General features: G+C 36.9%; 1 protein-coding gene across 11 annotated transcripts; it reads right to left on the bottom strand.

Moving 5' to 3' along the window:
• Positions 1-20,423: 20,423 nt before the first annotated feature.
• LOC101268595 (probable phosphoinositide phosphatase SAC9) lies at positions 20,424-52,874 on the bottom strand. Of its 11 annotated transcripts, none has more exons than XM_010326586.4 (15): positions 52,733-52,874; positions 52,132-52,217; positions 51,931-52,002; positions 46,742-47,340; positions 44,453-44,585; positions 41,652-42,868; positions 39,433-39,540; positions 39,108-39,278; positions 38,447-38,689; positions 37,546-37,959; positions 35,455-36,261; positions 33,234-33,431; positions 31,974-32,420; positions 31,644-31,874; positions 20,424-20,944 (listed from the first exon to the last, which is right to left on the bottom strand). In XM_010326586.4, the coding sequence occupies exons 3-15, from the start codon at positions 51,941-51,943 to the stop codon at positions 20,663-20,665; spliced, it is 4,863 nt and encodes a 1,620-aa protein (XP_010324888.1). In that variant the 5' UTR covers positions 51,944-52,002; positions 52,132-52,217; positions 52,733-52,874; the 3' UTR covers positions 20,424-20,662. The 11 variants fall into 11 exon arrangements, with proteins under 11 accessions (XP_010324888.1, XP_069144130.1, XP_004244957.1 ...); XM_069288029.1 differs by having other exon boundaries at positions 44,453-44,575; positions 52,733-52,861; XM_004244909.5 differs by having other exon boundaries at positions 52,567-52,841.
• Between the last annotated feature and the right edge of the window lie 19,215 nt (positions 52,875-72,089).

Raw genomic sequence — 72,089 nt, forward strand, 5'->3', positions numbered from 1 at the left:
GTTCATGCATAGGTCTCTCAGAGAAGTGTTGACCGGTCGGAGGTGGACCCCCAACTACAGTCTGTAGTGAAGACTGAATTGGTCGGACTGAGTAACTTTCCGAACCCTGTCCTCTAGTGTAAGCACCATTAAACTCACCTCCCTTTCGAAACCTTTTTGATGTCGATGTCGGGGTGAAGTCGTCTGGCTTCACTCCTTCCACTTCTATCACAAAGTCTACCACCTCTTGGAAGGATTTTGCCGTTGCCGCTATCTGTAAGGCCGAAATCCGCAATTCTGACCTCAACCCCTTCACAAACCGGCGAATTCGCTCTTGTGGACTGAAACACAGTTGGGTGGCATACCGGGATAACGCACGAAACTTAGCCTCATATGCATTGACCGACATCCTACCTTGCTCTAGGCTCAAGAACTCATCCTTTTTCCTATCCCTCAAAGTTCGGGGGATATACTTCTCCATAAACAAGCTAGAGAATGAGGCCCAAGTCATAGGTGGTGCCTCTGTTGGTTGACACTCAATATGTGACCGCCACCACATTTTGGCGTTCCCTTGAAACTGATAAGTCACAAACTCCACACCAAACCGTTCTACTATACCCATCTTGTGTAGTAGCTCGTGACAGTCAACCAGAAAATCATAAGCATCCTCCGATTCAGCACCCTTGAAGACCGGAGGTTTCAATTTCAAGAACTTACTGAAAAGTTCATGCTGATCATTTGTCATTATAGGCCCAGTAGTCAGACGTGGAAATGTGCCTATGTCCAATGAGGCATCCATACGAGGAGCCCTAGTGGCTGCATGTTGTACTTCTGAAACCGGAGGTGTTGGCGCAGAAAACACTGGAGGTGCCAGACCTTGATCAGACAACCCACTGAGATAGGCGAGAACCTGATTGATCATCTCCGGGGTAGGTTGGGGTGGCAATCCCTCATTCTGCACTTGTTCAGTTTCCCCATCCTCCCCTTCTCTTATTACCTACTTAATCGGTGGAGGAGTCACTGCCCTAGTATCAGATGGACTAGGTGTTAGTCCTCTTCCCCTAGAGGACGTCCTCCCACGACCTCTACCACGGCCCCTTGCCGCTGTTCTTCCTCGAGCCACAGCCCCAGTGGATGGCTCAGTTGTTTCTTGTCTGGCCAGTGTTGGTGTTGGCGTAGTCGTTGCTCTAGTTCTAACCATCTGCGAAAGAGAGTGAAGATGGTCAGATACCAATTCGTATCGCCTAGATACCAATTGGACTCAAGTAGTAGCACGAAAGAAAGAATGAGAGAGTGAAATTTTCCTAAAGTCTTATAGTTTCTCAAGGAAAAGTAAAGGCGTCCCCCTACCGTTCCTTAAGACTCTACTAGACCTGTTCTTGTCTGATGAGACCAACGAACCTAATGCTCTGATACCAAGTTTGTCACGACCCAAACCGGGTTGCGACTGGCACCCACACTTACCCTCCTATGTGAGCGAACCAACCAATCTAACCTTAACATTTCAATATAATATCAACAGAAAGTAATGCGAAAGACTTAAACTCATTAAATAAAGACCAATTCATTAATTTCTAAAATTCAACATCTATTATTCCCCCAAAATCTGGAAGTCATCATCACAAGAACATCTATAATCAAATTACTAAACTAAGAGTATTCTAAGAAGCTAAAAAATACATAAGAAGCTAGTCCATGCCGGAAGTTCAAGGCATCAAGACTTGAAGAAGAAGATCCAGTCCAAGCTAGAAGCATTAGCTCACGCTGAATTTCCGATGTAGTAAGACTGGCTTGAGTTACTGTTGAGTCGAAGATGACGGCACGTTTGCTGCACTCCACAAATAAACAAGAAGAAAACAATAAAAGTAGGGGTCAGTAAAAAACACGGGTACTGAGTAGATATCATCGGCCAACTCAAAATAGAAAACAGTATGTATTAAGCAATATCATAAAATCAACTAATATACTTAGCATGCAGCATTTAAAGTTACCATAACCCTTGGTTACAACACCAAGCACATCAATGAGGACTCACACCTCCTCATCATACTCATTTGGGAATTTAGTTCATTAGATTGGATATATTAACATCTCTTAAGATTCATTATATTTATTCCCCTCGTGTCGGTACGTGACATTCCGCTCCTCAATATACTATCCTGGTGTCGGAACGTGACACTCCGATCCTCATTCTATCCTGGTGTTGGAACGTTACACCCGATCCATATTCTACACTGGTACCCGAACGTGGCACCCGATCCATATACTATCCTGGTGTTGGAACGTGACACTCCGATCCTCATATACTATCCTGGTACCGGAACGTGGCACCCGATCCATATTCTATCCTGGTGTCGGAACGTGACACCCGATCCATATTCTATCCTGGTGTCGGAACGTGACACCCGATCCATATTCTATCCTGGTACCGGAACGTGGCACCCGATCCCCTAATCTCACCACTTTCGTTCATCAAGCCTTCTTTTATACCAAGGCATCATCATTAACAAAGTAGATTAGGGTTTCTTTTCAAGATTTGGGATTCAATAGCTTCATCATGCTTATTTATTCACAATTACATAATCACATCATTCATGCAAGCATACAATTAAACATATAGAAGGTTTTACAATACTACTAACACATATCATTCGCTATTAAGAGTTTACTACGAATAGCATGAAAACCATAACCTACCTCCACCGAAGAATTGAAATCAAGCAAGTTAATCCTCAAGGCTTGGTGCTTTCCTCTTCTCTCGTTCGATCCTCTCTCAATTCGTTTCTCTTTCCCTCTCTTTGTTCTTTCTAATTTTCTTTATTCAACCCTCTTTCTTTTACCCTAATTAATATATAATTAAGAATGAATGATGGTAATAATGACCCACTAATTAACTTAAGGTTACCTATTTTAACCTCCAAGAAATTAGACTTATTAACCTTAACCCTCTAACTTTATAATTAAAGTAGGAATAGTCCAAAACATCCCTTTAAAGCTTAACCAGAAATCCGACTCCAACTGCGATTACGCCAGCGATGACGGGCCGTCGCGCCTGCGACGGTCCGTCCTGCTGTCCGTCGCATAGTTCAGAAACTTGATTTTGGGTGAATGGCCTGTGACGGTCCGTCACACCTGTGACGGTCCGTCCTGCCACTCCGTTACGAAGTTCAGAGAGTCGATTTTCAGTACCCAATTTCAGATTTTCTAAGTGTTTTGAAACGAGACCCTACGACGGTCCGTCGTGCCCATGACGGTCCGTCGTTGGGTTCGTCGCCTCAGCCTGTTTTTCCAGAAATAAAATCTGCTGCTCGAAACGACTAAACAGGTCGTTAAAGTTGCTTTCCTAACCCTTATCTTTACCTCATATTAAGCATCGTATTCGATATTTGACTAAGTTATCACCTCGTACCAATCAATACTAGCCTATTAGATAGTATACACTAAATCTATGTTAATAATTCTTTTCTTATTATCTACCTCCTTGGTCCGTCAAGTAGCATTAAGGCGAGTTCTAACGTTGATCATCTGTCAAAAAGACTTCTAAGCGAAAGAATTATTAATACATGCAAGACACTATTCTAGAATTGTTATTTTAGCTAGGGTTTATCTCATTATTTGCCTATGGTTCCCACAACCCTAGTTATGGAGTTTAGTTACTCATAGCCATAAACACAATAATCAAATATATTAAATAAGAATTCATGTACTTACTTCAATGAGAAAGAATAAAGTCCGAAAGTTTGCTTGATTAATCACCAAAAATCACTTGTAAGAATCTCCAAAAATCAAACACTAATACACAAAGTCTAATAATATGATGTCTAATCTAGTAGAGTCTAACATCAAAAATGAGATTTTTCGAACTATTTATAAAAAATAAAAACCTAATTAAACAAGGATTCTAATTACTGGAAATCTGCCAAAACGCGGCTGGGTCGACGGACCACGCGACGGACTGTCGTGGTCACAACGTTGTCCCATACTTGGTGCAATTTCTTCTGCTTCTTTCTTCGTTCCCCTCGACGGCAAGTGTGATGGACCTCATAGTCACAACGGTCCGTCGAGGGTCTTCGTTCCAAAATATTTCAACTCTTGGAATCTGGGTACTGGGATCACTTCTCTGAACTTCATGACGAACCTGCAGGACGGACCGTCATAGCCACGACAGACCGTCACAAGCTACGTAACCCCACACTTGGTCAGACTTCCCCATCTTCCTTCAGCAGCTTATCTACGCTGCCACCTACGGACCGTCACAAGCACGACGGACCGTCATCAACTCCGTAGGTGGCCTTTTCTACATTTCTTCATTCAAAATCTCCTCATTCCACTTTGGACAGATTTCCTGCAAAACAAAGAGAAACTCATATAAAAACTAGCACAAAAAGACTTTCGGACACCACTAAACTTAAGGAAAAAGTATTAATTATACCGTGAAACTACGGTATCTCAACACCCTCAACTTAAATTCGTTGTTTGTCCTCAAGCGCCGCACTATGACTCACTACACAATCTTTGTACAATAGTATTCATGTTTTATCCTTTGCAATCGTTTGGCTATCAATCCCGATTAATATCATCAAATCTATGCATGCTATCACTATTAGGCTTGAATTTTGTGGGATTCAAACATGACACAGACTCACCATGCACTAACAACTATCCTCTTCAATTTCTCACCGAGGTGCTAACAATTCCGGTATTGCAACTAGTGTCCTCAATTCAAAACAAAATCCTCATTTTTCACACAATGATTTCAGTTTGAGTATAAGGATTACTTTTCAACACACTCTCTCAGAACAAAGTCACACTCATTCATACCTATTGCCATAAGCTTGCCCTTATTTTCACTGCCTTAAGTTCGCTATACAACCCTTAGGATCACGATAGGACTTTCTTAGCTTGTAACATAGGATCAGAGTCAGGTAGGGTATATTTAGGTATACTTTAGTGACTTTTTGCCCTCCTTGACATATCGGCTAAACCTTCCACTTTCTATCACTTTATCTCGCCAAGTTTCTCCCATTATTTCACCTTGCTATTATCCCTTCTTTCTTCATTTGTGTAGGTGACTCTTTTCCCTTTTTTATCCTTTTTATTTTTTATTTTTTTTTTCAACGAGTTCTTGAGTCACTTTGCTTTTGTTCTTTCTCTCTCTTTGTTCTTTCAACCCCACTTTCCAGAGCATTCCTCAATACAGCCACCCTCAACTCATGTCTTTGCCATGAGTCAAGGTACACAATACCCAAAGTCGGGTCAGGGCCATAACGAAGGTTGTTTATGCATTAGCCACCCTCAACTTATGCTTTTGGCATAAGCTGAGGTGCACATGTCCAAGAAGGGACCAGGGCCAACATATTGTTCTAGAGAAGATCAGTTGGGGTGAAAAAGAAAGGTCTAATTTTAAGCTCAGATTATTTGGATCAAAGAAGGATAACTTTCATTTGGTTTCTTTTATTTAGGATAGAAATGGGCTATCTTGAATAAGGGCCTATGATCCTTTCCTAATTGTCTGTTATAGCTTACTTCTAGCAGGACTAACCAGGCAAGTTCTAGCTCAGTACCAATAGTGGACTATTCAAATTTCCTCACACTCACTTGACATCTCATCACTATACCAGATTATTAGATACCTAGTTCGAATTGAAGACTTAGGGTAATGCAATGATGTAATTCTATTTCATGCTTAGAGCCACACAATTATCAGTCACTATGCCTAGTCATGCAACATTTTCCAGTTTTCTCAAGATATCATTTTAGCCATCATGCTTCAGATTTAAACTATGTACAAAAGATATAAACATGCTGGTTCAACAGAAAAAGTAATCAGTCTTTTGGGGAAAAAGAACACAGGCAAGAAAACCCCAAAAGAGGATAGTGAGTTGGGCTACTCAGACTTCACCCTACACACACTTTCCATTTAACCCACCCCCAACAAAAAAAGCATGCACTTGTCCCCAATGCATAAAAAAATCTAAATATTAGAGATGTAGGTGAAGCAAACCTGTGGCGCAAAGCCCCGTCGATCAGTAATATGGTGGGTCCAGTTCCCCGGAACCCACGTCCTCTGCAATCTGGACACCCTCAGTGGTGTCCTCAGCAACACCTGCACCATCAGTAGTGCCTCCTGCTGTCTCTACAGTGCGGGAGCTAGACGCCCCAGCCGCTAACTATGATGCTCTGATCTGGTGCGCCTCCTCCTCTGCAAGTGAGGCTCTCCTCGCATCCTCCATCTCTCGGCGCTCCTTTTTCCTTTCTCGCGCCTCATCCTCTGCTCGACCCCTACAGCTCTTTGCAGTCTCTCAAGGGGGAGGTGGTGGAATGTCCGAAGTAGTAAACAGGGCTGCAAGCACGGTGTCCTCAGCAGGCGCGACAGAAGGGGCCTCTGACTCCGGCACCCTCGTGTCGATGTCGGCACGAAGACTGTCGACTGCAGCCTGTAGAGTCGACACATCCACCGGAGGGGCTAGACGGGCTAACACTCTCAACTCAAAGGCGTCCACACGCTGTTTGACCTCAGCAATCTTCCACTCTGTAAACTGCCACATCTTCCTCTCTAGACGCGCTTCAGGCTCAGTAATCGACTTCTGCATCCACAGATGGATATGATGCAGAAGAGTGGCCATTTGTGCCTCTAGTTTTTGGGCCCTAGCAAGCGAGACCAGTACCGGTAGAGGCGCTGTGCGAGAGGAGCTCGGGGCTGGGCTACTACCTAGGATAGACTTGACCGGGGTAGTGTCAATGGACGCATATGTAGCTGTGCGGTCCTGGGCTACTGTATCTGCAAGATCATCAGCAAGTGGTGGCAGCTCTGGACGGGGCCCTCTACGTGGGCCCAACTCATTGGACTCTTCTCTGATGAGGCCAACGTCAACGGTGCCCTGCGGGGTCTTCAACTAATCTATGTGCCATATGGGCACACCTGCGGACCTGCAAAGGGCAAAGATCATACACGGGAAGGGGTAGGTAGTAGTGACCTTGAATGCCCCCTCGTGCATGACTGCCTGGAGAAGCCATGCGAAGTCCACCTCGAATCCAGCTATTATCGCCGCCATCAACACTGCTCGATCCCAGGTGACGATGTTATAAGCAGCTGTGGGGGAAAGGCAATGACGAACGAGCAGCCACAAGAACTTTGCGATGAACGTGAGGTTGGCCTTCTTGATGGCCCCCTTCGGCTCAGTGACCCAATCGGCACCCTCTCTATCTACTGAAAGGTGTAGGGCCATCCACCTCTTGGTGGTCTCTCTCAGTGCTGGCTCATGCAAGAACTGTCCATCCTTTACTATCTTCCACCGGTAGTCAAACTGGGCAGTGACGGGGGTCCGAGTAGCATCTGCACTCTCGCCGTATAGAAACCGGCGGATGGCTGACAGGGAAATGTCAACCTGCACGCCCCGGACTCGAACCTGCTCCAGTGGGGTCTGTTTAGCTGGAGCAGCCCGCCTATCGATCTGTGACCGGAGAGTCGCTATGTAAGATGGAACTCTCGGACCATTTCCTCGCTGTATCGTCCCAACGGACGTACTGTCCACTCTAAGCGATGCCTGGTGAAGAGGTTGTGGATCTCCGGCATCGTTGGGAGACTCCCTGTAAGTACTCCAAGGTGAGTGTCCGAGTCATTACTCCTTTATCAGTCAGGAACTTGGCGTCGGAGTAAACTTGAAACTGGTCGTCAACACACCACCGGTTTGGCTGGTCAGAGCTAGGGTGGGGACCCGAGCTGGTGCGCCGGAGTAGAGTCTGAACTGTCAGCCTCATCAGACGAGGCCGACGCTGCATCACTGGCGGGTGCGGGAACCTCAGCATAGCCTGAAGCCTCCTCGGACCATGATACTCCTAAGGAGCCAGACGCTCCTTCCTCATTTGTGGCTGACCCAGAGGGTGTGCCGGTCAGTGTGCGCTCCTCATCAGACTAGGAGGCAGTGACTACGCCGGACGCCACCATCTTGGGTGTGGCTCTAGGAGCACGTGCAGCATGGGAAGGTGCGGAAGTGTCTGGGGGCACATATTCAGGGTCCCTCTCATCATCAGAGTCGATGATCAAGCGTGCAGACGGGGCAACAGACTTTGATCGCCCGCGTGCATAGGTTCGGTCTTGCTGGGGTGCCCTAGTAAATAGTACCTGCACAGGATCCTATTAGTACGGGTAGTGGCAATCAAGACAAGCGAAACCATACGAAATAAAACAGTGAAAATAATATGCAATTGCTGTAGAAACAGTGACACACGACGGGCCTGGTGACGGCTCGTCGTGACTATGACGGACAGTCGCGAGGTCCGTCGTGTTGTACTTGGACTCTGTATAAATAGAGAACCCTGAAGGAGAGTCTCTGACTAGCATGACGGTGTGTGCAGGATGGACCGTCACAGTTTCGACGGTTCGTTGTAGATGTCCGTCGTAGAACACTTGGAAAAAAAATATGGAGACCCTTAGGAGAGGGGAATCTGACTGTTATGATGGTCATGCAGGACGGACCATCGTGGGTACGACGGTCGGTCACAAGTGTCCGTTGAAGGACACTTGGAAAAAAGATGGAGACCCTTAGGAGAGGGGTCTCTGATCGGTATAACGGTCATGCAGGACGGACCGTCACATGTGTCCGTTGAAGGACACTTGGAAAAAAATGAGAGACCCCTGGAGAAAGGGTCTCTGTCTAGCATGACGGACCGTCGTGGGTACGACGGTCGATCACAAGTGTCCGTTGAAGGACACTTGGAAAAAAATGGAGACCCTTAGGAGAGGGGTCTCTGACCGGTATGACGGTCATGCAGGACGGACCGTCGTGGGTACGACAGTCTGTCACAGGTGTCCGTTGAAGGACACTTGGAAAAAAATGAGAGACCCCTGGAAACAGGGTCTCTGTCTAGCATAACGGTTATGCAGGACGGACCGTCACGAGGATGACGATCCGTCACATGTGTCCAGTAGGACAGGGGTGCTAGGGCTTGTGCAACAGACCCTACTATGGTCCGTCGTGGCTACGGCGGTCCGTCATCGGGGTCTCGTTCCGAAAGATAGAGACAGAACTGTAGATACCTTAAGCAACCCCGATGAACCCACATGGTCTTTTAGTGTTGTGGACCTATATGTGTCTATCCCAACTACCTAGGAAACTATTAATGCAAAATCACCTATGTCTAGTGTTGTCAACATGGCAAATTCGAACATTTTGAGCCTAGGTGTAGACATAATCATATAAAGGAAACAATATATGACTAAGAACTAAGCTAATACTAACTAATAAACAAAAATACAAGATAAATGAGTGTAAATTTAGAGACAGATACCTTAGAAATGGAGAAAAAGCAAATGGACAATAACTCAGTTGGCAGGGTAGACACCTACAGCAGCAGCTCCGACTAGTAGATGATAGTATTAAGGCTTTAAAGAATTGTGGGGGTAATGATCAGTGAGGGGGAAATGTGGAAGTTGAAAAGAGAGGGGAGATGATAGGAATAAGGAATGAATGGGGTGAAAATGAGGGGTTGGGGGTGTTTAAACGGTCAGATTTTGGAAAAGGGTCCAGCCGGGTCGGGTCGGGTATAATTCATTAATTACGCTACGGTTCCCCTACGACGGTCCGTCGCAGTTGTGACGACCCGTCGTTGGTTCCGTCGTGTGTGCCCTAATTTCAAAATAGTAGAAAAGCGTACTGGACGACGGATGCATACGACTGTCTGTCGCATGCGCAACGGTCCGTCGATGTATCCGTTAGTGGCTGCTGTGGAGTAGTTTTCTGCAGAATTTCCTGGTGATGTGCCTGCGAATTTAAAAACCCATTAGTAGAAAAATACTATCCTTACTAAAATAAAATGAAAAGAATTGGGTTGCTTCCCAATAAGCGCCTTATTTAATTTCGCGGTACGACTGGGGCCACTTGATTACTCAAACTTCATCAAGATGGTATGCCTCGATCACTTCATTCGCCGATTCAGCATGTCCGAGATAGATTTTTATACACTGTCCATTCACCTTGAACCGCACACCCTCCTTAGTTTCTAACTCAACTGCTCCATGAGGGAATAGTTGGGTAACCGTGTAAGGACCAGTCTATTTGGACTTGAGTTTGCCAGGAAACAAGCGCAATCTGGAATTGAATAAAAGCACCGAATCCCCGACCATAAACTCTCGTTTTTCAATTTTGTTGTCATGATACTTCTTCATCTTTTCTTTGTATAGGTCTGAGCTTTCATAGGCTTTCAAGCGAAATTCATCAAGTTCATTCAACCCATTTAACCGTTGCTCTGCAGCTTCGCTCCAATCCATTTTTAACTTCTTCATAACCCACATGGCTTTATGCTCTAACTCAACCGGAAGATGACAAGCTTTCCCATATACAAGTTGGTAAGGAGACATACCTATGGGAGTCTTATATGCTGTCCGGTAAGCCCAAAGAGCATCATCAAGCCTCCTTGACCAATCCGTTCTACTAGCATTCACTGTTTTGGACAATATCTGTTTGATCTCTCGATTAGATACTCCAACTTGTCCACTAGTTTGAGGGTGGTAAGGAGTGGCCACATTATGGCGAACCCCATATTTCTCCAATAACCCCTTGAACAATCTGTTGCAGAAGTGGGAGCCCCCATCACTAATAATGGCCCTTGGGGTGCCAAAACGGGAGAATATATTCTTTTTCAAGAATGCAGTGACACTTTTCCCTTCATTGTTTGCGAGGCCTATGGCTTCGACCCATTTAGATACATAATCAACTGCTACTAGAATGTACTTCATCCCATGAGAACTCACGAAAGGGCCCATAAAGCCTATACCCCAAACATCAAATAACTCAATCACAAGAATGGGTTTTAGAGGGAGCTCTTGCTTTCTTGAAATACCGCCATCTTGTTGGCATGTGTCACATGCTTTAGCAAACCCATGAGCATCTTGATGAAGAGTTGGCCAATAGTAACCACATTGTAATATCTTGTGAGCGGTTCGGATACCACTGTGATGTCCGCCAACAGGTGAAGAATGGCATGCCTCCAACACACTCAACATTTCACATTCTGGCACACAACGCACTCAACATTTCACATTCTGGCACCAAAGGTCAATAACTCTTCAACATCAAACCCCTCTACTATACAACCTTCTGGAAACGTCGATTAGGAACAAGACCCTTGAACTTACACATTTTTCTCTCACTGGAATACATCCACCGAAGATAAATTGGACCACCCAATCTAATTTTATCAATCAAATGTACAGGCAAATGTTCCATTATATAAAAAAAATGGACGAAAAATCTTAAGCTCACATACAATTTCTTTGATTTAAATCTGCATTGGCTCAAGATCTGCTCTCCTTATAACCTTACTGCATATAGCTTTAAAGAAGTTCCCCAACCTAATCAAGGCTGAAAGATTCTTTAGCAAACCTTCTAGAACCACAATTATGATCAAGTAATGCATTATAAAATGAGCATCATGGTTTTTGTACCCTGATATTTTCATCTCATACACATCCACACGATCTGATATGTTTGAGGCAAATCCTTTTGGTAATTTTGCATTTTTGAATATAGTGCAAAATAATCATTTTTTTGGCTTCATGGTAAAACAAGATTTAGATAAATGAGCTTTTCTATTTTTATTATCTTTCCTTGGTTGAAGCTCCTTTCATATCCCCATTTCTTTTAAGTCATAACGAGAATTAATGTGATCTTTTGACTTTCCTGGGATATCAAATAAAGTCCCAAGCAAACTATGACATATATTTTTCTCAATATGCATCACATCAAGATTGTGCCTCAACTTATTATGTTTCCAATATGGTAATTGAAAAAAGATGGATTTTTTCTTCCATGGACCCTCATTATTTCGACGTCTTTTCTTGTTGGCCTTTCAAAAAACATTATTGAAATCAGCCAACTCTTCAAACACTTATATGCCCGAAAGGGATGTAGGTGCAGGTCTATGATCCTTCTCTCCATTAAAAGATTTTTTTTCTCTTCTAAATGGATGATCAGGAGGCAAAAAAGCCTGATGAACTAAGTAACACATTTTACGACTATGTTTGAGATATTGAGAGCATGTGTCGTAGTTACATGTGGGGCACCCTAATTTTCCCTTAGTACTCCATCCGGAAAGCATTGATAGCGTTGGAAAATCACTAATTGTCCACATTAAATATGCAAGCATTTGAAATGTTTGATTTGTATGAGCATCATATGTTTCTATCCCAAATTCCCATAGTTCCTTCAATTCAGCAATTAATGGTTGTAGGTACACATCTATATCTTGTCTAAGAGATGATGGACCTGGAATGATCATCTACAATATCATCTACTCTGGCTTCATGCAAATCTACGGTGATAAATTATAGTTCATCAACATAAAAGGCCAGGTACTATGGGAAATGCTCATGGTTCGAAATAGATTGAAACCATCACTTGAAAGCCCAATCGAACATTACTAGGATCATTTGAGAAGTTTGAATGCATAGAATCAAAATCCTTCCAAGATTCTCCATCATCAGGATGCCTTAAATCCCCATCATTAGATCATTTACAATCATGCCATCTCATTACAACAGTTGTTTCAAAACACATAAACATTCTTTGAAGCCTAGGCTTTAAAGGAAAGTACCTTAAAATCTTTGCTAGTGTTTTAGAGGTTGCATTGGTTGTGTCATAACCCTCATATGACCATCTAGAAGAGACACACACAGAGAAATTATCTTTCTCTACATTTTCGTTCCAAAATAACAAGCAATCATTAGGGCATGCATGTATTTTGTCATAGCCGATACCCGAATCTTTTATCATTTTTTTTAGCTTTATTGAAAGACTCGGGCAGTTGATCAAAGGGAAATGCTTCTTTTAACAAGTATAACAGATCAGTAAAAGCCACATCACTCAACCCATTTAGGGATTTTAGCAAGTATAACCGAATTATGAAACTCAACTTACTGAAGTTCTCACACCCTGGATATAACTTTTTTTTCTCTTATTCAATAATTTTAAAAATCTCTTTGCATCTTTAGATAACCCTTCTCTCTCTCCTTCACCATGACTTGTTTCACCCTCTATATTTCAAAATGTACCATGAAGTAGTCCATCAATATCATCATGGATGCGTGAAAGTTGTGTATTTCGTGAGAAAACTCTCTCCCCTTGAAAAATCCATTTGTTTCCACAAATCCATTTACAATCAAGTGTTTCTCCACCACATTTCTGTAATGCCAATAATGATTGATGCATATTTTTCAAGGGCATAATATTTCATTTCCTTTTGAAGCTCGTAGAAATGCCTTATTAAAAAAATCAGTCACTCCACTACTATATTTATCACTGCATCGTCCCCACGTGTCACTTTGAAAAAAGTGATGCTCCGATAAAATTTATAAAAGTGTCAAGGTGAGGAAGTGACACTTCAATGATAATTTTAACGTGTCATGTTGAAGGAAGTGACGCTCCAATAATAAATTAACGTGTCACATTGAAGGAAGTGACGCTCCAATAATAAATTAACCTGTCACATTGAAGGAAGTGACGCTCCAATTATAAATTAATGTGTCATGTTGAAGGAAGTGACGCTCCAATAATAAATTAATGTGTCATGTTCAAGGAAGTGATGATCCAATGATAATTTAATGTGTCATGTTTAAGGAAGTGACTCTCCAATAATTATGTAGCGTGTCGCGTGAAGGAAGTGACGCTCCAATAATAATTGTAATGTGCAAATTTGAAGTAAGTGACTCTCCAATAATAATTTAATGGGTAGCGTCGAAGGAAGTGACACTCTAAAATAATTTTAATGTGTCACGTTAAAGGAAGTGACTCTCTAATAATAAGTTAACGGATCACGTTGAATGAAGTGACTCTCCAATAATAATTTAACGTGTCATGTTGAAGGAAATAACACTCCAATAATATAACGGTCACGTTGAAGGAAGTGACTCTTCAATTATAATTTAAGGTGTCACATTGAAGGAAGTGACACTCCAATAATATAACGTTTCACGTTGAAGGAAGTGAGTCTTCAATAATAGTTTAACGTGTCACGTGGAAGGAATTAAGCTCCAATAATATAACGTGTCACTTTGATGGAAGTGATGCTCCAAAAATAAAGAATCAGGTTGTAACAGAGTAATCTGATAAGCTTTTTTCGATTTGTGAAGCTGGTGATTTCTCTAGTCGTCATTACAACTTTGTCGTCCCAGTGCTCACAAAAAATTTGTTAGACCAGAATAGAGAAATTATAAAATTTCAAGACTTTTAATTGCGTCAAGATGATCTAGAAGCCATGGAGAATGAGAGAATCTTGAAGAACTCTTTTCAGAACTTATACTGTTAAAAAGAGGCTCTAGTGGTTGATTAGGGATTTCACATGAGATGGTTCCTACTTTGAATCTGGAATCTCTTGTAAAGAAAAGACTGGTTTGATAAAAGATAACTTTGAATCTTGAAGTTGAATGGAAGATTTTGAGAACTTTGAACCATTTCAAAAAGTTTCCCATGTTTCTAATCCTAGGGTACTTAACTGAAATAACTTGCAAAAAATGAAGAATGACTGATTCAAAAACATGCCCTATTTTCCTCTAAGGTTTGTAATTTGAAACAATCAGAAGATCGAATCCTTTCTATGATTGCCTAAATATCTTGCTGGAACAAGAAATTAGGTTTGACATAGTTCAAAACTGAAGCTCAACAAAATTTTAAGGGAAAAAAAGATTTGTTAGAGAAAAGGCAAGAGATTAGAAATCAAAAGAGGACAAAACTCATCAATGCAAAATAGAGGACAAATTAAGCTTGGATTGGATCCTTGTTGTCGAGAGTCCTTCATGATAACATCTTTGGATAAGGACTAGCATGTCTCCTTTGTATGGTGAATGTCTGGGCTGATATTTCAAAAATTGAAAAGATCTTTTGAAATTTTGACTCCATTCTAACAAAAAGTGCAGAGTTCAGATGTAATTAGTAATAAAGTAAAATTAACAAAGCAAAAGATAGGTTTCAAATGAAGTTGTTCAACTTATATTGGCCTAAATAACGTCTTTTGGTATTCGCCATTGTGCCAAGGTCATGATAAATTGAAAGGAAATATTTTAAAAGTTGAGTGAGAGTAGAAATCATCTGAGTTATGATCAAGGCATTGTTAATCCAATGATGCCTTGTAATTTTATAGTGCATGCATCCAAAGAAAAAATTCATAGTTTTGAGAGACTGGTTCATGTTGGCTTTGCCTTGCCATCATGATGCTTCTTTGCCTTCTGGATTACAAGCTTGTCTGGTCTCGAAATGTCGCTTTCTCAAAAATTTCTACCCAGTTTAAAAGATAACATAAATATAGAACTTCTATAGTTTTTAGCTGAATTTTTGAGTGGATCTCAAAAATTTTGTTCCAGTTGCAACTCTGATGTGATCCTTAATTCTGGTTTGTTGAATAAATTCCTATTCTAATGAATTTTGAGATCCTCCCAAAATTCTACCTTAGTTTTCATTAAAGAAAAATTAAAATATTATGAGGAATATGACTGAGCAGGTGTGGCACCTACATATCCCGTTGAGCAGGAATCAGGTCAAACGTAGTTTCAATTATTGAGAATTAAAGGGAATAGAAAAACATAACAAAGGAAATGACCGAGGACGACATATAACGCCTACATAACTCATTCTTGAGAATTTAGGACAAACATAGTTCAAGTACAAGGAAATATTAAAAAGGAAAACGAGGTGATCGAAGCTGACATAGGCCGCCTACGTAGCTCATTCTTGAGAATTCAGGTTTAACGTTGTTCATTACAGATGAAAGATGCTTAAAAGGGAAATCAAATCCAACCAAACGACTACAAAGAAACAAAGCAATAAAAGTGTGATTACACATAAATAAAATAACAAACTCCAAATGCAAGACTAGAATATGCCAAAAGTGTGACTTCCAGGAAACTTGCTTCTACTTTGCAACTAGTTATGCCAACAACTACTCCTTATGCTTGGGTAGAAGATTGGTGTTCACATTCGGTGGAGCTTGAGCAAGTTTTACCACCTCATTATCAATCAGATCATGAATTTTGTGTTGAGAGTAATACATTTCTGGGTATCATGCCCAATAACTCCTGAATGATAAGCACACCGCTTATTTGGGTCATACCACTGCTGAAGAATTCAGAATTTTGGCTTCCACTGAATGAAGTATACATTCCTCTTTCAATCTCTCAAAAAGTTGAGTCTGTATCTCACACAATTGAGTGAAGACTCTGGGAGGCTTTTTCTCGAAATTAGGACGAGGTGCATTCTTTCGAGTATTTTTCATTGGTAGTGGAGAATGAAATGTTGCTTGATTGTTTCAAACATAGTATTATGAATTAGGATGGAGGTGGTTGATGGTTATATGAGGTAGCTCCTCGAGTCGTTAACATCATAACTTCTTCCTCTTTTCTCTTTCCATTTCCAAATGAATTACTGTGACATTCCCTATTAGCAAAGTGAGACGAGGTGAAACTTGTAATTCTGCCAGTTTTGAGACCGTCTTCAATCATTTCTCCAACCTTGATAACTTTCGCAGATGTCTTTCCACCCATTGTACCATTCACTCATAGTATTTTGAGTCTTGAGCTTGAATGAAGTAGGTGATCATTTCTAATTCCTCCATAGGTGGGTGCACCCTAGCAGCTTCTTCCTCCAACAAATGACATATTCTCGAAAGTATTCAGTAAACTTTGGTTTTAGCTTACTGATAAAGACTCTATCAGGACTGATTTCAACATGAAACTTGTAGCGATCCACAAAAGCATTCGCTAGATCATCCCAAGTATGTCATTTGGTCACATATTGCTTAGAGTACCACTCAAAAGACTTTCCAATCAGACTTTGATTGAATAACTTGATTCTTATCACTTCGCTGTTTCCAACCCCAATCAACTTTTCACAGTGAATTTTCAGATGGAAAAAAGGATTACCTGATCCACTGAACTTTTCAAACTTTGGAATCTTGTAATTAGATGGAAGATCAACTTCTAGGAATGTGCACGACTCTTCGTATCTAACACTTAGGCTACTATCGAATCCTGGAAGACCTCTCATAGCGTCTTCCAAGCTTTTCATGTTCCTATTCATAATTTTAGCATCAATTGATTTTACATCACCCTAAATTTCAACATAGTAATTAACGTCTGGGCGGTAAAACTCTTGAGCCTTGGTAAAATGTGGAGCAGTGACATAAGTGTACATTGGCGGAGCATGACGTGTTACCGTTGGAGCTTTTGGATGAGCAAATGTATACACAAGTCGAGTATCCTAAGTTGAATTATTGAGTGGGGCGCTTTGAGTTTGTTGAAAGGTGCTAAAATGATCTCCTTGGTTGAACTCATTTGAAGTTGGAAATAAATGTGAAATTGGCTCTTTTTGGCAAGCATCAGGTGGTAGGTTTTGAGAAGTAGCTTGTTATTGAGATCGATCGATCGAGTCTGTGTGTCTGATTCGTTGATATCATTTGAGTTCGCTGAAATTATTGAAATTTGAGATACTGCTACTTCATTAATGGTTAATTCGTTTATCTTGGGATGAATTAATCTACAACTTCGGGTACTTGAGGGGACTAAATTTCTTAAGGACACACAGTGGATTAAGTGGAGTCAGATAGTTCTTTGTGTTTTTCTTTCATCTTTTTTTTTATGGTTTGCTAATTTGAAAATAAGTGATAACAATGTTGGCTTTTAAAGGTGTGAACAGGAAATGAAGTGTTGTGAGTCTCTTGAAGGGTTGTCACTTTGCCGGAGGCTTGTGCCCTTTATGAAGGGTTGTGTCCTTTCTAAAGGGTTGTGACCGTTTGACAGGTTGTGCCTTTTCAAAAGTATTGTGACTTTTCTGAAAGATTGTATTTTTTTCATAGAGTTGTGACCTTTACCCTTTGTTGGCTATAAATAAAGAATCTCTCTCATTTTTTAGCATTGAATTATATCCTTCTTTTGCATACATTTGTTAGAAAACAAATCGATCGATCATGTTTGTGTGTGTCATTCGTTGCTGTCATTTGAGTTCGTTGAGATTATTGAAGTTTGACCGCTACTTCATTAATGGTTAATCTATTTTATCTTGGTAGGAATTAATCTGCAATCTCGGGTACTTGAGGAAATTAATTTTCTTAAGGACACACAGTGGATTCTGTGTAGTCAGATAGTTTTGTGTTTTTCTTTCATCTTTATTATTTTTTCTGGTTTACTAATCTGAATACATGAGACAACAGAAGCATTTCAAGAATTTGATGCTTCAAGCTGTAGAGGTGAGCAACCAAATAAAAAAAGAGGTGCAGGAAAGAATAGGATGCCAAAAGAGGACAAAAAGAGCTTTTAGTTGTAGGAATTTAATAAAACAGCTAGAAAGATAGAAATGAGGCAATGTATAGTTACTTACTGAGGCACTAGCAGTCCAATAACCTTCCAGGAAGGGGGTTGGATATAGTGTGCTCTTTAGATTGTCATTTCTTTGTTTGTTGAGGTAATATAGTTACAGTTTATTACCAAAAAAATTTGCTCCTTACTAGCGATGTGCAAAGAAAAGATTAAGTGCAAAAATCTAAAGGGAGATATAAGAAAGATGTCTTAATTGTGTGAAGTTGAATATGTTAAAGTCACGATTTTACCAAATATTTCCAACTTGTCCCTTAACCTACATTGCAACTTGAACATATGTGATGAATATTTTTGTTAATAGAGTGTGAGACTAATAGTAAGCTTAAGATATATCTTACATGTATCGTGAGAATTTCTATATGAGGGTAAGTGAAATTGTCACTTTTTATTATATGACCCCGAAGTTGTTATATGTTGTGAATGAGCAAGGAAAAGAGAGGGCACATGAATGGTGAGATTTTGGTGAACTATTTGATTTCTCTGTGAATTCGTTTTTTTGTCCTATGTATTATGTTGGTTCTAGAGGTTATATGGTCTTGTTAGAATTGTCTTTGTATTGCAATGCCAAAAGCATTTACTAGTTGAGACTTTGTTGAGATTTAAAATGTTTTGGTGCCTGTTTGATTGGCGTGGCTAGATGTGTTACATATTTTGGGTGTTTAGAAGTTTTCATGATTGAACAAATATTAAAGCGTTGGGTAATGAGATTGGACATCTTTACAATTATGATTTTTCAGTGTTTATATGTTGTGAGTTAAAACATATTAATATTACTCACTGTAGTGTTTTGGAGGTAATAAAATGTTGTAGCGACCTGAAAAAAGTTTCACAGGCCTTACGGAACCAAGTCCAAAGTGTGGCTAAAAAGACAAGGCCCAACATCCCTTTTAATTGATCTATTCTTAGTCAATTTTTAGTTGGGGGGTCAACACATTGAAGCAAAGTAGAGATGGCTTATCTTCTTCTTCTTCTTCTTGGATTACTTTTCTTTTCTTTAACTTTTTGCTGGAAACACATATCTTTGCAAGTGTAACTATATAATAAGCGGTTTAGCACCCTTATTCAAGGTTATGGCCAAAATATGAATGTTATATCTTAATCTAAAGTTGTTTGTATTTTTCTACCATATGAATTGTTATTATAATTTTGCTATTTCTATGTCTTATCTACCAATAGGATAAATGGATTGTCATAATGGAAACGCGAGATGAGGAAAGTTAGGTATATAAGGTTGGTTAAAGGAGTACGATGCATTTTGTGGCTAGGATGGAAATTATACCTAGTTTGCCCAACTTCTCTTTCATGAGATATAAATGCATTTGGATTAATTATGAGTATATCACTTATCAATATAATTATTAGATAGACTCTTAAAGGTCCGAGAGGCCATGACAATAATATCAACCCTGTGATTCACCAACTCGGTTGTATTTAGAAAGATAATGAAGGTGTAGACATAATGTGATCATGCAAAGTGGCATAACCTTGGGACCCCTCTCTTACTATGTTGATCTTGAAAAAAATTATTTACTTATCCTTTCTATTTGAAGTTTGGTAAAATCATAAATAAAACCTTGAAAATTCATGACTTGAATAACTAACTAGGACTAGAGGTAAGTCCATGTAGGTTCAACCATCACAAATGTTCAACACTCAGGTTGATCAAGTTCATAAATGTACCCATGACAAAGAGGCAATGATATGAATATTATCAATAACCATGATCAGAAATACATGTTGAACACTCGGTTGATCAAGAATATAAATGTCGCCATGACCAAGAGGCAAGAACCCATAATATTCATATCGGATGTATTCGAGATATCTTCATTTGCTGTGGTACTCTAATCTCAAATCATCAAATACTCTTTTTAACTGCCAATTAACAAGTGTTCTCCACACATATATACATCAGACCGCATCCATCCTCCACTCTAATTGTGATCAAGGCTTCATTCTCATATTAATATTCCTGCCATCGCCAAACAAATTTGGTTTTTCAAGGATATTGGAAGGTAATTTAGGTCTTTTAGCTCTTTCAACTTTGGGATTCACACTTCTACAGTCTAAATCTATAGCAATATACTAGATAAGTTCCGTTAGTATTATATCTTCTTAATACAACCTCGTAATTATACATCCAACTCTTGCAAAATGTTCTCTTCCGCCACAACAAATTATACAGAATTTAACAGTATAAACTCTAACTCTCCTATACAACTTAAGATGAAATAATAAATCAATGATGTTCCTGAAAACAACAAGAATAAAAAGACTCCTAAAATACAAAATTAATCATGTGAACACTGGGGATTATCTTAATCAAACAGCTGAAAGACTCGCCCATTTTCCGAGCTCGTAGGGATCGGCATAATAATACAGCTTGATTCTATTAGCCAAAGACAGTCCTGCTGCCACAATCCGGACCCTAGAATCCGAGTCATCCTGCTCTGATGGATCATCAGTAAATGCACCAACATCTCCAAGAAGTCGAAATGAGATTCGACGAGTACTAACTTGTCTAGGAAAATCATAGTACATTGCTGTCCCCGCCTTCACCTCTGGCAGCCTGTATTCTGCAATGATGACCATATTGTGTGGTTCCTGTACATGATTATCATGTGAATTTACTGCTGTAACAGCTGAAAATAACACCATATGGGTATATTACAGAAAACAGCTTCTAGAAATAACCAGAAAAGTGTTTTTTTTACAGCTCAACAAACTTGTCCATACATTCAAAACCATATCAATCTCACGTGCGGGGTAAGAAATATTTCCTTTGCGAAATAAGATTATAGGAGGGATTGTTTGGGGCTCCATCCTGTTTTGGGGGGTGACCATCTAGTATTGGCATAAGTTACTTAGCCCAAGAACTTTTACTACACATACAGAAGGAAAGAAAGTCATATATCATTCAGCTAAAGATGTGATTTTGGTGGTCATAAACCAACACGACATTATCTTGAATATTCTAATTATTGGCATGTTCACCAAGGATGTCTAGATGCTTTTCTTCTCCGTGAAGCAAATTCTAGTTCGAAGACGAACATATTATACTCAATGTAATAGCTATTTGGTGATAGATAAATGCCTATTTATGTTCATATCCTCCTGTGAAGCATTGGCACAAATTTCTCACTTTGATCTAGGGGATGTAAAATTCTGGCCAGCTCTAACCATTCATCACTAGCAAATGAACTCTAATGATGTTGTTTATCTCCATGCAAGCAGAGGGATACTCCAAAACGGTATGATTTATTGCTGGAGTCGCATATTAAACTCCATATATCTACCTACTTCGTCCGAGGTCCAATGATACTAGCTTACTGAACACAGAGGAGGACCCACAAAGTGAATAGCAAACCAAGAGGATTGTCAAAACTCAAACAACATTAATTACATGGTGAAAGAGAAATCACATGAACAAGACGCTAGTTGCTAGGATCTATCTCAACTTATACAGAGTGAATTTTGTTTCTCTTCCATAACTTTAAGTAAGACACTTGAGCATACTTGTTGGATTTATTTATTATATTTTATCTTTAATTTGATTTAGTTTATATCAAAATTGTTTATTTATTCAATACTGAATTTTTTGGCTCAGCATATAAGTTCTCTAAATTATTTAGATAGAACTTAGGTCAAAATTTAAAAGATCTTCAAAATTTTTGGAAGTACCAGTAAAGTAGATATATATAAATTATAATAAAGACAAATCTGAATAAATTTCAAAATATTGATTTGGAAAATTTGTTCATTGTTGAAACATGACAAATATTAGAGATGATTATTGCATCGTGATGGCAAGATCAGAAAGAAGAAAAAAAGAGTTGCAAGCAATTCTCGCCTGCTATGTCTGATGTGCCTCTATTTTTGGCTATTGTGGTATTTATTTAAACCCGCTTGTGCCAAACTATAGGTCCGCCACTGACTGAACCTTTGAAACATGGCTGTCAGGTGATTGTAGGAGTCCTTTGTTTTAGATAAGGGTAACTGAATACACAAGAGTTTCATCATCAAATAATGATGAGCATAGGTCACCTGCAATCTCATCAGAGCATATCAAAACTACCCCTAGGGAGATTACAAATTGCCTAAGAAATCAACAAAAGTTTTATATCCCCCCTCATATCCTGTTCACACCAAAAATACAAAAGGCTAAGGCTATTCATTCTAATCTTCTGAATGTTGTTACTCTTATCCTCAAAACGTCTAGCATTCCTTTTTCCTTAAAGTCCCCCCAAATGCAAGTTTGGATCAACTCCCACCAATCTTCAGTAGAGTGTCTTCTTCCTATCTCCTTCCAAGGATGCAAATTTGTCTTCCCTTATTGAAGCACTTCATGTGTTAAGTATGCCCTTCTACACACCAACAAAGCAAAACATGAGACCTTTAGAGGTATTTTTACCTTCAAGATTAGCTTCTAAGGCCAAATTCTATTGTCTTTGACTAGCATTGCTACTCCAATAACAAGACTAACACTCCTTTCCTTTTGTAATCTCCACATAGGCTTATAAGGCTCAGTGGAAGTGCCTGGAAAGGTATTTAGGATTTGAAATAGAGTAGTGATTCTCTCTATCTCCCCGTCATTAAGAGTTCTTCAAAACAAGAAATTCCACCCTGTTGTCTCCTTTTTCTGTTGGCTGAGTATAAACAAGTCTGGAAAATATATTGCTAGGCATTCTTCCCCAATCCATAGATCATTCCAGAAGTCAATTTCCTGCCATTTCTCACCTTAAGTAAGATGGTTACCTTTGAACTATGGCCTAGTCTTCTGATGGTCTTCCAAACACTACATCCAAATGTTCCCAGAACTTCCTTAGTAGACCAAGGACTTTGCAATCCATATTTCTCAATGATGACTCTCTTACATAATGACAACTTTTAAGCGCAAAATCTCCACAACCATTTCTGTAGAAGACAAGAATTCTGAAGGCTTAGCATTTCTATACCCAACCCCTTATGCTTCCTGCTAAGTGTTAGGATGTCCCACTTGACTAGCTTGTAACCTCTGTTTTCTTTGTTTCCATTCCAAAGAAAAGATCTTCTAAGTTTGTTGATCTTTCTCATCTCCAACTCCATCCTCTATTTTAAACTCCAAATACAGAGTCTTCTATTTTTCAGAAAATCAACTCCAACCTAATTCTCTATTTTACTTTCTAAAAAGAAATCTCTCTCTCCTCAATATTATATTATTATTTCTATTTCGTTCTTATTTTCTTATTTCATAATATATGCTTTATTTATTTTTTCTAAATAATTACTTTATATAATTTTTGATGTGATATATAATTATATTTTATTGTAAATTTTTAAATAATATAAATTGCAAAAAAAATGTAATATAATACATAAATTAATGAAAAATTCAAATAAAAGTGATATACAATTACATGAAGACTCATTTATCAAAATTATTATGTTGCACTCATAAATGCTCTATTAATGCATTTACGGAGTTTAAAATGAACATTTTTGTCCTTAGTTTTTTCATGTCCTAAAAATTGTTCAAACCGGAGATTTTCATCTACCATCATTTCTATAGATGGGGTTGGAAACTCCACGGCATCTTGAATTGGTGCACTGAGACCACGTATTGTTATCTTGTATTTAAATTATCGTATCACGTTTTGTATTTTTAAATTAAAATTTTCATTTGCCATTCTAATTTTCTGCATTCTTTATAACGAAAATTAATTATAAAAATAAAATTTTATTATTGACAAAAATAAGAAAAAAATTAAAATAGTATTAATTTGAAATTATAGTAGTATATACCAAATAATATTTTTTTAAATATTATATTACATTTAAAAATAATTATGCCTATTAGATATTTAATCAATGAAATTGTATGCAAAATAATATGTTAATTAGAAAATAATAGAAATAATAATAAAATAACGAAAAAGTGAAATGGAGTGCCCATTCTCTGTTTTACTCTCCAAATATAGAGAATGGAGAGTAAAATAAGGTAATTGGAGATGGTCTCAATGCTCTTTGGAAATTGGAATAGGAAAAAAAAACTCATCATATAGGATGGGAGTGCATCTAGGACCGACTAGATCAGGGTCAATCTCACTCACAAAGAGAGGCTTCCATCTTGCTAGTTCCCTGTCACATCTCTCTAGTGCATCATTCCACACTCCAATATCCTTGTTTTGTGTTCCCAAAGGCATACCCAAATACTTTGTAGGTAGAGTTTCTATTTGGCAGAACGTTTTTGCCAGTTAAAATGGAGCCCAGAAATACCTTCAAAGACAGTGAGAATTGTTGTGATATGTCTCATTTGTGTCATCTCAGCTTCACAAAAAATCAAGGAGTCAATATCATAGAGTAGATGAGTAACACTCACCTCAGTGTTCATATTCCCCTGCATCTACGCTTTAAAACCTATTAACCAACCATTGACATTTACTCTCCTGATCATGTGATTGAGGTCTTCCATGGCTAGACTGACTAGGAAGGGTGAGAGAGGGTCCCCCTGCCCTAGCCCCCCTTTGATATTGGAAGAAACCTTCAGAATTTCCATTTCTAATTTGTGAAAAATTAACAGAGGATAGCCACTTCCTCCCGAATCCCGTTTCCTTCAAATATTTAGCAGAAAAGACCAATTGAAATGATCATAACCCTATTCTATATCCATCTTGCATAATGTTAAAATAGAATAAGTATTTCCTACTTCAAATAGGAATAGGAATAAGAATAAGAATAGGATTCCTAGTTGAAAAAGGATTCTAATGTAGTGTCTGCAAATAGGGTCTCAATGTAAAATTTAGATACACAATTCAATAATATTTTTTTCCCATATATTTCTCAAATGGTATCAGAGCATTGGTGAGAACTTCAAGTCACCGGTGTCAAATTCCGGTGACGACGGTGGGACTGATTTGCGTCATCTTTCGTTCTGAAAGTGTTGTGCAAAAGACAACACCGTCACGAGGCTCGGGAAGCTCAGGCGACCAAACCCCAACCAGACCCACCGAAAAATACCCCTTCACGCGTCGGTCAAAGCTGGGAATTTTCACAATGAGATCTATTCACGCGCCGGCGCGTAAGTGCTTCTCCGGTCACTTTTTTTCGAGAATTTTTATTCTGTTAAGGTCGCCCAGTATTTTCAACCAGATTCCGACCAGTTTTCTCTAGATCCTATCACCATAATTAGAGTTCCGGTGATTTTCGGGTCGATTCCTACAGCTTCCAATATTTTCAGACTAGTGTAGCACTTCCGGCAGTTTCCAACGTACATACTAATCTACAAAGAATAGACGAGGGAGAGAACGTTTTGGAAAACCTCGATCCAAGTGTAGTCATTGTCACAAGTCTGGACACACTCGTGACATGTATTATATTTTGCATGGTCCACCACCCAGTTATGATCCTATTGTTCTAAAGGAATATAGAGAGTTCTTTCGGTATCGTGCAAATAAACAAATGTCTCCACAAGTAGTTTCGGTTGCACAATCTCATGTTTCTGTTGCGGGTAATTTTGTTCCGGGTAATTCTGTTACTTGTGTGTCACAGTCTAGAACTCCTGGATCATGGGCCATAGACTCAGGGGCTTCTAATCATATATCTAGTAATAAATCACTTTTGTCTGATATTGTTTATTCACAATCCCTTTCAGCTATTACTTTAGCCAATGGGATCCAAACAAACCAAAAGGGGTTGGAAAAAGCCAAAATCGTATGTTCTGTCATCCTAGACTCTGTACTTTGTCCCTGGTTCTCCTTTTAATCTAGCATCGATTAGTCGTTTGACGAAATCCTTACATTGTGGCATTACTTTTTTTGATGATTTTTTTCTCATGCAGGACCGCAGTACAGGACAGACGATTGGAACAGGGCATGAATCACAAGGCCATTACTATCTTACCACTTCTAATTCTCTAACAGCATGCTCCGTTACACATTCCCCAGATCTAATTCACAAACGTTTGGGACATCCAAGTCTATCCAAACTGCAAAAGATGGTGCCTTGTTTGCTAAGTTTATCCACATTAGATTGCGAGTCGTGCATACTTGGAAAACACACTCGTGCTACATTTCCACATAGTACTGAGGGTCACTCAGAGTATTTTTTCATTAGTTCATTCTGATATTTGGGGTCCTAGTAGAGTCAATTTCACTTTAGGATTTCGTTATTTTGTTAGTTTCATTGATGATTATTCGAGATGCACTTGGGTTTTCTTAATGACATGTCGTTTTGAGTTATTTTTATATTCAAGGGTTTCTTTGCTGAAATACAAAATCAGTTTGGTGTTTCTATTCGTACTTTCGTAGTGATAATGCCTTATAATACTTATCATCCCAGTTTCAGGGATTTATATCTCACACACAGAATTATTCACCAAACATCTTGTCCATACACTCCTCAACAAAATGGTGCCGCATAAAGAAAGAATAGGCATCTCATAGAGACTGCTCGTACTCTCCTCATTGAATCCTATGTTCCGCTGCGTTTTGGGGCGATGAAGTCCTTTCATCTTGTTATTAATCAACAGAACACCCTCTTCTTTTATTCAAAATTAGGTTCCACGTTCCATATTGTTTCCTCAGTCACATCTCTATCCTATCCCCCCTCGTGTCTTTGAGAGCACATGCTTCTTTCATAATTTAGCCCCTGGGAAAGATAAATTAGCTCCTCATGCCCTTAAATGTGTCTTTCTTGGATACTCTAGGGTTCAAAAAGGGTATCGTTGTTATTCACATGATCTTCATCGATACCTTATTCTGCTGATGTTACATTTTTTGAGTCTCAGCCTTATTATACATCTTCTGATCATCCTGATGAATCTATTGTCTTACCCATACCTCAAGTCTTACCTGTGCCAACCTTTGAAGAATCTACGCTTACTTCTACATCTGCGGTTATGTGCCACCACTACTAACTTATCATCGCCGTCCACGTCCATCCTAGTCCTAGATGATTCATGTCATGCGCCACACACTGCTCCTACTGCAGACTTTCCTGTTCCTAGCCAACCACTTGCACTTCAAAAAGGTATACGATCCATTCGAAATACTAACCCACACTATACCTTCTTAAGTTATCATCGTCTATCATCACCCCTTATGCCTTTGGTCGTCTTTGTCCTCTATTTCCATTCCTAAAACTACAAATGAGGTACTTTCTCATTCTGGATGGAAACATGCTATGGTTGATGAGATGTCTACTTTGCATAAAAGTGGTACTTGGGAGCTTGTCTCCCTTCCTACAGGTAAATATACGGTTGGTTGTCGTAAGGGTTACGCAAACAAAATTGGCCCAGACTGTTAGGTTGATTGACTTAAGGCTCGCCTTGTTGCCAAAGGATATACTCAGATATTTAGGCAAGATTATACTGACACTTTCGCTCCTGTGGCTAAAATAGCATTTGTCTGCCTTTTTCTATCTATGGTTGCCGTTCGTCATTAGCCTCTTCATCAATTGGACATTAAGAATGTTTTTCTACATGGTGATCTTGAGGAAGAAGTCTATATGGAGCAACCACCTCGCTTTGTTGCTTAGGGAGAGTCTAGTAGCCTTATATGTCGATTGCATAGGTCACTATATGGTCTGAAACAATCTCCTTGAGCTTTATTTGGGAAGTTCAACACAGTACTTCAGTAGTTTGGCATGACTCCTAGTGGAGCTGATCACTCGGTGTTTTATTTGCATTCTGCACAGTCGATATATCTATTTGGTTGTTTACGTTGATGATATTGTTATCACCGGTAATGATCAAGATGGTATCACTAATTTGAAGCAACATCTCTTTAAGCATTTCCAGACTAAAGACCTTGGCAAATTGAAGTATTTTCTAGGTATTGAGGTTGCTCAATCTAGTTCAGGTATAGCTATTTCCCAACGCAAGTATGCCTTAGACATTCTTGAGGAGACAGGAATGATGGGATGTAGACCTATTGACACTTCTATGGATCCCAATGTTAAACTCCTTCCAGGACAGGGGGAGCCACTTAGTAATCCTGATAGGTATAGACGGCTCGTTGAAAAATTCAATTATCTCATAGTGACTAGACCTGACATATCTTATCCTGTGATTGTTGTAAGTCCGTTTATGTCTTCCCCTTGTCAAAGTCATTGGGAAGTAGTGGTTCATATAGTGGTTCGTATTCTGCAATATATAAAGTCGGCTCCTGGTAAAGGACTACTCTTTGAGGATCAAGGCCATGAGCATATCATTGGATATTCAAACGCTGATTGGGCAGGATCACCCTCTGACAAACGTTCGACATTCGAATATTGTGTTTTAGTAGGAGGTAATTTGGTGTCGTGGAAGAGTAAGAAACAAAATGTGGTTGCTCGATCTAGTGCAGAATCAGAATATCGAGCAATGGTGACATCAACTTGTGAGCTAGTTTGGATCAAACAGTTACAGGGAGAACTAAAATTTGGCAAAATTGATCAAATGGAACTCTGATAATTAAGCAGCTCTTCATATCGCATCAAATCCAGTGTTTCATGAAAGGACTAAGCACATTGAGATTGACTGTCACATTGTCAGAGAAAAAATACTCAAGAAATATTGAAACGAAATTCGTGAAGTCAAATGATCAGCTTGCAGATATCTTCACCAAATCCCTCATAGGTCCTCGTATTAATTACATTTGTAACAAGCTAGGTACATATGATTTGTATGCACCAGCTTGAGGGGCAGTGTTAGAATAGAATAAGCATTTCCTACTTAAAATAGGAATAGGAATAGGAATAGGAATAAGAATAAGAATAGGATTCCTAGTTGGAAAAAGATTCTAATGTAGTGTCTATAAATAGGGTCTCAATGTAAAATTTAGATACAGAATTCAATGATATTTTTCCCCATATATTTCTCACACGTAAGACTCCAGTCTTTTTTTGTTGATCTCTGCCACCAACCCATTAGCAATAAGTGAAACATCCATAATTTGCCTTTCTTCTAGGAAAGCCATTTTTGGTGTACATCAACCAGTTTCCCCATTATTGTCTTCAACCTCTCAGTCATCAGTTTGGAAATAAACTTATATATTCCCCCTATTAAGCCAATAGGTCTCAAATCTTCTCCTCTGCTCCAGCTTTTTTAGGAATCAATGCTATGAAAATAGCTTTGAAAGATTTTTCAAAAATTTCCTTCTGATGAAAGTTATGAATGGTCAACATCAGATCTACCTTTAATATTTCCCAACATGATTTGAAGAACTAATTATGAAGCCATATGGGCCTGGAGCAATCTCCATCACGTTGTTTTAAACATTTCAGGACCTTTGCCTCAGTAAAAGGTATTTGCATCCAAGTTTGTTCCTCCTAAGTTATAGTTGGGAAATCCAGGAAGTCAAATTGAGGTTTGCATTTCCCAGGTTCAGTGTAAATTTCCTATAGAAATCAATAATAGTGTTTCCGATATCTATAGGATCTTCTACATTTCTACTTTGTCTATCAGCCCGTCAATGGTGTTGGTTCTCGTGTGTGATGTTGCCATTGTTTGGAAAAATCTTGTGTTATTGTCCCCTTGTTTCAGCCATAATACTTTGGATTTCTGCCTCCACATTGACTCTTCATTTTTTGCCAGCTCTTCCAACTCCACTACTATGGTGGCTCTTTAGTCAAAGCTCTTGTTACCTGTAACTTATAAATTTCAGCCAATTCTTCCTGTAAACTATTCTCTTATTTACTAACTTCCCAAAATTTGTTTTGCTCTCTTCTTTGAGTTTTCCTTAAGCATTTTTAGTTTAACATTAAGTTTGTAGTCTGGGCATCCTTCCACCAAGAATTCATTCAACCAATGCTTGGATCAAATCAGTGAAGCCTTCCACCTTGAGCCACCAGTTCTCGAACTTGAATTTGACCTTTTCTTCTCCCAGTTTCACATTCTAACATGATAGAACAGTGATTAGAGAGCACTCTAGGCAGCAGCTTTTGCTTGAGAATATGAATCTACCTAGCCTAGCTACACTTGGATGATCTCTGAACCAAGAAAAGATCCCACCATGTAAATGGGGGTCATGTAATTCCATCTCTTGCGTCCACGTTGAGAAGTTAGACATAACAAATGAGATTTTGTTAAATCATTTTATATCTTCTGTAGTTCTGTTGTTTTTAAGCCACCACAGGTGACCGAAGGAACATCACAAATGGTTCCAACTGCAGGTAGTTCCTCCCATCAAAGTAACTTCTCATTCCAGGTATGGGGAGCATGCACTCCAGTAGATACCAGGTATAGACATTATGTGTTGATACAAACTTACAAGTGATGGAATACTGACCAGATTCAACTAGTGTAGTTTCTACTGTCCCGCATCATAAGGAACCCCCCCCCCCAAACAAGTACCCTCAGCTTCCAGGTAACCACATTTCATCCATCGGCATGACCATAATTGCTTAGCCATTACTTCAACGTCCTTGCTGATCTTTGTTTCTTGAAAGCAGTAAACATCCGCCGTCCATTTTTGCATTAAACGCTTCACCATTGTTCTATTCTTTTGGTTGTTTAACCCCCTTTACATTCCATGTCAATAGATGAACTTTCATTTAAAAGTTAACTCAAATTCCTCCCCCTACTTCTACCTTCCACTTTTTCATTAAAGCTAGAGTTTAGAATTTTCAATTTATTTTTCCCAATTCTTTGCTCTTTGGAGTAGACACTGCCTTTCCAGGCCCCTTATTATTATCTAACTATGATTCTCTCATCAATCTTCATTAACAATGCTATGGTTTCTTTTTCAAAGCCTCATAAAAAATTGGAAGTTAGATATTGATTAGATCAGCATCATGAATCTGTTGTATCTGCAAGTTTTGTTCCATCTCTTGCGTGGCATTGGCTGTTTAGATTTCAGATTCTTTTCCTACCTGGACATGGAGTCTTTCTAATAATACAATTCATGCATGTCTCTGTGAGCTAGATTAACTTGAATATAGAACATCTTGCATCAGTGTACATGTATGTCAGCATGTAAACACTATGAATATGCATGGAAGAACTAAAGCCATTTGTGGGAGAAACTGACATATCTGTTACATGTTGGCAAGACATACTAGAGTAGTTTTAGTTTACTTCAGATGGTACTTGAAACTTGAAAGAATTCTTAGGTTAAGCTAATCATATCAAATTTCATCACATGTTGCAGGTCATTAGCAAAGTGACATTTTGCTTAACTTATCAGACTCATCTAAAATGCAATAGTGTCTAGTACTGAAATAGGGACGAGCAGTAGCTTTACAAGATCAAAAAAGGAATCCGTTCGTAAGAAGGATGTGGAACAGTTTGTTGACATAGAAAAATTTCAGTTGATAAATGTAAATCACATCAGTAGTATCCTCATACCTGGAAAGCAGATACTTGAATATACAATACAGCTGGACTTATGAATCTGTCCTCCAATATACAAGAAGAAACATCCCATGGATTCACCTGTGAAGGTGGTGAATGGGTGACTCGAGGTTTTATTGCACTAAAACCATCGAGACGAAAACCTGCCAGCATAGGTGAAACTGGGGGTAGGAACTGTTCTAAAACAAGGTCGTTCTCAGTTAACCTCTCAACCTCAATTGGAACCTGGAAAGGGAATGGAATAGAATTTTATTTTTCTTTATTATGTAGGAGTGTGACAATTTAAATGGTAAAAGTTGCTAGAGAGTAGCAAGTTTGCCTCACCTTAAATCTGTTTAGTGGAGGACCTTTATCCAACAAATTGCTTGTATTTATCTGGTCAGAGCCTTGGCTTGGTGCCCCTACATCTTTCCTCAATGGGCTTCCAACCACCAAGATTCTTTTAGCATGAAGACACGGGTCACTTTCAACTGGTCCTCCGAATGAAGCACGCCTCACAGGTTCCGCGAATGGGTTCTCTTCTACGGACAAATGACTGAAGTCTTTCCCAAAATTTACAGAACTTGAGCCAACTTTTTGAAGACGCAAAGTTATCCAAATAATGCGGCATCGAACAGGATTACGGAAAGAAAATTTTACATGTCTAGGCACTTCAGAGGACTTCTCTTGTCCACAAAGCTCAGAGGAAGAGGTGATCATAGATCTCATATCCCATTTCCCCACACATGATCTTTCTTCCTTGTGTATTTTACTGCTTGCCCATATCTGAACCTGCACAGACAGAATAAGTTTCGGTTCTTAAAGCATTGCCAGTGGTGTAAGGAATGGGAAACCACATCATTATACAATGGGAAGAGAAATTGCATGAACAAGAAACAAATAGGCAAGTTCGTAAGCCTACAGGTAAATAACAAGTTATTTAAAGCATGAATTCAGCAACACAAGAGGAATGTCAAACCACATCAATTACATGATTAAAGAGAAATCACATGAACAAGAAGCAAGTCTCTAGGAATCTGCCATACACACAAGTTTCATGTCTATGGTCAATCTAGGGCCATTTAAACTTATAGGTATGTTGTAAATTAATAAAACAACGAGCTTAACAGATGGTAATTCCTGCTGCTGTTTCAGGCAAGTGTAACTATTAGACAAAAACATTTAACTTTGCTCTTCTCATGGAAAAACAAAGCAATCACAGGAAACAGAATGTGAAATATCTTATTAATACTTATGTCTCGACATAAAAATTATAAAAATTAAAAAAAAGAAAAAAGTTTTCTCTGATCAGAAGGATAGGCAAATCATGTAACGAATAACCAAAGGGGTCATAGAATATCACATGCAATTTTTGTTCAACAAGTTAAAACATACATAGCATTTCTCTTCCCAACAAAAGGAAGGAAAAAAGACTATCATTGCTTTTGGAAGTCAATCTATGAGAGAACATTAGATAATAAACTATAAGAAATTACACGACAGCATGAGATTAATCAGGTCCAAACAGTCTTGGCTTTTCCATATTTGAATATGACACAAAACCTGCTAGAGCTAAAAATCTTGTTGAGTGAGGAGTAAACTTACAACAGGAGTGTCTGCCATCGAGTAGCCACAAGGACTAACTAGAAGAACAACACCAGAAACATCAGATAAATCACCAAGGACAATGACAAAATCAACAGAGGAAGCACTGAGAGGAGCTCTCCAAAATGAATCTTGTGCTCCAGAATTCAATGGAGCAAGCAACGACATGAATGGTGCAGATCCTGGTGCAGTTTCAACCTACACAAGAAGGAGAAGGATCAAATCTACGAGAAGGATATGTTCCTAAATTCAACTTCATACTTCACGGGAGTAAAATCCTGAACTAGTAATTGATCGTACTTATTTAACTTATGGTGGATCAAACTTATATTTGATTGTCATAGATCAAACATTATTTCAGGAACCAAATGTTTTTTGCCATCAACTTGATAAAGATCCATAGTTGAATTTGGTAAGGATATATGTTTCAAGTGCTTATATCATTCAAAATAAAAATATGCCAAAGAAAATATTTCACAAGATCAAGGATAGGGTGTGAAAGAGAGCTCAATTGAAAGTAGAATTCGGAGAGAATTAATCAAAATATTTAATGAAGACATAACCTGTCATCTATGGCCTTATCATTTCTTATTCCAGTATTTCCATCACTTTCCTACTTTAGCCATGATCTTTCTACTTAATCCCTCAAAAGGAAATTTTAGAAGGAGCAAAACAAAATAGCTTACCTCTTAAAATTCAATCTTCCTAGTCATTTCGAGGTAAAGGTGCAGAAGGCAAAGGATCAACAGAAGGACCTAAATCAGACCATAAAAGGATAGTATTTCTAGAGGTTATTCTCAGGATATAAAAACATTACCAAAATTTTTTTCTACTTTTAAAGAACAAGAAAGAAAATGATGAATCATGTAACTCGGAGTGTGGACAATTTCTTATTGAAGTTAAGAAAAAGTAATTGAAATTTCAGTTGAAAAGAGCATCTGGAATTGAAGTTCTGTCTAGGCATGACTTCCACTTGGAAAAACTTAAAAGTTTTGTGGGTGAAAACCATGATTTCAGTTGAAACTTTCCTCAAACCAAATACAAGAACAAATATTGATTTGCAAATAATATTTCAAGTTGAAGTTTAAAGAATGAAATACTATTGTTTAAAGACAAATGATAAGCATGTATTTGGACAAATATTATTTGCAAAATAATGTTCTATCATTTTCACTATTTTTTTAGCATCAACTGGAAATAGAGAATTTGAAGTTGAAAAACTTGATTGGTAAGTACTTCAAGTGAAAATAGCTATATGGCATGATTTCAACTACTATTTTTCAACTTCAACTTAAAATACTCTTTTTTCAACTTTAGCTAAATATTGTCCGAATGGGGATTTTATTGGCATTGTTTGCAACAGAAATACAGCCTAAATCAACAGAAAGTTGTTGGTTAGTTGATCTTTGCCAATTTAAGCCACATAGATAGTGTCTTGGGGAACTTTCATCACACAAATCTCCAACTAAATGTAAGCTAGATTTTGAAACCTAAGGACCCTTCTTATTCTTTCATATCATCTAGCACAGACCCCAGTAGGAACAAGGAAGTTATTAGATACAATACATTTTATATGGTCGAGTGAAGAACCATGATGTGAGTTTCTGTCGAAGATTTAGTTGTTAACCTTAAGGATCTAATCCAATAGGCTTCTATATGGAATTCGGAAACAGTCTCTTCCCTCCCTTCAACTTTTTCTGGCTATGATCTATCCAGATCCACCAAGTAATCTTAGGCCCCGTTACTGGCTACCTAATTTTTTTCTACATTCATCCATCTAATACTACAACTCTTATTGCCATCTCAGATCAAACCGCAAAATAGCTTAGAGACCTCCATTATTCCTTTGTCAAATTTCAGGCACGATAATCTGGTTATCTCATCAGGACAAATAGAGAACTGACTTCTTAAAATTCTAATGAAGTATGGTCGGCAAGAATGGCACAATGTTGAGCTAAAATCTACTTATTCCATCAAATCAAGGTTCACCTAGTTACTTCAAAGTCAATTGCAGATGATGCTAGATGGAGAAAATAATTCTTTCAACAGAAATTAGTAAATAGGCAAATTAAAGTAGGCTTTTGCATTCAAGATAATCCAGTTTTACATCAACCATGAGATGCTGTGTCACTCACATTTGATTTCCCCCAGATTTGTGAAAACATGGAAAAGATCAAATCACTCCTCTTATATATATATTAGGATAGGTACAAAATATTACCGGGTGCAAAAAGCTTGCAAAAGGAAATTCAGCAAGTGATTCCTCTCCATTCAACAATTCCGGATATGCAGTTGGTGTGGATTGACAATCCCCCAAAGTAAATTTGAGGACATGGTCTACAGCTTTTTGAGCAGAACTATCTGCACGGGCTTTTCTCCTCTGGCCAACCAAAACCCTGATGTAGTCCAACATTAAAGCCTCAAGCACAACATCAATGCAGCAGGCTCTGCAAATGACACCATCAAGTGTCATGGAATGATTTGAGGATAAATCAACTGAGTTTACATAGATTGCTCCCCCCTGGCTGCTCACACCATTGTAGCTGGGAACCTCCTTGGAGTTAAACATAGCAAGTAAAAGAGCTCCTTTCCCTGCACAACAAACTTTACAGACCTTTCTTTCACATTCAGAACACACAAAAGAGGTCTGTGCAGCAGCTGAAGTTGATGATACAGAAGGCATATTTAATACAGGCCCATCTTCATAATGAACTTGGCATGCCCCACCAATACATCTTTCCCCTATTCCTGCTATATTCCAGAAATCTACAGCGCTATCATCGGCAATCTCAAGACCAACAGAAGCAGTAATTTTATCCTCAAGAGAAGCCTGTCCAAGCAAAGCAAGGACATTTGCTACCCTGCAGAATCCTCCCATACGAGAATTGTCAAGAAGTAGATTTGGATTTATACTAGCAGGGTCAACGCCAATTGACAACAATGCCCTATCCCTTTCAGCAGCAGAGAGGTTCAAGCGGAAGCGTTCAATTTCAAGTTTCATAGCTTCCATGTAGCTAATCTTTCTCTCCTGCATAGTTAAATGATAACAATATGGGTGTAAATAGATCAAAAATCTTCTGCAGCTGGATCAGAGTTGGAGTACCACAAACAAACATGCACATAAAATGGGAGTTCTACTTCTACAAGTGTAACAGCACCAAAGGAAATACTCATAATAAGTAATAACAACCTGGAGTTTCATACACAAAAAATTAATAACATAGGACGGATGATCATGATGATCATCTCTGAGAAGCACTTACAGTGAAATGATGAAATATGTTGAGTTCCCACATCAGTTGTGGGATGGGTATTTGGTCTCCTCCTATGGTCTTGCGTAATCCTTCCCTCATGGATTACCTTTTGAGGTTAAGGTATCCCCAAGGTTCATTTTTTAAATATGGTCCCCATCCCAGTTCATTTTTTTACCTGATGGTGGGTCCTCATTTTCTATTGTCCACACCGCAAAAGGGAGGACGTTTTGAGTCTCACATCTGTGAGGATGAGGAAAATTGGACCCTTGTATGGTGGAAATACTTATTGTTGAGCTAGTATTGGGGGTTAGTTAGGCCAAATCTCTATTTCTTCATCATGGTAACTATGGTATCAAGGCAGGATCCATCCCAATTTTTGGTTTCCCTATATTGGGTCCCTATATTAAAATATTGTACACGCTCTAGATATCCAGTTAGCACACAACAGGGTGTTGAGGCCCACATCTGTTATTAAAGGGAAGAGGTGGTCTCTTTATATGGTCTAGGGCGACCCTCCTCTCATGCGCTAGCTTTTGGAACAGAGTTAAGCCCAAGGTCCATTTCATTACACGTGAAATGCTTTGCAAAGGTGAAAACCTAAAACTATGAAATAAAGAAAAAATAATGATGGGATTGAAGGAGTAGGAGCCTAATATTTCAGGAATTAATTAGTTTATATGAGCTCAACTGCAATTACATCCTACTAATTACAAATTACAATAACTCAAAGCTCCAGATTTTGTAATGGCAACACTTTTTTTTTCGGCACTTCATAATATGGTTAAGCTATTTAACTTTATCAAGATTTAAACTTTTTCATTTGAGTGAATTTTGGCTACAGAAGAACCAAATTATTGGGTTTAGAGGTTGGATAGTGATGGGTAAAGTTTCGGCTAGCATTTGTCATTGTTTAAGATGGGTTATGCCCAAACTGAGCCTATTTGTAATATTAACCCACGTCCAGCCCATTAAAACTTAGGCAGGTCAAATGGGTTTGGCTGATGTTGCCACCCTAGTCAGAAGCATAAAAGTAATATAAAAATCCAAAAGACACCTACCATTTTGGGTCCCACAAGGAGTTTGAAACAATCCAAATACCGTTGAGTGTTATTGTCAGTAAGCCCTTTAGACGTGCTGTTGAAAAAAATGTTAGCTTCCTTTGGTTGTTGGACAAAAGCATCATCCAAGAAGTCAAGCAGGTCATCTCCGCCATGGAAGACAGTTTCAGCCACTGGCTGCCTGTTAGAATCTGAAATTCTGCTTTCGCCTGTTAAAAGGTCTACCCATAAGTCAGCAGACGAGTTCGTTTGTGTACCAGTGGTTAAAGAAGAAGCGAAAGGATTTTCCCCGGGCTCAGTCAGAAAAGGATTAGTAACATCATGATGGGTTTCTGCTTGTTTAGAAAATCCAGTGCCAGAGCCTTCATGTTTCAATATGTACCTCCATGGAAGACATACTCCAAGTATCTCAATCTGCATGTGTTTTTACAAAAAGAAAAATGTACTGAAGAGATTGAAGAAAATATCATGCAACAGCATGGCTCCATAACTGAGTTAAGCCATCTTACTTAGACCACATGATAATAAAATAATGATGCATTTATCTAGCTGGATTACGTTCTTTCTGTAATGTGTTTCCAATTTTTTTTGAGAATTAGATGAACATTTCTCTTTTTTTTTCCAATCAGGTAACAAAGATTCCCTTTTTGTACTGGTTAACTATACAATAATAAAAGTGCGAAGCCATAACACTAAAAAGTTAATTGACCAAAATACTATTTTAACAATATGTTTATAACTTACGTTAGTCATCAGACTTGGATGATGTCTTCTTTATCATATTCAGATAAATGTAGTCAAAACTTCCACAAAAGATTATGTTTAAGGAAGTAAAGAAACCTATAAATTTTGTTTAGAAAGACAGGATGCCTAAAAGTAAAATTATCTTGTTTCTTTGTACCTCACCGAGAGTTATAGGACCTCCACCATCCGCAGTAGGATAAAATGTGAGTGCAACAACACGAGTAAGAAAATCCACTTCTCCTTCAAGTTCCTCAAAATCATACATTAATGGAAGCGTGGATGCATCTTGGGCATGAAGGCGTGCACCTGCACCAGTGATAGCCATGTCCTCTGCACTAATTGGTCCCGACAATGGAATCAAAATATTAGTCCCATTTGCACACTGAGGAATAGAAGCTCCCTGTGAACAAATTCATGCAAAAATTGTGAACTTTAGACAGTAACCCCAGACATATATGCACATGAAAAGTTTAACTATTTCATTTTTCTATGAAAGGTTTCCATTTTCATACATTTGGTAGGATAATAGCCTGTAGAGTACAAGAAAAATAATATCCTCCATCAGGAAAAAACAGGTATATGTGCATGTTGATTTCCCAGTAACAGATGGAAAACGCAAATACCTCTCGGCCTATCCTAGACACCTTTAGCCATTATCAGAATCTAAAAGGCAAGGCATAAAAACTCATCACTGTAGAGAAAGATGTCTATTAAGCAAATTGCATGAGCATCGCATAGATTTGAATTTTTTGAATAGCTAAGACGCAAGTAACAACCAGGTACAGCCCTAACAATTTCACAATAGAAATTGAACAGACCTCCAGAACAAGTTTAAGACCATCCAGATAACGCCCTGTCCTGACATCAACTGTTGATGGGAACGTTGAATCATCAGAACCATGTGCAATAGTGAGAAGTAGCTGACAAACATGACAAGGCTCGCCAAGGTAAATAAAAAGTTCAAGTACATCAGTCGCCTGTGGAGTAACCTGTAAGAAGATGTGTACACAACTGAGACAAGGTGCCCAATGCTGGATATAAATGAACCTACTGTAGATGTAACAGCAGGGGATATTATACTGTAGAAGATTCTTTTATCAAATAAAATGCAGTTTAAAAATGTCAAAAGCATTATGCAGGTACCCATGTCATTGTTTTTCTTTTAAAACTAAGAAGACTTGCTCCACCATCGGAAATCGGAAACATATTCACAATTGGCTTTAGAAAGCATCCAGTGGGACGGGAAGCGACCTGTCATCAGCACAAACAACGGTGACAGAATAAGTTTCAAATGACTTTCACAAAATAAAGTTAGCTCACTCAAAACATATAACCTCAAGTATAACAAATTGACGGAAATATCTCTGATTACAACAAAAACAAAGCATCCCATGTCATCCCTAAGTGGAGCCCGAGGATATGCGGATTTTTAGGCTTATGCCTCTTTTATCATTCATTTTAGAGATAATTAAAGTGGAAAACAATTTCCTCTTAACAAGGAAAAAGCTTGAGCAAACTGTTTCAGGATTTTATTGCATCCAGGCAGTGCTGAACACAGAAAGTCTATCCAGTATATTATTATAACACACATAGGTCATTTTAGTTAGTAAGTATACATTTTCCATGTGTGGTGCCCTTCTTGTCTTTGTAGAATCATAATCAGAGTCCACATATAAATACAACCTCAAAAGTTAGGAATCTGGAAAATTGTGTGTCTTAACATCTTGAATCCCTTCAGAGTCTAATTGATGCAACCTATTGTTCCATAACTTTGGGAGTTGTCCCTTCTGTCGCCAGTTCCAATAGTATGCCTTCTTACCAGATCTATATTAAATCTTTTTAATTCTTCTATATATAAGATAGCACCAGAAAGATGATACATAGACAAAAGGCATTGCAGGAAGAAGAATCAAGAGCCTGGTATGAGCGGAAAATAAGAATGAGCAGTAAAAGGGAAAAAAGCAACAAAAGAAGCCTTCACAATCTGCCTGCAAAAAACATAGTAACAAACCATGAAAGATACTGTTGATATGAACCAATAAAACCAAAATGAAAGGATTCTATTCTATGTTGTGTGGACTCTTCCCCTGCCGCACCTGTGACAACATGATAGATGTAGAGTGAGAGTGAGTGTGGGATCCATAGCGGATTTGATCGATTTAACTTGGGTACATTGAACACATTCTATGACCGAGACGTATAGATTGATTGGATATTTGTTCTATTTTGGGTTTATGTCTCTTTCTCTCTCTCACACACACACATACAGAGAGACGTGTGTGTGTGTATATATATATACACACACACACACACACACGCAAGATAAGAATAAAACACGTGTTTATAAAGAATAAAGTTTTACTATTTTTAGTTCAATAACTTCAAATGATAAAAAAAAACACTCTATGTGTCGTAATATACATTTATTGACCATATCCAACTCTCGTATCCGCACTCGGATCCATTATATGATGAAGAATCCAACCACAAGATCCACATCCGGATCTAATACCTGCACTTGAATCCGAGCAACATACATTCTACCCAATAAATGCTCTTCAATCATGTACTTGTCCAGGATTCCATTTTATCAAGCTAAAAACTCCAAGTCTCCAATATAGTAGGCTAGAACCTCGTTCTCCACTAAATGTTGGGATGAAAAAATGAAAGTTGTGAAGAAGCAACATAGATTACAAACAGTTGGGATTTCATTTATTTTTTTCGGTGCGGTCCGGAAGTAAAGGGGAAGGAAGAAAAAAGTGAAGAGATATGCAGCTTCCCAAGTCAGTATGTCAAGCCCTCTTGACACTCGATATAAACTCCATCTCTAGTCACCCATCCAAAACTGCAGGGAATTATAAATGTTTCATCAAATGGGATCATGTCCTCCCACTGAACCACACAGATCTCATCAAAGTAATAGGTGGATAAAGTTGTCTTCCTTTTTACCTTCTCCTCTTCCTTTTCCATTCCCAACAATATTCAAATAAAAAAGACACTTATTAGGAAATTATAGAAGTTCAACGTGATCTGAACAAGTTGGGTTCAGGTTTATGGATCAAGAAGAGGGTAGGAAAGGATAATCATTATTGTAAAGTATACATTAGCAAGACCCAAGTTGCTAACAGTTATCAAAGATTTAAGTGAAAAAGACGCTCCTTGCTTATATGGTGATCAGGTCAACTAGGATGCATTCAATGGGTGTCAAGATATAAGCTTAGAAGAATGTCAATATGAAGCTAAAAAAATGACAGTTCAAGAAAACAATACTATAAGCAAAATAAAAGAAAGGAAAAGAAAAGAAAATGAAAGAAATTAGAGTCACATGTAACAAGAGTGTAGGAGAACAATATAAAACGTACATATAATGGCTGGATTGGAATTGATGGAAAATGCTTGAAAAGCCTTAATCCAAGAAAAATCTCTAGTTGCTTCTGACGAGAACTATCTACAACAGCATTCTTATATCTTCTCTGAAGAGTAATTTTCATATTCTGTGCAGCAGAGAACTGTTTAAACTTGCCTGCTTCTTCATTAAATATGCTAAGAATTTGGCTGTGCATAGCTTTGGAGCCAGTATACAATGTTGCATGGATGTCACCAGCAAGCAAAAATAAATCTGCTAATTGTGAGACAGGTGATAAGATTGTCGATCTCTTGAAGTCATCGAATGTCATATCAAATCTCTTCCAGGGTTTATCTGGACAGGGATGATTCCAAGTAGTTGTCCTTGTATTGTGATCAATAAAATATGTTTTCCCAGTTACAGCGTCAGTCCGTTTCTCCCAGCCAGGGGGTAATGGAGCTGTGTATCCCCCATTGTTATTATATGACTGATAACCATATGCCAAATCACTGTCAAGTGATATACCTAACCGTCTGCACTGCTCCATAAAAACCTGGAGGGCACCAAAGAAACTAGCAGCATTGGTCCTATCCAAGGAATCAGCGCAATTGTAACGTATCACTCCATTTTGATGTGATCTTAAGCAGAATGCTCCATCAATGTCATCGCTATAAATTACTTCACCTTTGCAATCTTTGATGCGCTGAAGAGAAGGCAGATAATCCCCTTCAGTGATGCTAATAGCAACTGTTGGTGCTTTTAGAAGGTACCAGAGTCCTTCAATTGTTTGTTGTTCTCCTTTCAACTTCACACTGGCATGCCAATCATAGTTTATTAAATGAACCCGAGTATGAGGTAGTTTTCCAATTGATCTAATATAATTCAAAGATTCCTCAAAATGATGAACCAAAATCGATTCTGATTTTCCTTCACCATTCCTAAGCAAGTTGACACATATAATTGGAACAAAAGCACTCTTTCGCTGGTTCCCACTAGCAGCTATATCTAGGTTTCGTGCATCATATCTCTTAGTTAACCTTTGATAGTATTGAGCACTTCCTTTATAAGGATCACGATTGGCGACATAGATTTCTGCTTCTGCAGCAGTCAACTTCAACTCCGCACCCCACCACATAGGAATAGTGCCTCTTCTCCAGATGTAAGTATTGAAAGGAACACTTTGAACAGCCCTTTTGGGAACCCATACAAGTTGCTCACATTCAACTTCATTGCCTGTCCATCAAACAGTAATGAAACTAATATAAAAGGATCATAATTACAATTATAAGCCTCATTTATAAACTCGGAATAAATTTCAAACTGACAGACGTCGAAGATAAACATATCCCAATGATTCTTTTTCTTGATGTCCAGCATATCTCACAAATTAAACTATCTAAACATTGTTAGGTTTTATTAATTATTAAAATTATCAATTATTATTAATATAAATCACATATACATGTCAGGGAAGATACCAGAACATACTGTGCTGGAAAATTGAAATTAAATTAGGTATAGAACTGATAGCACCATTCTATACAGAGAACATAAAGTATACACTAAAGAATCCCTGCAGGGCCCACCTTATACCAAGGGGTGTCATCCGACACTGCTTAGTTGGAAAGTTAAGTTAAAATATACACATAGAAAATGCAAAACACATGTACATATAACACACGATGACAACAGCTAATACAAACTCCTGGATGGCTTGTTGGTTAAGTGCTTCCTTAATGTGGCTGTCACCCCGAGTTCGAACCTTGATGGCAGCGATTTGTATATTTTTTAAGAACTCTTGCAATCTATTGTTACTATAGCTGCTAAAAGATATAACTTTCATTTTAAAGTGTCATTCGAACCTCAGAAAGCCCCCCCCCCCCCCCCCCGAGCTCTTCAAACTAAACAAACCAATCAATCAAGATTCATTATTGCATATGTCTTGGATGTTAAATAACTTCCCCACAAGCTTGAACTGTATATAGCCTGTTTGGCCAAGCTTTTGGATGTCAAAAATGTTTATTTTTTAAGATTAAGGTATTTAACCAAGCTTTTGAAGAAAAAAAAAAGTGTGTTTCGGGATTAGATATGTTGTTCTTCAATATCTAAAAAAAAATTAGCTTTTGTCTCAAAGCAAGTTTTTGAAAAATATTTTTGAGAAAAATACATTATTTACTTGGCTAGACACTAATTGCTTCTAAAAAATATTTTATAAATTTATTGGTCAAGCATAAACCACTTCTCGACAAAATAATTTTGTTTATAAAAACATTTTTTAAAAGAAAAGAAAAACCTTTCTTAAAATAAGTTTGATTTTAGAAGTTTGGTCAAACAGAGCAATTAATCACGCAAAACCTAAAATCCTACTGTTCAAAAATTAGTCAATCTTTTCTTTAATTTGATCATTTGTTCTTCCCTTTAAGTGTCGACACCACTTACAAAACTTTCCGTGTACGCCACTGAATCCCTGGACAATTCAATCAATAATAAAATGAACACAGAAATGCAGAAAAGAGACAACTACTTTGTACCAGAGATAAGGTTTGAAACATAATGTACTATCGCTAACCAAAGCATGCAGAGTCATGCAGAACTATGTCAAACAAACAGTAATGGAAGAATAAATGAACAAATGCAGAGCTATTATAAAGGAATATTCTTAACCATATCCATAAGAACAAAATCCACAAAGAACCACAGTAAATAATAACCTGGTCTCTGTTCTCGACAAATGATATGACCTGGTCTGTTCTAAAAGGCAACAAAAGGAAAAAGAAAAAAATCAAATTCAAGATGGAGAGGGTAATTTTATGCTACCTGTACTATAGCAAGAATTCAAGCCTCTTGCTAGATACCGAGTCCCAGGATGAAGCCTACTACGTCGAGCAGTGAGAGCAACAACCCCTTCTTGCTGACCTAAGCTTCCAAAACTTCGGGATTCTGCAAAGCCCTATGGATTATCATCGTCCCAATGAGAATTCATATCATCACATTCGGCATAATGGTTCATAATAGAAAGAGTTTTGACCCTATTTATCAAAAAACAAAGAATATTGCTCTAGAGGTACAGATGATGGGAGATGAAAGATAGTTACAACTTCAGTTTTCGACTCAAATACAAACAGCATAGATACGAATAGAAGATCAAAGGCATGGAATACACTGGAGCAAGAAAACAGCTCAGATAGTAACCAATCAAATCATCAAACCAGGGTAAGTAATGAAATTCTACCTCCAATTTAACCAACAATCTAATGGTTCATGTTAAAATATAATGTGGAATGATCATGTCACCATTTTACTAACTTTAAGTCAAAATGCATAAGAAGAGGGAAGGCGGTTGATAAGATTTCTCAAATAAACACTCAAAACAACCAGGATAAAAGATCAAAGTCATCAGATCCTATTTGTAAACAGCGACCATTGTGCAAAGGACCAACATCATCGCCATGAGGAGTCTATCCATGAACGGATCAGATGATATTTCTATTCAAGCAAAAAAGAATAAATTTGACATCTATGTTGTCAGAGGCACGCTTAAGCCCTGAAGCGAGGCACAAAATATGTTGAGCGTTTCGCCTAGCTTAATGTGCGATTCAGTATCATCATCAAGGTTAATAAATACCTTTCCTTGCCAGTGAGCCTCTTCTAAAGAGGTGACACTAAACAATTGATATCTCGCTTTATCGTAAAAAAAAATCAATTTCTTTGTTCATATACTTATCATTTATGCTTATAATTATTAGTCTTGACTAAACATATATATTTTTTCCCTTTACACTGTTTTTCATTAAAGCCCATGCTTTATTTGACTTTGCTCTTAAAGCCCAACAGTCCTTAAAGACTTTTTTTTCTGCTCTTTGCTTTTGATAACACTGTTTGACACATAAATTCACAATTTTATGTCTTCAACATCTCAAAAGGCTGGTACAGAGCATATAACTTACTGATAAGCCAGCATAGGCTATCTTTTGAGACTCAGGTAGATCTGGAGGAGAAAAACATTTTTTCCTTAATAATAGCAATGAGTGCAAACATTACGATTTCACTTTGAAAACTCGGTGCTTTGGTTTTAACTTGCTGGAATAGTAACAACTGTATCTTGATTTTTGTAGAAACAAATATGATTGGGAAATTCCTAGGATAGCCTTGCTTTTAGATGATCTTGAGAATCTGTTCCTAGAAGAACGAGTACCAGGTACTTACTTCCATATGGAATAGGCAGGTAGATGGAGTTTTCTCAGTGAACTCTTGCTATAAAATTCCAGCGGTTATGGAAGTTGAAGGCTCTTTACGAAGTCAGTTGTTTTATTTGGACAGATTTGCACAATGCATACCTTACCCAAGGCAACCTTAAGAGAAGAAGTATGTAGCAGCCATTTATTTTTGCAGTGCACAGTCACAAGACAGATCTGGTCGCAACTTTTTAATCTTTTCAGTCTCTTTGTCATGCCCTATGCAGTGAGGGATCTTCTAGCCAGCTGGGCCATCAGGGGGATGAGTAAATCAGCGAGGAAAATATGGAATACCGTGTTAGCATCTGTTGGGTAATAGGTACAGATGTTTTGTAGGGAAAATAGAGGGTGTACAGAAGATTAAGTGCACCTGCTTATGGTTTTTTGGCTTTTTGGTGTGACCTACAGACTGTTAAAGATGAGAAATTAGTATGCTGACTTTATAAACGCACTACAGGAATAGGCTTTTGTATAGGTAGAATCTTCTCTCTCTTATTCTGAACGGAATAATCCAAAAAAAAAAAGGAAAAAAATCATTGGCACCAACTTAGTGCCAGATTTCTGTTTGCAATACTTCTACTTAACCAGTTCAAAAGAAGAAAAAGAAAAGGTGCATAACAAAAACATTTCCTTCGTAGGTAGAAGGAGAAAGAGAAAATCTACAATGTCAACTACACTTTTGACATCACAAGGTTTACACCAACTGTACAAAAAAGTGAAAACATGAGGTTCTTATAGTTTCAAAGATTATTTTGTTTTTCTTTTTTTTTCTTTCTTTCTTTCATTGTATCATATGCATACAAGTGGAATCATAGCAAGTGTCAAATGTCAGACAGTACAATATCTAAAGGTACCAAGTATGAAGTAAAACCTGCAGAAGAACAACACAATGCTCTGGAAGTCCTATCTTTTTGAAGGGCATTGAAAACCATTTATTCCACACAAATTCATCATCAGGGTTCAGCAAGGGCATACGACTTGGAAAAGGTCTAGTAATATCACGTGATTCACAAAAATAATGCTTGCCATCAATATCAAGCTCCATCACTTCTTGAACATTCTTAGTTTCACCTTTGCCCAGTGGCTGAGGGTTTTGAAGTGAAATCTTGATCCATTGGGTCTCTGTTACAGTATATATACATCCACCCCCAGGCAAATTCGGAATGCTGACCGATAACTTTGTCGCAACAAGAAGTAAACCATAGCTCCCAAGAGAAGCATAGCCTAGCACAGCTCTGGCATAGGTTATACTCTTGCACAGCCATTTTGAACCATTCGTCACATAATCTAAGGCTTCATTTTGAGAATTGAAAATATCATATCCTGTCTTTGCATTATAGCGAAGACTCCCAGTTGTGGGATCAACATAGATCACCTGTGTATCCGTCCTTGAAGACAAACTAACAATAATGTATACTTCACTAGATTCCAGAGTAACAACAACAACAGATGTATCCCGCAGACGTCCAGCTGAAGTAAGTAAAACACGAAATGAGTGAACACGCCAGAAAAGTAGGATAATGCACTAAATTCAATTCCACATGGAACTGAATATCCCAGTAAAAAGTTCACATGAACATATAGATTAGTGAACAATGAAGCCTTGCATGCTCAAATACAAAAGAAAGTATTTTTTAATGGGGTGCTTTCAGTAAAAAGCATCAAGGAGATGCAAAAAGTACATGATACAAAATTTGACATTTGAACTTACCAAAAATATAGCTGGGTTATGTACACAACTGACTAAGCTAGATCTAGAGAGCTAATGAATCCGAACATTGTGTATACTCTCACCAAGGCAAAAGTTTGTCAATGTCGTTAATAAGACTAGCAAAACAAATTAGCAATACACCACACCTTTAAAGAGCACTTATGGAGTTCCATCAAAACATCTCTTGTTTCTCTCTGCCTAAATGCACAAAAACAGACAAGCCGGAACCATTTCCTTATTTTCTTCATGGGTTTATCAACTCTCCATAAACTCCAACTCTTATAAGCATCTTTTGTTGTGGAAGGAGGTACCCATTTGAGACCTAAAATGCGGAAAATAAAATATACCATATGACCAAGGCAACTCACAATGCAGAAGCAAATAGCAGGTACTTTCAGCTTCCTTTTGGCACATGTAACATATGTTTGGTAGCTAGAAGTTCCTTTTCATCAGATTATCTTGTTTGAAGCATGCCTCGAATAATGCTGTCCAGGTGAAACAGATAACCTTTGGTGAAAATTTGGGTCTCCAAATGAGTTGCCATAGCCAGTTATTTATCAAAGAATTGCTAGAACACCATAGCTGGTATCCATCCTTGACTGTATAGTTGCCTCCACCATAAGTCACCCATTTAAGTCTCTGCCGCATGAGAACTTACTTACTTTCGTGCAGTCTAGCATTAAGGCCAAGCAACTCATGTATTTCCCAATCACAAATGTTTATTTGAAGTCCCAGGTAACCCCTTTCCCTCTTAATAGCAATGACAGAAATGGGGTTTTAGACAATATAGAAAAGATTTGGGAAGTCATCTTGAAGAGATAGCTGCCTAGCCATCTATCCTTCAAGAATTAGATGTGTGCACCATTCCCAACTTCAAAGTAAACATTCAGAGTAAAAGGACTCATACTTTACCAATGTATTCCCATAATTGTATTGGAGCAGGGTGGGTGACGGGGACATTAAAGATGATGTTGCACATCATATTGGAGCAGAGAGGGTAAAATGGAGGCTCGCCTCCATGGTACTATGCGATAAGAATGAGTCGTTGAGGCCATTACGTGCTCTACAAAGTGGTGGTTAGACCAGCATTGTAGTATGTGCAGAGTAATAGTCGGTCAAGAACACCCACGTTTAGAAGATGAAGGTAGTGGAGATGAGGATGCACAGATGGATGTGTGGGCATACTAGGAGAGGGGATTAGGAACATAGTTATACGAGGTAAGGTGGAATTGATCTATGTAGTAGACAAAATGAGCGAAGAAAGGCCAAGATGGTTTGGGCATGTGAAGAGGAGGTGTGAAGATCTGCCAATAAGAAGGTGGGAGAGGTTGATTGTACCAGGATTTAGTAGAGGTAGAGCTAAGCCAAAAAAGAGCCAAGGGAGGTGATTAGACATGACATAACACAACTCAGTAAGAAGCGCAGTGTTGTCGAACTTTATCTAGGAGAACTAGGGAACTAGCATCCTCCTCTCTTCTCCTAATTAGTAGTATTATTTAGTAGTTGCATGGTCTCTTATTATTCAATGTGTATTACTACTTGTTTCATTTTCTTTGTATCTTGTTATTTTGATGTCACATTTTTCTTAGAATCCTGCTTTGAAAACATGTCTTTTCAGCAATGGTCCATTGAAAAAAGTCTCCCTAGGGTAAGGTTTCATACATTATATCCAACCCCCCTCCCCAGACTAAACTTGGGTGACTACACTAAGTATGTTGTTATTTGTATAACAAGGTCACCACACAATTCAGTAATAACTCTAAAGGAGCTCCCCAACCAAACATAAGCATGGAGTGGAATTTTGAATGTTTTTATCCATCTATTGGCAGATTATGGTTCCGTCATTGTCAACCCTGCAACTGACAACCACCATTCCAAAGATATTCTTCTACCATTCCCACACAAATCTCCCACCTTAACTCTAATTACTCATTTGGTACGCGCAGACTAAAGTATCCTAGGATTATTGTATTTGGATTATAAACTCAAGACTAATTTATCCTTCCTAGGAAATGGGATAAAATAATTCTATGTTGGATAGGATAAGAAGGTGAGATATCCCATGATTGGGATAAAATTTATATTGTGTTTGGTTGACAGATATAAACCTATACAATCAACCGAACACGGTATAAATTTTATCCCAGACTTAATCTTGAGATGTCCCACAGTATCCCGCATACCAAACGATCCCTAGAGTCCTCTTGACGAAAAGGCATTTTGAAAAGGAATTGATTATGCTCAATTGGCTTCACCTTCCATCTGTTAAGAAACCTTTTGTGAGCAATTTCTTGAGCATTATTTAGTCGTTCTGCTATAGTTTCTTCATTGTCTCCTTCTTTCTATGTGAATTAGTTGCACCTTAACTACCTCCACGAGGTAGTAATAAGATATGTGTACATTCCACCCTCCTCATACCCTACTTGTGGGATTGTTGTTGTTGTTGTTCTTGATTGGGAGATATGTTGAAAGGATTATTATATTTCCTAGTTTGGCATTTGGCAAGAAAATGGGCACTATATGCTTTGGTCTCTGGTAAGTATTGATTTTTTGTTTCGGAAAAGGACCTAAACTACCCTCGAAGTATTGGAAATGGTACAAAACTACCCTTCATCCACCTATTGGCTCCAAAATTCTCTTCTCATCCACCTATTGGTTCAAAATTACCCTTATCATCCACCTTTGAATTCAATATTGCCACTTATTTAATGATTTTAAATTTGAACTATTTAAATATTTTTTTAAAATACTTTGCGCTCAACTATTGGATAATTTAATTCATGCACTTCTTTTAATATAAATTTATAAATACTTATTATTTGTTTTAAATATGTAAACTTTAAAATATTATTTTTTTAAAAAAAAAGTTATCTATTAAGTAACATCACATAATTGAGAAGAAGGTCTAATTAAGATGAACATAGTCAGACTATTAAGTTTATCAGTAATTTTTATTTATACACTTGAATTATAATATGTTTTGATTGAGGACTTTAATGTATGATAATGTACTTCTATAGGCATTTTCACATCAAATTTTTAGAAACACTCATTGGTAGTAGTTTTCGTGTTGTTGCATTAGTAATGGGGCGGGTTTATTAATTGGGTGAGGTTTAATTAATAATTGGTGGGTAGTGGATTGATCTATAAGTTATATTAATAAGTTAAATTATAGCAAATAGTTGAGCACCAAGTATTTTAAAAAAATATTTAAATAGTTTAAATTTAAAACCGTTCAATAAGTGGTTAATTTTGAACGCAAAAGTAGATGACACAGGTATGTTAGAGCCAATAGGTGCATGAGAAAGGTATTTTGGAGCCAATAGGTCGATGGAGGGTAGTTTTGTACCATTTTAAATACTTCAAGGGTATTTTAGGCCCCTTTCTGATTTTGTTTTGAACTACTGCAACCCCATTGATCTTCAAATTATGTTTTTAACTGATTCTAGAGTTCTTGATGTTGGTTGTTGTGGTCTACCCAGGATTGCGTACACTTTCATACCATCCTCCATCGTCAATAATTTCTCGAATGATCACCAATAATTTCATATCACGTACCCATGCATCAATTTGAACATACTTACCAACCGTAATTGTTAAAATTCTGATAAACTCTATAAAATAGGCCTCTATTTTCCTACCACACCTCCGGTAAAGATGCCCCTATTTTGGTGAAACCTCTTTCATAGCACTCATGTCCATCACACTTTTTTGCCAGCGTTTGATTTATTAATGAGCCTTCTAGAGCCCTCGTAAAATAAGTAAAACCATCTTACTCTTTCTTTGTTAATGTTGATTAATTTGAAAGACTTATCTCTGTCTAATAATAGGCTCTTCCATCCATATTGAAGGAATGGAACTCACTAGCTAATCAGAAAAGATTTTCTTTTTAAATTGGCTTATTTTCCAAAAGTGAGTCCCCAAGAGAAAAAGAGCTTCTTTGGGATAGGTGGAAGCTTACTAAACTTATCTTATGCAAAAAAAGGGTTGTAATTGAGAAATATCCTCCAAGTAGACAAGGACATTCATTATACCAAAAGCTGAGATTTAAGAGCAAAAGTAATGTAGCCTTTTCCTAAATCATTCAGGACTCTCACATAAAATGCACATAAGAAAGCAACTTCCAATATTTATCACAACAAACAAATGGAAATCGCACTGCAGCTTAATTCTTAATAGATTTACCATTTTTAGCAAAGAATTTATGAGCATCTGACTAGAAAACAGGTAACAGTTCAATAACCAAAAACAAATTTTGCATCCAAAGAAAAAACTAACCATCGCTATAACTTAAATATATGTGCACGTAGAGAGAAAACAAACAGTATAAGCAAAAACAAGAATCTTACCAGGTGAATCCATGTCGTGATAACTAAATAGCTTAGGCACTCATGAGAATTCTGAGAATTATAATTTCAAATCTGACAAGACACATGGAACGAAAAAATGTCAAAAGATTACCAAAGAGGATAAAGAAATGTTTGCCTCATTTTTTTCCTATAGGAAAAAATTCGCCTTTCTATATAAAAGACAGAGTTCACCTAACTCACTTGAATTTAACTTCACTTCATCGACATCCTCCCAAAAAGAAAAAAAAAACAGGCAAAAATTCTGAATATGGTTATGCCTTTCAAATCTGCAAGAATAAACATCACAAGTCTGAAAGTTCTATTCCACGTGTTCCAAAAAGCTGGAAAAGCAGTATTTCATCCCTGAATGAAATTGAACTACAGAACAACATGGCTTATTGACAAACAGTACCACCAGAAATCCTAATCTTATCAAAGATCTTCGATAAAACCTTCTAATCGCTAGTATATGTATATGGATCCTTTACAACACCATAAAACATATCAAAGAACTTAGTCCAAATTAAGCTTCACTAACCAAAACAAGAACCCAATCAATGCACTTAATCTACATCGGGTGTTAAACATAGCAAAGCAACCTAACATAGCAGTTAAAATTTAAAGTGGGATACACACCTAAACCACAAGGGCGGCTCAAAATCACAAGTCCTCCAAAGAACCAAAACCTCCCCAAATTCGTTCGGAAAAGGAAACTCAAATACATATAGATGCACAAAAATGAAATAAATTCGACCCAAGAGGCAAGATTAGACGAAGAATCAAAGATGCAGGAGATACATACGTTAAAAGAGACAACCAGATCTGATCAGGGCGATGTATAATGTCAATTGTGAGAAGTATGTATTAAGAATTAGCACATTTGGAATGACCAAAATACCTCTAAGTAGAATATAAAAAATGTGAGAAAATGGTCAAATGCCCCTAACATATTAGTCCATTTCAACTACACATTAATACTCTCTTAAATTTTTTATTTTTAATATCTTTTAACCCTTGAATGCTGACATGTTCAAGAAGGTGAATATACCTCCTTTAGGCGCGTGAAGATATATCTAAAACGTTTTTTCTGTGTTTTGGAATCCACGTATAAGTCCAAATCAGCCTAAAATAAGTCTTCCAATTACAACTTGTATTTCTAAGCCCCTTTTCTTCCACAAATCTTTTATCTTCTTCCCTTCTTTTGCCATTTTAAAAGCTTGAAGCTTGGGAACAATTTCAAAGCTTCAATGATAACTTCCATTTCAAATCTTGAACATTTAGGATATCCAAATTTTTTCGCTATTAGATTCAAGGTTCTAATTTATTTTCCTCACTATTAAATATAAAATTGCAAGGTCAACTAGATCTAGGTATGGAGCTTGAAATTTCTTCTCCATATCAATGCCCAAAAATAAGTTATTTCCCTCTTCAATTCATAAATATAAAACTACACGTATGTACACTCATTCTTTTCATCTTCCTTCAGCAAGCAGAATCATAAAGTATTTTTCTCCCTCACCATTACAGTTGACCTTCAAGATTTAGTAAATTTCGATTTTCAAGATCTAATTTTTCATTCAAAAATTGATTTTATTTATTTTTAAAAAATTACATCACATGTTACATAGCATTATTAGAATTATCAAGAGCAGAACAATTCATCTTGAAGAAGAAGAAGAAGAAAGGTTGATACTCCATTCAAGAGTAAACATGTCATTATGTTTGGAACTGTATCTGAAATAAATAAGAAAATAAAATGGGTCCACCTAGCGCGTGTATTCAAACGTATTTGTATATCTGGGTATGGCAAAAGTTGAGCATTTAAGGGTTATAAAATATCAATAATAAAGAGTTTAGGAGGGTAATCAGACTCCCGTAAAGTTTAAGTGTGTAGCTGAGAATTGACTAATAGGTTGAGGGGTCATTTGGCCATTTTCTCTAAAAAAAATATTGATGTATTTATTCATACGATTAATTAAAATTTTCTTAATTGTTTGTTACTAATCTCTTACTAATATTATGCACATATTTTTGAAATTTCACTATTACTTTAAAATCATAAATAATCAAATCAAATTCACAGTTATTTTCTATTTTTTATTAGTCTAATTTACTTCAATTTGAATCAACTAGTATATTTTAATGGGAAAAGGAAAAATATACCCCCGAACTTTTAAAAATGGTACGTCAATACCCTCCGTCATACTTTTCGTTCATAAATACCCTCGTCGTTCAATAACTAGAGCACAGTTGCCCTTCCCACTAACGGAATAGTCATTTCATACACGTGGCACAATCCTACGCCTCAACCCGAAATATTTAATCCAAATTTTAAATACCCGTTTAACCGCCCCATCACCCATGTTACAAACTATCTACTACCCTAAAGGAAAAAAAGGACCATTTACTTTTACCTCTTCTTCTTCATCTTAAGGTGGTCGCCATCCCCACCCCCTCACCTCCTCTATCTTTTCTTCTTTTATCTTTTCATATATTTTTTCATTCATCTTCTTAAATATTTAAACAAAAGAAATTGAAAATCCAATGCATCTATTTATGTGAAGCGTAAAATATCACACTAAAATCTTAAAGAAGAATCATAATCACTTTGGCTTGAATAAAGTTTCTACAAATTAAATTAATTAACATAAAAAAATTAATTAGAGTAATTGAAAAATTCATATTTCATTAGAGATAAAAACATAACCAAATCAAAATATTGTAATTCATTTGCATTTTCTACTACCTGTATGTCCTTTTTGGTAAAGAAAGAGGTAGAATTATTCCAAAGAAAAAAATGAACTCCATGAAAAGAAAATGGAATTCTGAGCTGATACAACTTATGTTTCTTCCCCAAATGTAAATAAAGTTCTGAAAAGTTTCTGAAATCTTTTTCTTCTTAACTAAGATCAAAAAATGAATTCAAATCATCAACTCCACGAATTCAAGAACTCCGATTCAGATTCAGATTTCAACATATGTTTGAGAATTCTACGTGGGGTTCTCGAACATGAACATCAAATTTTGATGTGGGTAATGGGAGTATTGGGTGAGTTAAATGGGTTATGGGGCGGGTTTAACGGTTATTTGAAATTTGGGTTAAATACTTGATCAATCCAGATTGAGGCGTAGTATTGTGCCACGTGTACAAAATGACTCTTACATTAGTGGGAAGGGCAAATGTGCACTAGATATTGGACGGCGAGGGTATTTATGGACGAAAAGTATGACAAAGGGTATTGGTGTACTATTTTTGAAAGTTTGGGGATATATTTGTCCCTTTTCCCATACTAATACATCAAAATAGAATACGGTATAGGGAAAGACATGAGGATGTCGTACATCATATTGGTTTTTGCCTTCCAAGTAGCACCCTCAACTAATTGATTCCTCCAAAACATTCATCAAAACAATTTCTTTTTTTGAACTTCTTAACTAGTCGTTCTAAAACATTAACCAAAACCTCTTCATAAGAGAGACCTTCTTTAAGTCCCAAACATTCCAAAGATAACATCGGATCTCCAATACACTCCTTCAGCAAAAAGACATGGAATACCATATGTGTTGATGTTAAATCATTAGGCAACTTTAGTTCAAAAGCAATTTTGCCAACAAGCCTCAATATTTGACATGGTCCCACATAATGTGACTAAGATTTGCTTTCTTTCAAATTATCATTACACCCTTCATGGGTGAAATTTTAAAGTAGATGCAATCATTAACATTAAATTAAAGTTATCTTCTTCTGACATCGACATTAGACTTTTGTCGACTTCGAGTCGGTTTCAACATTCAACGAGTAAGATAAACCTTTTCCATTGCCTCATGAGTAACCTCAGGACATATCAAAGAGATTTCACAAGCATCAAACCAACCTATAGGAGACCTACACTTTCTGCCATAAATAGCCTCAAATGGTGTCATTTGAATGTTAGAAAGATAGCTATTATTATATGCAAATTCAATCAATGAAAAATGATCATCCCAATTATCCTTGAAATTAATTAAATAATATCTAAACATATCATCCTTTAAGGTATAAATAGTATTCTTTGATTGTCAGTCCGTCTGATTGTGGAAAGCCTTGCTAAGTTTAACTTGAGTACTAAGATCTTTCTGAAACAACTTCAAAAACTAAGATGGAAACTAAGTACCATGATAAGAGATAATGGACAAGTACACTTTGTGCAAACTTATTATTTTTTGAATATTAATCACAGCATACTCCTCGGCTAAAAATGAAGTTCTAAGGGGAAGATTGTCAGCCGACTACGTCATTCAGTTCATAATAACCCAAATCAAATCAATGTGTCGATGAGTGTGGGTAAACCTGTAATGAAGTTCATATTAAAATTTTCCCACTTCCATGTAGGGATACAAATTTTTTGAGACAAACCACCCAGTTTCTAATCCTTAACTTTCACTAGTTGACAATTCATTTAGTCAAAAATTCCACAATATCTTTCTTCATCTCACTTAAACATTAGATTTCATGCACTAAACATCTTGGTGTCTTCCAGGTATATAAAATACCAGGAACTATGGATTTATTAAAAATCTTATTTCTAAACTCATTAATATTCGGAATACATAACAAACCTTGATATCAAAACACACCATATCCCATTGGCAAAAAGCCTCTGTAGTTTTTAAAAAATGGAATTATTCAAGTCACCTAATAACAAGTTCTTGCTTGTCCTTCACAGTTGATTCATAAGATGATTCAGAACTATTATCAAAGACTACACTTACTTCGTTAAAATCAACCAAGCGAGCACCTTATTATCCCAATCTATGAATATCACAAAATAATTCCTTCTTATATTCTTCTACCAGAGCCAAACTTCCCATTAATAGTCGATTGAGAACAACTTCCACCATATTCACCTTTCCGAGATGATATAAGACACTATTATCAGAATCCTTCAATAATTCTAGCCACCTTTTTTGGTGAAGATTCAAATCCATTTGAGTGAACACATATTTCAAACTCTCGTGGTCGTTGAATACATCTACATGAACACTATAAAATTAATTCCTCCAAATATTTAGAGTAAGCACTACCACCGCTAACTCAAATTCATTGTTTCGATGATTATTTTGATACATATTCAACTACCTTGAGGCATAAGCGGTAGCCTTCTCATGTTGCATCAAAACATATACTTGACCAATTCGTGAAGCAACACAATAAACAACAAAACCATTTGATCATTCTAGCAATGTCAAAATAGGGGCCAAGCTGAGTCTATATTTAAAATATTAGAAACTTTTCTCACATAATTCCTACCATAGGAGTTTCACTTTATTTTGAGTTGATATTTTTAAATTTGAAGCAATATAGGAAAATACTTCCATAAATCTCCTATAATAACTAGACAAACAAAGAAACCTCGTATTTCTAGAGAGAACAAAGGTTTGGGCCAATTCTTAATTGATTTGAGGATTGACTTGAATACCCTCTCAGGAAGCAACATGTCCAATGCTAGAAATGAACCTCAATAAAAACTCACACTTGTTAATATTATAGTACAATTCTTGATCCTTGAGAATTTGCAAGACAATTCTCAAATGATCAACCTGCTCACCTCACTCCATGAATAGATCAAGATATCATCGATAAATACAATCACAAGCATATCAAGATATTACTTAAAGATCCTGTTGAAAAAATCAATTAATTCCGTCAGGGAATTATTCAAACGAAAGACAACACAAGAAACTCATAATGGTCATACCTTGTTTGAAAAGCCATCTTTGGAATGTTATTTTCCTTCACTTTTATTTTGTGATAACCTTACTGGAGGTTAATCTTAGAGAAGTAACTCTCCCCTTGGAGTCAATAAAAAAAATCATCAATCTTTGTAATAGGATTCTTATTTGTAATGGTAACCTTACTCAATTATCGATAGTTAATACACATTCGGAGCGAACCATCCATCTTTCGAACAAACAACCCTGGAGCACCGCATGGTGAGATACTTGGTCTAATAAAACACTTATACAACAAATCATTCAAATAATACTTTTAATTACTTAAGTTCTGTCATGGCCATAAGATAAGGAGGAACAAAAATAGATGTTTATCCAGGAGAAGGTTAATACCTAAGTCTATTTCCCTTCGGAGGAATACCGAAAAGATCATTGGAAAACAATCATGGAAACTCATAGACAATCAAGAGTGATTCAAGAGTATAGATTTCAAAATCGATATCCTTAACTCAAATAATATGATAAATACAATCCTTAGAAATGACTTGTCTAGCCTTTAGGAAAGATAGAAACTGACTTTTAAGAACATAATATTCCCCTTACCAAAACATGATAGGATAATTCAGAACCCTGGATATGACCTACAGGGTCCTACAATCTATGGAAGCATAAATTAAATGAAGATAATCCATACCAATAATCAATTCTAAATCTAACATATAAATCTCCATAAGATCAACATGAGTGACTGAATGTAAAATGGAATAGGACACCTTCTATAAACTCTTATCAACACAGAATCACCAACATAAGTATAAAAATTAAAGGGATAAGAAAGGATTTTATGACAAATACTATACCTCGTGGCCAAATAAGGAGTAACAAACAATAATGTAGCACCTGGATCAAGAAAAGCATAAATATCAAGGTGAAAGACTTTAAACATACTCGTCACCACATCTGGAGAATCCTCGTGATCATGTGAAGTGTGAAGAGCATTAAATCTATTGTGACAACGAAAACTCCTACAATAACCACTTAGTTAAGCTTCCCTACCATCCTTACCCTTTCTAGCTTGCAATTGACAATCCTTCAGTTTGTGGCCACTCATTCCACAACCAAAGTAACCATCACTATTGGCTAAACTTTTCCCAAGTGACACTTACAACACTTTCGCCAAGCGAGAATAGAAGATCTATTTCCACCACCTCTTTGAGTTTTAGGGTTTGGTATCCTATCTTATGATTCGTTAAATTTGAGTATCCTTTACAAAAAAAAACTTAAGTCGCAATAAAGGACCTCCTTGTCCACCATACCTAGAATGAAAAAGTACCCTCACTAGTCATTTCCCTCGTGGATTCTCTTTCCTTTTCCTTGAGATTTCCCTTTTCAATTTGTTGTTCATGTATATTCAAAGTATATATTTCCATTTCCTTAATTAACAAAAACTTACTCATCCTTTCCCTCTAGTCGACAACCATAGTGGAATCATACTTATTCAATTGAGTAAACTTCAAATAATACTCCTTGACGCTCATATTCATCTGTTGGAGGTTAATGAACTCGAGAACTTTTTGTTCTCTCATTTTGAGAGGAAATACACAATCAAGAAAAACTCATTTCAATTTCTCCCAATAAAACGGACATGCATCAACAACCCTCCCTTCCTTCCATTAGTTGAACCAAACTTGAGCCACATCCTTAAGTTCATAAGTAGCCTACTCCGCATTCTCCACCATAGAGAATTCCATAATTTGCACTATCTTGTATACCTCATCAATGAACTTTTGAGGATACTCCTCAACCTCGGAACCATGGAATTAGGGAAGATTCATCCTTGTGAAGTTTTAATTTTTGTTGCCTCCACACCCAAATTTGGGTACATGGGAGATATGTCATCTCTATTAGACTAGGCCATAATATCTTGAGACAACACATGAAAAACATATTTAAATTTAGCATGATTCACTTTCTAGGAGAAAGTATCAACCGAAAGTTGAGGAAGCTCAGGCTCCACATTCTCACCCACATTCTTTCTCACATAATTTCTTTGAAGCGCTATATCAAAAAAATCATTGGCAAGATTTAGGAAAGTATCTTTAGTTCCCAACTTCTCCGATTTTCAAAGTTAGAATTTTCGAATTGAGTTAGGATTTTTCTTCTATGTTATGGGTCCTCTTTATTATTGATTTAATTGATTGAATTATGATCTCTTATGCATGAATTGAGTTAATTTGATGTTTTGTTATGATGATCCCACATGAACCTATGTAATTCTCATGTTTTTCAAGTTATGGTTATATAATATGGGTTTTTATTATAAAAGAAAAATATGAAATCAAGAAGTTTCTCATGAATTTTATGTAAACTTTTTAAGGATGATTCCAAAAAGAAGTACCAATGATGTTCTTGTTGTTTTATTGAAAGGATTTCTCACATAACACATGAAATCATGATTATGAAAAGTTATCTCTCATAATAAGGGTTCTTAGGGTCGAAAGATCTCTCTCACCTAAAATAAACAAATATTATGGAGTTATTCTAATGATGAGGGAAGAGGGGATTACCCATGCTCCCTATTTGAATGACAAGAGGCGATTACCCATGTCACATGATGAAAGGACAATAGGCATTACAATGTTTCATTTAAGAGCTAAAATGAATATGAATGAGACTTGTTTCGTGGAAGCTAAGCTTATAAGTGAGTGTACAAGTGGTGACTAACGTGTCCGATAAATTATGTGCCACCATAGGATTGTCTAGATAGACATTAACTAGTGGATCCACACATGTTAGAAGTTCATGGTCCTTACAGTGGAAAATAGAATAACTCTTTTTGGTGTGGAAGAAGCTAGATTCCAGGATGATAGCTCTCATAGTTTTATATGTCAGTTACAACTAATTTCCACAAGTTATGATGAACTAAATTTTGGAACATGATATATGGGTTTTGCCCAGATTCATTTTTATGTACTAGATGACTTTGAGACTAATGTTTTAGAATTTCTCTTTAATTATATAAAAAAAATTTGACTTGAAGTGTTCCTCTTTCAACTCATTTACTCTATATAATTTATGATGAAAGTTAGGTGGCTTGTATAAGGCATCTCATGGTCTTATATGCCATGTTACACCAAGGGACTACCTTGGGTCATGAAAAATTGAGGAGTTGAAGTTTAATACATAGTGAGTTTACTTGTAATTACTTAATTTCATGCTGCCCATGGATGGTTTCATCAAAAGGTATATTCTGTTTGCTTTGCGTGATGACTAGCTAAAACCCCAAAATCGAGGGGTGCAATTATGGGGTTGGGTATTTGATCTAATGTAGTGGGTATTATGTTATGCTTTGTCTTTTTTTTTTATCCATACATAAATTTGTTCTAGTTAGACTGGGGTTAATATATGAGTTTAGATGCAAATATAATTCCTACATCCGATCTCCGTTTGATGCTCGAAAGAGATTGACTCGAGCGGGTAATTATTTTGAAAGTTGAAATTTAGGTTTGATGTCTGTAACTTTATTGAAAATAGAGGTTATGGGTCATATATATTTGACCTATTCTTGAAAGTGAAAATAAACTAAGGTATTAGGGTTTTTAGATTAGTGTAGATGAGATCGAAAGGACATTCTATTCATAAATACTTTGAGATCAGAAGATGATTAGCGTCAACGAATATAATAGCCTATTCATGAATGTTCATCACTAAAAAAAAGTACAAGTACCCCTATGTGACATTAATCTCAGATCCTTGCACCCCTATATTGCTTGTTAATGACCCGGGGCACCCTAGATGTAACAGGGCACATAAAACCCCGAAATTCTCTATGTAAGCCACTTAACATATCATAATATAAAGCATTAGCACGATAAGAGTAAAATCTCATTTCAAGTTCGAAATATTCATCAAGGTTAGTAGGTCTAAACTTGTACCAATTAGCCATTTGTTATAATTGTCCAATAAAAAGGGTCACAACCCGCACAATATAATCCAAAATGGAAATACAAGATGAAACTACAATGATAATATCTGTCCCCGAATCATGAGGAGTCACCACAAGTAAAGAGAAATGAACAAATCCAAGCTCTAGCAACAATGAGCATAACCTTGAGAACTAAACCCCACTTGGAAAAAATGTAGGAACATATTGGCTAGTACAAAAATGTACTAAGTATGATAGTCATGCATAATATCATGAAAATATGGTAAAAGGGATATTTTAGTTGAATGCATGCACTTTACTAAGCTAAAACATCATTTTAAATATAATGGAAAAGCATAAGTCATAATCATGATTAACTCATAAATCATCTTACCATAAGAGATACATACCATTAATACCCTCAAATCCTACTTGTGCAATTCATGAATAATATCTCATAATCCTGCCCTCCTAAGTAAAGCTTCTTGAGTAACTATCGATCATAATTCATATTCTATGTAAGCTTCTTGAGTAACTACAATTAAAACACATGACAAGGTCACGAATTGAGAATATAGGGATTTCATGTAATCAAATTATCAATTAAATCATAATATCAAGTAATCAAATTAATATAATCGGTTTTGAAAGAAATCCATGACTTGGAGACAAACCCTAGCTTTTGGGGAATTTCTACCTTTGAAATTTTGGTTTTGGAGGCCCCCCATATATTGTAGCTATCAATGGATGAAGGACTACCACACCTTATCAATGAATTACAATGAAATTGAGTAGAAAATCTTACTCCTTCAACCCTACATTCACCTTCCTTCTTATTCTTCCTTGGAGTTCTACAGATGTTAGAAATACATGTGTGGCTTACTCCCAAGTGGGGGATAATGAACTATGTGTGTTTATAAGGTTCTTATATGATTGTGTGTAGTTATGATTATCTTGGAATTGAATTTATTCCTTTATTTTGGTATGTGAATTTAGGTAGAATTCATATACCATAGGCTTCTACTCTAGCGTTGGTCCTACAGAGAAGTGTTTAGTAAAGTGTCATTCGAGGACGAATGTTCCCAAGTGGGGGAGTATTGTTACACCCTCAAAATGATCTAGGTGAAACTAGATCCTAACACTTGTGTCATTATGTTTTTAATGTCATAAATTGTTAATAATGGTGTTCTTAGGTAGTATATAAAGTTTGGAAGTGTTTCGAGGTCAAACGTACAAGACGTTTAGAAATTAGTCGAAGTTGAACTAGTGTGTCGTAGTGTTTTGTAGTTATGTTTTGGGGGATGTTTTGAAGGTTAAATTCAGTACCGAGTTTTCCTACACGTAATTTGATATACAAAGGGTCAAAACGTTCAAGAACGATGCGGAGGGGACCAGTCCCCAAGGAGGGCTGAAACTTGGACTGTCAAGCTTCCATGCTAGCCTGTTTTGGGCAGTGGCTGCACCATGCAGAGGGGAAAAATATTTCCCTGCAATGCGGGGATGTAACAAATCATTTTGTCTAAGAATTTTCAAAAAATAAGATTTGGAAGTTCCTCCGCAACGCGCAGTAAGTGCCAAGATTTCGTTCCGTCATTTTTAAGTCAAATTTAAGTTTGTTAAAATGTCCATTAGTTGCAGGAGTCGTTTGGGTACTTTAGAGATTCATTATGGGTTGTTATTGTAGGTATTGGAAGAGTATTTAATCAGCACAATATCCAATAATACCTTAGAATCCAAATCAAAATACCTTTCTCTCCCAAAACCCTCCCAAAACCACCATTGAAGAATAAGAGAAATAGGAGGCTACTTTAGGACGATTTCACCAAGGTCTGAATATGGGTTTAAGGCTCTATGATAATGTGTAAGAATATTATTCATTAATTGATTCTTACATCCATGAATCCCCACTAGTTTCTCTTCAATTGTGAATCCAAAGAACCCCGTTCAAGAGACGGTTGGGATTACATTGTTGGTAAGGCTTGATTGTGATCCCAATTTAGTGGGTAGCATTCAATGGTGTTTATATGATGATTATATACTGTTTTTTTGGAGTTTTAATGGTGAATTATAGTAATTGAATTTGAAGGTGATCATGGTGATCGTAGGCCATTAGAGACTAGATAAAGGTTTTGTGTTGATTCTTCTTATCTTGATTGTATTTTATGTTAGTTGATCATGATTGAATCACCTAGGTATGAATTGAACTAGACTTGATTGATTAATATTTTTCTTTATGGAATTTAACCTTAAAGAATGAATCATGGCTATATTCACCTGGTATTGAAGAATGTGAAAAGAAAAGCTAATGCAAGAAGATCCTATAATCTACCTATGAATGAAGATAGAATGAATTGATGAATAATGAACCTTAGTATGGTTATGTTGGTTGTACATTTAGGATGATTGAATGAAAATGACAGATTCACTTGATCATGGAAAGATTTTTTAGGACATTCCTTTATGAAAAAGAAGGTTGAGCAAGACTTGATGAGAAAACCTTGGAGTATATGCTTGACTCTAAGTGGATATGCAAAGTGAGACGAATAGTCTAGCAAGGGTACAAACTCTAAGTAGAAAGGAGAGCTACACCTAGTAGTTGTGATGAATATCCATTTAGGTCTCATGAGGCGGGAGTCCTTCACTTAGTATAGTCAAGGTATCCTTGTTGAGATCTCCATATCCTATGAACTTAGACGTGTTTGAGAAGAATCTCATAGTGTTCCATAGCAATAGATGAACTTAAACATTCCTAAGGGGTATCTCGTAGTGTTCATAATGTGTGGATGAACTTAGACATGCCCAAGGGGTATCTTTTAGAGTTCATGATTGAGGGATCTAGACATACCTTACAAAGTATCTCGTAGAATCCATATGATTAAGGAACTTAGACATACTTAAAGAAGTATCTCGTAGTGTTAAAAAGATAAATATAGGGGCTAGGCTCCAATGTAGGAAGAATTAATGAAAGGATCCAAAAGTAGTACCTTGCATGAATGGTGGTATGTGACATCATGAGTGCATTGCCCAAGGTATAACCTAGGGTCACTAATGAAGAAGGTATTGAAGAGAGTATTGGACTAGTGTTGCCTTTCCTAGTATAGTAGACTAAAGATGAGATAAACTTAGTAGATGAAGTTCAGTAATAAAGAAGCTTTGGAAGGTGAACATAGTAAGGATGGCTTTCAAGATAGGATTAGTATGTAGGGTGGTATGGGCTGCCTTATGTACATTGCACAATCATGTTTTGAGATGACCACAAAAGTATAGAACTCTTTCGTATGAAGAACATAGGTCTTAATTATGATAGTGGATTATGATTATGAATAAATAAGAGAGGTACTTAGCGTTGGTAGTAGTATGGGATGCTACCTTAGCCTTGCACAAGTATACTTGGAGGTAGTGTGTTGTGTAGTTGACTTGAGAAAGAAGGACAAGAAAGTAAGTATGTACTCTTATATGATTTATGATGCTTTATTATGTTATGATATTCATGATATACTTATGTCTTTATCTCTTATGATTATGTCTATTATTAACTAACCTTTTGAGTTATCTTATGTTGGTATGTATTTTCCATACTTAGTACTTATTGTAATAACGCATATTTCCTACATGTTGTCCATGTAGGGTCTTGAGAATATAAAGTTTCTTGAAGGGTAAAGTTTCAAGGTTTCCGAGAATAGAAGAAAAGGTAAGTCCTCATAGCTTCGGGGACGAACCTTTATTTTCCTTTATGTTTTCTTTATGTTTTAGACTTTATGTGGGCTGCATCCCGAGAAGTTTAATTCATGTCAAAGTCTGATGATTTTTGAGACAACATTAATAGAGATGCTTCCTCGCTTTTATGACTTACCTTTTTGCTTTATGTTTAAAGAAAAGTTTTATATTCCATCCATTCATGCATGATGTTATGTAATTAAGTCAAGAGGCTTGTACAAGACCTCTGAGAGGTTAAGTACGCCGTGTCACGATCCAAGGGTTGACCTAACTTCTAGGGTGTACTTACAGGTCGTGACACAAACATTGGTGAGCAAGCTGCCAAAGCAGCCTGCGATAACCAAGATTTGAAGCCAGCCTCGCGTCGCGAAGCTAGCACAAGGAAGGAAAAAAATTTCCTCGCAAGGTGGGGACATCACGAGGATCAATACCTCAAGCCGTATTACAGAAAAAAGAATTGAAATTGCCCCGACAATGCGAAACCACTTCCCAAATTCGTCTGTGTTGTTTTTAAGTCAATTTGACTTCACAAAAAGACCCAATTAAGTGAGGGGTATTTTGGGTAATTTAGGGAGTTACTATAAATTGATTTAGGATCAATTTTACGTCAATTTTACTCATTCAAATAAATTACCCAAATCACTCTCACTTTTATCTAAATTCTTTGTCTACTCAACCACCATTGAAGAACATTGGAATCTTGGACAAGAAGGCCAAGTTCCCAACTTTTATTGTAAATTCTCTTGGATAAATATTTATTAAGGTAGGTGTTATTAAATCTTGGGATTTCTTTCCCCAAGAGGCCCTTTCAAAGTTGATTTCTAAATCACCGAATTCTAAGGGTTTTTCTATACGAGTTTTATTATAAACATGAAATTGATGAGTGATTATGATGATTTGTGATTTCCTATGGATAATTAAGTAAATATTCTTGAGTAATTGATGTTTATTAATGGTAATTTTTTATTCATGTCCTTTCCCCAATTTCCCCAAATCTTGGATCTTGCTTGTGAATTGATGGGAATTGAAGAGTGTATTAATTGTTACACTTGTCCTATCTATTCAAATTCATTCATGGACTGCCTAGGGTCATGTATTGTTGGTATTGCATCTATTTTTTTTTGAATAATTCATGATGAACCTTTTCCCCTAACCCTAGATTATTAATCGAAATTAAGGATAGTGATTATACAATTGACTTAATTCTTGTATGATGTTATTAATCCTATTGGTAGGTGAATATGGTTGGTCGATGGTAAGACCATTGAATATGGCTTATGAAGGTGAACTGGTAAGAACTTATGATCTTGAATCTCTTTACTTCAATTGTGATGGCTCATACTTGATGATGAAGTTCAATTGAAGTATTACATATGATAAGATTAAGTAGGTGATGGTATAATGAATGTAATTAAAATGTCTTGACTATATGAATTGTGAGATTATGATTAAGGTATGATGATATAAGGTTGATTGTGAATCACTTATGTGCCTTACTATACCATAATGATAATGTGTTAATCTCACATATGAGGGTTGTAATGAAATGATATTCTTATGCAATTCCTAATGAGATAATGACTATGAATATACAAGGGTTTAGCCTCCTATGACCTATACTAAGTTAGGATGTTTAAAATATGACTTAAAGACATTTTAAAAAAAAGACTCTAGCTTAGCACCGAGTGAACTAGTAGTGAGATGTGTCCCTTCCCAAGTAGGGAAGGTAGGTTTACTATGTTCTCATGAGATAGAGATTACAAATCTAATGGCAGAAAGATGGTCTCTAATATCTCTGCTAGTTCTTGAACTATGTTGCTCCTATAGGTATACTAAATAGTTGATTCACCTATATTGTTATGTACATGTTTGGTTCTACCTTGTAAAGTAGACCACCTTCTTTCAGTGTAGGGTTTCACGTCACCGGATTCCACATTTAGTTCATGTGGTCTATGTCGGTTAAGGCAATTCTTCCCGAAACTGAAATAAATCACTAAATGTAAATGAAGATAGATATTTATTAAGATGAATTTTGTGGTTTACTTAGGATAGGTAAGGGTATGTGACTCTACCTAGACATGACATAATTTAATTCTAAAGGGAGTTCTAGGAGATGGTCTAATGCATTATGATGTTATGCAATATGAAATGTTGACTTTATATGATGACACTCTTATATGATGTTGGCTATGTTGAGGAACATATTATTGGTCTAATTTTCTATATGTGGTGATGACTATTTATGATATATGATATATTAAGCAAAGCATTACTTATGATCTCCTATCTTGTTTACTTGATTATATTGGGTTATGGGGCTTCACATGTGCATTGCACTTATAGGCTTGGGATGGGATTGTTGGTAAGGGTTTTGTATGTAATGTTGATATGAACTATTGAACTTGATATGTTTATAGGTTCTTATGTTGAGGTTGTCTTGGTGATGAAAATGAATTATGTTATTGTGATCCTTACGTTGTATATGCTCTCTTGAAAGTGAAATAAAGGCTTTTATTGTCTTAGCATGTTTTTTGAAGGAATGGTCCCTTTCATGCATGTTTCAAATTTTTTATGTGCATTTACCCATACTTAGTACAAGTGGTTGTACTAACCCATATTTTTATGTTTTCTAAAAATATGTAGGTTCCGGCCATTGAGTTCTGAGGAGGCTGATTGAATTAGACTTGGACACTCTCCTCCAAGTTGTTGGTAGGTCCTCGAATTTGAGGATTATACCTTTCCACTATTCTAGCGATGTTGTTGCTCATGTCTAGAGACATTTATTCTTTCCTTTATCTTTTGATACATCGTTGTAAGCCTATATGGCATATTGAAGTTTTATTGGCTATGTCCGAATATTGTACTCCTCTAGATGGTTTTTTGTGTGAAAATCTTGTTAGACTATCTTATGTATATTGTTGACGTTGTTTAAAAGAGACCACTAAGTAAGAATCCTACACGACGAGTCTATGTAAACTCCTTTACAATATGTCTGAAGTCTAAGTACATTTCACTATGTATATGTAAAAGTTTTAATTTCTCTGTGTTTTATCCTATGACTTGTAATGATGAATGGTAAGGCCTTGTCTAAGTCTACTTCGAGGATGACGATGCCAATTACGTTTTGGGGGTGCTCCCTGGATGTGACATTGAGGTTTGTCAAGAAAGGGAAACTTAGTCCCCGGTATATGAGTCCCTATGATATATTGCAACGGGTTGGCAAGGTCACTTATTAGATGAAATTACCGAGTGAACTAGCTTCGGTTCATCCGGTATTTAAAATTTTTTAAACTTAAGAAGTGAATTGGTTACCCCAAGTCCATTCTACCTATTGAAGGTCTAGGTATGGATGAGAACCTCTCTTTTGAATAGGCTCTGGTGGAAATCCTTGTTCGTCAAGTTAAGAAGTAGAGGAACAAAGAGGTGGCCTCCATCAAAAACTATGGAGAAACCACCTCGTTGAGGGTACAACATGGGAGGCCGAGGCCGATTTGAAGTTCTGCTATCCTCATTTTTTCTTAATTGAGGTGAGTAGTTCTTGTTAATAATAAAACTAATAAATAATGTGCATTTGACTTGTCTTCTAAATTGGTTCATGTTCTTGTAAAGGTTTGTAACAAAAATGAGTTTTTCATAAAAAAGGCTTTTTGTGTTAACTTGCACTTTTATGAAACGTGAGTATAAGTTGCCTTCTTGAGATTTTTCTATTTTGCTGTTTTCTTGATAATAAGATTAGCATGGTAACTTTTTGATGTATTTTGAGATTGTGTTGATGTCTATAAGGTAGTTCCTCATTATGTGTTATGAAATGTTGAGCTCTTATATGTTGTGCATTATGAATTGAGTTGCTATATGTAATGTTGTTGCCTTTGTGCTGAATAGAATTTTAAAGTAATCCTATGAGATGTTACTCATTATGATTGTTTGTTGTTGGTTGGGCTGGTAGTTGAATCTCTTCTCTCCCTACTAACAGATTTAAGTGTCATTCGGGGACGAATGTTCCAAAGAGAGGGATAATGTATTATATTTTAGAAGTTCCATGAATTATACTATACCCTAACCCATTAAATAATGGTTAAAATGATGTTTACCAATCGATATTAATGTAATAAACTCAATTACAAAAGGTTAGAGACAAAACCTCAAAGAAAGACCTTGACGTCCGGAAACTAGCGAAATTGAACTAGTAGACGTCCCTATGTTTGGTGAAGGTTTGAGAGTATCATATGAAGTCTAAAACTTGTAAAAAAACTTTAAATTGGTAAATATAGTATGAAGGTCCAAAATTTTGCGTAATAGATCCCCAAGGACCACCCGAAGAGTCCTTGAGGAGGACACAAACATTGGCGAGCAAAGCAGCTTGCGACAACCAAGATTTAAAGCCAGACACGCGTCTCGCATCCAGCACAAGGAAGGAAAAAAATAATCCTCGCGATGCAAGGACTTCATGAGGCTCACTGCCTCAAACTATATTTCAGAAAAAAGAATTGAAATTGCCCACGCAACGTGCAATCACTTCCCAGATTTGTCTGCGTTGTTTTCAAGTCAATTTGACTTCACAAAAAGACCCAATTAAGTGAGGGATCAGTTGGGTAATGTAGGTGGTGATATGTATTGATTTAGGTTCAATGTTAAGTAATTTTTACCCACTCATATCAATTCCCCAAATCAGTCTCACTTCTCTGTAAATTCTCTCTCTACTCAACCACCATTGAAGAACATTGGAAGCTTGGAGAAGAAGGACAAGTTCTAAAATTTTCTTGTCAAATATCATGGATAAAGATTCATTAAGGTATGGGTTCTTCACTCTTGGGATTTCTTTCACCAAGAGGTCCTTTCAAAGTTGATTTCTAAATCACCCAATTCTTAGGGTTTTTTCTCTACAAATGCGTTTACTTCTAAACATGAAAGTGATGATTGATTATGAAGAATTGCGATTTCGTATGGATAAAAAAATATATATGTTGAGTAATAGATTTTGATTAGTGGTAATTTTGTTTTTTTCATTTTCTTTCCCCAAATTCCCCAAATCTTGGATCTTGCTTGTGAATTCATGGTAATTGAAGAATGCATTGATTGTTAGACTTGTCCTATCTATTATATTTCATTTATGGACTTCCTAGGGTCGTGTATTATTGGGATTGGATCGTGTATGTTTGGTGATGATACAATTGACTTAGTTCTTTTATAGTTTACTATTGTATGATGTTATTAAAACTATTGATTGGTGAATATGGTTGGTTGATGGTAAAACCATTAAATAAGGCTTATGAAGGTGAATTGGTAAAACCTCATGATCTTGAATCCTTCACTTCAATTGTGATGGCTTATACTTGATGATGAAGTTCAATGAAGTAGAGTAAGTTAATAATGGTATGATGAATGTAACTGAAATTTCTTGACTAGATGAATTGTGAGATTATGATTTAAAGTTCATTGTGAATCACTAATGCGTCTTACTATGACATGATGATGATAATGTGTTAATCTCTCATATGATGGTTGTAGTGAAAGGATATTCTCTTGCAATTCCTAATGAGCTAATGATTATGAATATACAAGGGGTTAGTCTCATATGACCTATACTAAGTTGTGATGTTTAAAGGATGACTTAAACACATTTCAAAAAGGTACTCTACTTTACCACCGAGCGAACTAGTAGTGAGATGTGTCCCTTCCCAAGTAGGGAACGTATGTTCACTATGTTCTCATGAGATAGACATTAAATGTTAATGGCATAAAGAGGGTCTCTAATACGTCTCCTAGTTCTTAAACTATGTTTCCATATAAGAATACTAGCTAGTGGATCCACCTAGAGTTCTATTTACATATTTGGTTGTACCTTAGAAAGAAAACTACCTTCTTTCAGTGTAGGGCTTCATGACACCGGATTCCACATTTAGCTCGTGTGGTCTATGTCGGTTAAGGCAATTGTTCGCGAAAGTAAAATGAATTACTAAATTTTAATGAATATATTCATTTATTAGGATGACTTAAGAGGCTTACTTAGGATAGGTAGGGGTATGGGACTTTACCTAACATTGCACAAGTTAACTCTAGAAGGAGTCCTAGGAGATGGTCTTATGCATCATGATGTTATGTATATGAAATGTTGATTTTATAAGATGACCTCTTATATGATGTTGTCTATGTTGATGAATATTTTATTGGTCTAAATTGCTATATATGGTGATGGCTATCTATAATGTATGATAAATGACGCAAAGCATTACTTATAATCTCCTATCTTGTTTACTTAATTATGTGGGGTTATGGGGCTTCACATGGGTATTGTACTTGTAGTCTTGGGAGGGGATTATTGGTAAGGGTTTTGTATGTTATGTTGGTATGAACTATTGAACTTGTTATGTTGACATGGTTCTTATGTTGAGGTTTTCCTGGTGATGAACATGACTTATGTTATTGTTATCCTTATGTTGTATATGCTCTATTGTATGTGCATTGAAATAATCGAATGACTTAGCTTGTACTAACCCATATTTCTATGTTTTCTACAATTATGTATGTTTAGTCCATTGGGTTCTTAGGAGGCTGTTAGAAGAAGACTTGGACACTCTCCTCCAAGTTGTTGCTAGGTCCTCATGTCCGAGGATTATACCTTTCCACTATTCTAGCAATGTTGTTGCTTATGTCTAGAGACGTTTATTCTTTCCTTTATCTTTTGATACATTGTTGTAATCCTATATGGAATAATTATGCTGTAATGTCTAAGTCAAAATATTGTACACTTTTAGATTGTTTTATGTGAGACAATCTTATTATTCTTATGCATGAAGCCTAAGTA

Source organism: Solanum lycopersicum, chromosome 8 (assembly GCF_036512215.1).
Source record: "Solanum lycopersicum chromosome 8, SLM_r2.1".
Classification (NCBI taxonomy): Eukaryota; Viridiplantae; Streptophyta; class Magnoliopsida; order Solanales; family Solanaceae; genus Solanum; species Solanum lycopersicum.

Bases quoted from the DNA above. Each gene is read 5' to 3' on its own strand.
- LOC101268595 (XM_010326586.4), bottom strand. The intron at 33,432-35,454 runs GTAATATTTTGT...CTTCTTGTGTAG, and splicing joins TTGCAAGCTTTTTGCACCCG to GTTGAAACTGCACCAGGATC. The intron at 32,421-33,233 runs GTAAGTTTACTC...CTGTCTGTGCAG, and splicing joins CGATGGCAGACACTCCTGTT to GTTCAGATATGGGCAAGCAG.